Here is a 72,089-nt window from a genome sequence, read left to right on the forward strand (position 1 = left end):
TCTCACATGATACTCCAAGATCCAGCAAGACTAGGATGCTGTCCCAGAAACAGATTGGCACTAAGTCTTTGAGGTATTGCGACAGATTGTAGTGACATCAAACCTTCCATCAGAGAAGTTTACATTGCATCATCTCAGACACGCTTTTACACCTCAACGCACCTATGTAGGAATATTATTCCAGTTTCACAACTAGGTGGGAGGAAGAAGCAAAGAGAGGCAGAAAGGGGTTATCTTATCAAAGGTCACAGTTATATTGTGGCAAAGTTTAGTCTGGGCTCCTACTGTTATGCTAAAACCCACAGATAGCAACATTTTTGCTCTGTAAAGTTGCTTTTCTGATTAGCAGCAACTGTCAGCAGGCTTTATCATGTACCATGCTCTTGCTATGAGATATATATGGCATGGCCTGATGCCTGTTTCATCCCAAACCTGGAGGCCTGTCCTCCAGTGAAATTGCATAGAAGCATTCAATATTTAAGGTTCAAATACAGGTATCTCTCACTCCTGTACTTTTGCAGAAATCCCGTTTCTTTTTTTGATCTTGACTTCATTTGTCAGGAGTTGAGACAGCACTGTAGGCGCACCGGTGAGTATAGACAGAAATGCTGCAAACAACTTGAGTAGTAATATTTCCTTTGTAAGAAAAATTAACTGCAAGAGAATGCTTTTCTTCTGTGCAATATTTACTGAGCCTTTTTATTTAAGAACTGAATAGGGTCAGCCAATTTTTCACTTGTTTCTGCTTCAACAAGTGTTGTTGCTTACTCTGGAAATTAAGTGCATAACCAGAAACCGGTTATTAATCTGATTCATTTTAAATAGGCAAGAGAGTAAAAATTCAAGTGGAAAGAACCCTCCATGAAATTGTAGTTACTGTTTTCATTGCCAGCTGGAAAGAAGTGCAAGCTGTTTGAGAATGCAATTGCACTATGAATAGCTGAGTGATCTGTTATCTTGGATGAATTACATTTATTTACTCTGCCTGAAGATGTTAGCTGAGTTTTAAAAAATTTGTTTTCTGAAAGACCCATTAGTAGCAAATGTTGTCTCTGTACGTCAGAATAAGTAGTGTAATCTATGCCAAATATTCTTAAAAAAAGTAAGTAATTTAGATGACACAGTGACATTCACTGTCTGCAAAGGAGACAGGACAAACAAAGACAGCTGAGGAGATGTTTAATCCTGCTGGCCTTTCTAATTTTTGATTATTTAGACAGCTTCAAGGAAAAACTGCTCAGGAAACTCTCAAGTGTCTCAGGGTCAATTCAATTATTTTGACCATCACAACTATTTTCTTATCAAACAGAAGAGAAATGGAGGCAAATAGTGGTACAGAATGTTCTGGGTAGCAAGATTTAATACTGGGAAACATTCTATTTACAAAGTAAGTCCTAGTTTGACAGGCCCTTAACCTATGCTTAGAACAGAAAACCTATGTGGATATTATCCTGTATTTTCATTAGGTTGTTTGTTAGTTTTCCTACGAAATAAGCTAAATTTGCCTAAGACGTTAGAATCAGCATGTTGGGACGCTGATCTGTCTTATTCTCCTGACTCTTTAATTATCACTCTAAATCAGTTTGCTCGGGACTTGGGCACATGCCAGAGCAGGGGTGATCTGTGCCCCATTTCAGTGGCTGATTCAGACCTGGATCCAAAACATGAAGGCTGTTCTGAGTCTGCTGTGAACACAAAAAAGGCTCAAAAAGTTAACTAAAAGTTAAGATAAACCTTATATTACCATTTTCAGATTACAAAGAGAGCAAAGTACTACAGCAGATTGCTTGGTAATGCTGTGAATTCTATATCACTGTCAAAGAGTGGGTTAGACAAGTATGTCAAGGAATCATCTTTATGGAGCTCATCTTGTTGCTGATCAGAAAACCAGACAGATGACCTTTCAGCATCCTTTTGACACTTATTTCATAGGACTGTGTTTTGAATTTAAATATGCAAACAACACACACGTAATTTTTATTGCATGTAGTTTATGTGTTGCTTAAGGTGTCTTAAACAGCAACTAATCAGCTCTTTAAGACATACTGGAACAAGAGAAGTGTTTTTCTTCAATTGATGCGTTTACTTTAAAGAATGTTTATATTACATTTTTAAACTGGTCTTCTTTATAAATATCATGATAATTTCTTTAGGCTTGCTGCCAAAACCATTTTCCTGTTTGCTAAGTGAAATGCTTGTTAAAAAGTTGTTCACACTACTCCCCTTTACTACTACGAAAAGAGCAGTAGAAACTGCAGTGATCAGTGGTTTTGGAACTTGGTGGGCTGTTAAGGGGAAGGAAAACAGTAATTTCTAAATATTTTTTAGTATGTTGTGCAGAACAATTCCCCCCTGAATCATTCCTTGTAATGATAAGTTACTTATCACCACTGAGCATGCATTTAAGTAATTTAAGACAGAAATATGCACTACTGCCAGCTGTGTTATTCCAAAAGCTGAGTTGCTTGTGATGTAACTGGCCACTGCTGAAGAATCAAGTCAACCCTGTGTCCTGATCAAGATGATAAAGGGTAGCAGAAGCTGTTAAAAAATGTCTACATGCTTAGTTAGCCATAACGGTAATTAAAAAGCAGACTGTCTGACTGGAACAGACTGACTTGCATAAATATATCAAAAAAAAGATGATTGTTTTGTGAAACTGGGTTTTGTTTCCATTGAAATCAGACAGATTGTTTGGACTCTGTCATTTATAACAGCAGATAGAGTAGTAAAAGATCAGGTTATCTCATTTAAATGCAGTCATGATGGTGGACTTGACTGTGTTAGCATTAAAGGACATCAATGTAAAGCCAACATAGCACATAAGCAAAACTTCTTGAGGAAGCTCAGAGCATGTCAAAGGTTCCTAAATCGGGAACAACTTCAGATGGGCCGGCTTCAGAACACTTGCTGGCAGGTCCACGAGAACTGCTGAGATGTAGGACACAGGCTCCTTCCAGATGTGGGGCCTTGCCCCAGTGGGCCTGAGAACCTCCTTCTTCAACATAAAGCAGGAACTCAAGTACCAAACACATGAACTAGGATATGCTGCTGGAGCCCATGGGCTGCAGGGAGGAGGGGAAGCCCACCACTGGTGGGGCTGGAAGCTGCACACCTGCCACAGATGAGGTGATGCAATGTTCCAGCTGCCTTTCCTCCTTTCCCAGGAATCATAAATAACCCTTCCCTCCATTTCTCCCCCTGTCCTGGGGGGGAGGAACTGCTGCCACTGACAGCAACAGCCCTTATCGGCTCTGCCACTCGCCTAGCCAGGGCAGAGGCGGTGTCCCGGGGAAGGAAAGGGGTTGTGCCAGGGAACGGCGTAAAAAACAAACACGCACACACTCATTAAAAAAAAAAAAAAAAGGAAGAAAACAGAGCGCTTTGCGGGCACGGGCTCTTCAGCGCAGGGAGGAACGGGGCCTCGCTGAGGGCAGAGGCGGGGGGGCCCCGAGGGCGCGGCAGCGATAAGGGCGTTTTGCCCTACCCTCGGGCTTTCCTCCCGCCGTCCACGCCGCGGGGAGGATGCGGCGGCACCGCTGCAGCGCAGAACCTCAGCGCGCGGAGGCGGCGGCGTGGCGATGAGCGCCGGGGACGGCGGGGCCCCGCGGCCTCTGCTGCTGCTGCTGCTGCTGGCGCTGCCGCCGTGCGCGGGGCGGCGGCGGGGTAAGTGCGGGCGGGCACCGCCGCGCCAGCCTCCGGGCGCGAGGGCGGTGCCCTTCGGTCGAGGCGGGCAAGGCCCGAGGGGGACGGAGCCAGCAGGACGGGTGAGCCGAGACGGGACGGGACGTGCGGCCGCGGGAGGATCTGGGCCGCCGACTCCTGGCCGCCCGGGAAGGGCTGTGGCGGCGGCCGCGTGCGCCCATCGGGCGGCAGGGCCGGGCTGGGCCGGGCTGGGCCTGGCTGGGCGGGAGCCGCGCCTCGGGGTCGCCTGGCTGGGACTGAAGCGGTGCGGTGGCTTCAAGGCTGGGGTGGAAAACTGGACTTTGCTAAGGAGAAATAAGCCTGAAAGTTTCTTTTGTGGTAGTGAGGGCGGGGGAGAAAGCCGTTTTTTATCTCCCAGAGCAGCAATCTGAGGAGGACGTTGCCGTGTCTTATCAGAAGATTGGAGTATCGTGAGAAAGTTCTTACTGTGCCTGTTTTTAAATTTGATTTTTTGATCTACATTGGGTACTGTGGTGTGCTGACAGTTTTTGCTTTCTGTTCATATGAGGAGCACACACATTATCTATCTAAATGGTGGGTTTTGGGAGGTTGGGGCATCCCTTTTTCTCTTGTATCTAGCAACAGGACAAGGGGTAATGGGATGAAGCTGGAGCACAAGAAGTTTCATTTAAACATAAGAAAAAACTCTTTTACCGTGAGGGTGACAGAGCAGTGGAACAGGCTGCCCAGGGAGGGTGTGGAGTCTCCTTAGAGGTCTTCAGGACCTACAAGCAGACGTTCCTATGTGACCTGATCTAGGTGGACCTGCTTCTGCAGCGGTGTTGGACTAGATGATCTCTAAAGGTCTCTTCCAACCCCTGCCATTCTATGATTCTATGATAAAAGTATAAAAAAGCACTGACAGTAGTAGGAATCTGTGATGCTTCCTGTCATGATGCTTCAGGCCCTTGGAAATGTACCATGAGTAAAGCTGAAACAGTGTGTGTGTGAATGGGCAGTTTTATCAAACTTTGGTGCCTGAAAAACTGACTGCAGTGTTCATCTGCCTTCTTCCAGTTATGTTTGTGTGTTTAAGACACTATGTAAAGGCTGGAAAAATTTTGTCAGAGCTGTTGTATACATGGTAGGATTTGTATTCTGCGAGAATCACACCATCCTTACCAATCTTTGTGGTCTTGGAAAAGTGAAAATATTTCCCAATGTTATGTCCAACATTATGGAAGAACATCAGCTTCTGTGTGTTTGCTATTTCTTCAAAAACGTGAAAAAAGGTGTAAGCGTATGTATGCCTTGTCTACATTCAGGCTGCCCGTTCTGAGGTTTATCATTTGGAAAGCCAGTGCAAGTGTGAAGATAAACAGCTTACAAAAAACAGACGGAAATGCACATAATACCCTAAAAGTATGAATACAGATAAGAGAGTATGTGCATATATTGTTCTAGTTTCATGTGTATTTATAGCCCTGTCAAGTTACAGTGTTAGGTTGTGTGTCATATACTACTAAACTACTTCTAATACAAATTAGTTTCTCAAATGAGAAGTCATTTTCCTCCTGGCAGTATTCTCAACATGTTTTTTAGGAATAGCATTTGTATCATGTACGTGGTGATGATGCAAGACACAGAATAGATTAGTAATAGCTCAATGTCTATCTGTAAATAGCAGAAAGAAAATAATAGAAAAAAAGAAAGCAGCAAGATAAAAGGAGAAGAAAATTAATATGGAGAAAAGATTAATCATAGTGGATAGAGCTGTTCAGTATATGTCTTGTAGGCCTTACTAACTCCTGAAAACTTGTTAAAGAACAGATGAGTGGAGAAAAAAGCTGTTAAATTTAGGTGTTTTTTTAATCCCTTCTATTTTTTTTTTTGTCTCTGAATACTATGGCTGTGGTTTTCGTGCAAGTTTGCAAGTGAAGAGGGAGAAGGTAGGGTTTTATACGCTGTATGTGTTTTAATCTGGGTTTTATTTCCTGTCTAAACTCCATGCCAGGTACCCATACTAGACCACCTTTATGGTCCTTTTTAAAATTAAAACAACTCAATAATTGTGTCTTTTTGTTCTTAAAGGAATTGTGAGTAGATCAGTTCCAGACGTCTGTGCAACTTGTCACATTCATGCTACGTGTCATCAAATTGAAAGAAAAAGTGTCTGCATCTGTAACTATGGATTTGTAGGCAATGGAAGAACCCATTGCCAAGGTAGGCTGCTGGTTGTAAAACAGCAAGAAACTTTGTATGTTCCTAAAATGTTCTCTGGTAATACCACTGAGTTCTTCAAAACACAGTGAAAGCTTTGTCATTTCCTGGCAGAATTTCTGAAACATAGAGTAAGTATGGGTTGTCTTTCCTTCTTTTTTTCCTTCTCAGCAGCTGTCTGATGAAAACATTATTTTGTACTTAGTTACTTAATTATTTTAATCAGTGAATGCTATATAGTGAAGGTTTTAAATTATTTTTTTCTTCAAAAATATAGAAGTCTATAATTTACTTTTGAAGTACCATGTATTGGAATAATTTATTTAATGTTTTTTATCCTCGCTTCAGCAAAAAACCCCATCATGCTGAGCTTCTCTTAAATTATTATTTTCAACCTATGTACCATTGAACTGAAGACTGGACAATAGAACTAGCAATTGAAATTAAAATTAGCGCATTTTTGATGATTTTCCTAGTTAAGATTATGGGGTATTTAAAGACCAATGCTGTAGACTGAAGGTCTGTTCTTAGTATGCATATATACACAGATTTCTCAAGTGCAAATGTCTGTTAGTTGAAACGTGTTGCTTGGTGTTGCTTTATTACTTTAGCTGATACTGTCCTTTTAATACTATCTCATACATGACAAATTAATACGTGAGTAAGGATGATGTCAAAAACTGTGTCTGAGGGCATGTAATACTTTATTAATGTTTAAAGGGGAATGGGGAAGGCCCTCCACCTTTAACCTCTTTCACTCTGACCCTTCCCCTTCCTTTATGAGCACTGGCACCTACTGGGCCCTGCACAGGGTGCAATTACCTTGTTCTTGTGAGAGTATCAAGCAGTGCATTTTGCAGTGTTAGTTCTCTGTCACCTGAGTGTGTTGGGTAGGATCAGCATACACTTCATAGTTGCTGCAGCCAGCACATGGCTATAAGGAAGAGCAGAAGCAATGGGCACGGCCCTCTGGTTTCAGCAGCTCTTAGATCAACTCAAGCTATGTCATGAAACTTCAGTCACAGTTTCATGCAAGGACATGGATGAAAAACAGTAAGGGGATGTCTGGCTACAAAAGAATGAGCAAGGAGTGAAGGATGCTCTAGTTTTCTTCTCTCTGATGTGTTTTAAATGTACTGACAGATAAAGACGAGTGCCAGATTGGAGCCAGCAAGATCTGTGGAAACCATACACTGTGTCATAATACACACGGAAGTTTCTACTGTGTTTGCCTTGATGGATACAGAGCCTCCAACAACAACAAGACATTTATTCCCAATGATGGCACAAACTGTACAGGTAGACATCACAAATGTAGAACCTTTCATGGAGTGCTGTGTTTGTTTTAAGATTGGGCCCTATGTTAATTAATTAAAAAAACCTCTATTATGAAGTGCATATGTTTTCCTCTGAAATTTTAGATATAGATGAGTGTGAGGAGTCTGGGCTGTGTGGTCGCCATGCAAGATGCGTGAACACTGAAGGAAGCTACAAGTGTTACTGCAATGATGGTTATAAATTAGAAAGTGGAGAGCACTCTTTTCATCCGGATGGGAATATAGTTTCATGCAAAGGTGAGAGTCTTTGGATGCTGTTTTTGTTAGCAGATAAGATCAGACAAAGGAGCCTTGCCAAGCAGCTGTGCTGAAGGAATGTAGTTTTTATGTGCGCATTGGTTCAATAAGATGGAGGAATTGAGGGGCAGACTATTTCTTTTCAGCCTGTCCACAGTGCTTCACCTTTCCCATCCATGAGGAGATAAAGCTGTTTGTTTGGGCCTGAAATATTCCTCTGATGTTGAAGGATCATTCAGTCATTGCAGTGATGAGACTTGGCACGTGGAAAGCACCATCATATTGCAGTATCTCTGCTTTGATGTTTTGAATGGCTCCAGCTGTACGTTAGCAAAGATGTGGCTCAATACATGGATTTCCAATGGCCACTACAACTCTTCAGCTCAAGTCTTCTACCCCTTTGGTGACCTGTCAGATTGATTAGATTAGGTGCATTTTGTGATGTGATCACCTGATTTAGCTCACTTTACTCTGATTGGGTGTTGTGATTTTTGTACTGTGAAATCTTTTAACCCACTCTCTTTGCAGAAATGGGATGTGGTTCCCCTCCTGAAATGAAGCATGGCTACATTGTGGGGAACTACAGCATGTTACCAGGAAGCGTGGTTCATTATGAATGTGAAGATGGGTTTTACAGCAATGAAGGAAAGTTCTCATATTGCACTGCAAATGAAACTTGGGAGCCTCCCACTTTGAGCTGTAAAGGTGAAAAGAACCTTAAATCTTTGTCACATTCTTCATTAAGGGAATTTGTGCATGGTGAAGTGTGTTTGTGAATGTCAGTGGGCCATTTCCTCAATTGGAAGGATAATCTTTCAAGATCTGTCTGTTTGCAAAAAAAAAGAGGATGAGAACGGGTTATAAACATTTTCAATGCTGATCCTTCCATTTATACAGAGTGTGTACTGTGTCTTTCTGTCTATGAACCAGGGCCTAGAAAACAGCTAGGTTTCTGTAGCGTTTCATGGGAAAGATCACTAAGTTGAAAGGCATCAGTGAACTACCATGACAAGAAAAAATTTTCTGAGAGCTTGATTTTTTTTCTGAAGGATGTCTGTAGATGTGGAAGAGAGGCATCATACCACCCCTCATCTCTGGATAGCCATCATGATTTTAAGGGCATTTGTGTGTAAGCAAACACTTTCACATCTCTCATGTTGTTTTGTAGAAGCGCAGAATCGTTTGGGTTGAAAGAGACCTTAAAGATCATCTAGTTCCAACCTCCCTGCTATAGACAGGTTACTTTCTGCTAGGCCAGGTTGCTCAGAGCCATATCCAACCCGCTCTTGAAGACTTCCAGAGATGAGGCAGCCACAACCTCTCTGGGCAACCTGTTACAGTTACCTTACCTCTCTCATGGTGAAAAACTTCTTCCTTCCTCCTTCTTTCCTGTTGAGCATCTTTAAAACTTCCATTTACTTTGGTGTTCTGATTTCCCACTCTGTTTAAATGTGCCTGCTTACAAGTGCAGGACTTTTTGTTCCTGTGAGTAGTCAGAAAGTCTGTGTATTACTTGACACTTGAAATGCTAGCTAACAGAAGCTTCACTGTAAATAACAATTTTACAGGGAAGAATTGTCATTGTGAAAATTACCTCTTATTGAGGAGAGTTCCTTCTCTCAAAATGCAGGAGATCTCTTGGTTTCTAATTGTTTTCTGTTTTCTTTTTTCTTTCCCGTTGAGAATGGACAGAAATGTCATGGTTATATGTGTGTCTACAAGAAGTGAAGAAATAAAAATAAGCATGCTAAGTCAGTATGGCTGGGAAAAATAAAATATTAAATATTGCTAGAAAATTCATAGGCAAGAAAAGATGTAACAATTTAATACTAAATTGCTGGCATCAGAAATTTTGCAAACAATTGAAATGGCATTTTTCCCACAAATGAATAAAGAGCAATGGATTTGAAAATGAAAAGAAAGTGCCCAAAGCTTCAGGAGATCCTTGTCAGTTTTTGGTGTATTTGTATTTATTGATATTTTTCAGTGATTGCTTACGAATACGATTTTTAAAATTCCTAGAGTCAGACAGTATGCCAGGTCAGAGTTTCTGACTGTGGTTAATTGAAGTAAAATACCTCAAACACCAAGAAACAGCCCATGAAACTGAGGTGACAAACTTATTTGCCCTTTGTATTGCAAGCTCTTTTCCTGGATTTCAGTTAGGACCGTCTCCTTTTGTAAAACCAGCCAGTCTGATCTTTTTTTAAATTTTTTTTTAATTACTAGTCACCTTTAAATAATTATTTAATCTCTTGAGAATTTACCTGACAAGTCTATATTGGTGATATAATAATTTCTCCTGGCCAAGTGTGATGTCCTTTTTTTTTCCTGAAAAATCAAAGTTTGGCTTTTGTCTTCTAAGCTGTGGTAATTGAGGAGATTATTTTGTATACTCAGGATGAAACTAGGCACTTAATGTGAGTCAGTTCAGAGTGCTGTAGGTGGAGCAGATTCCCTTTTTTAATTTAAATTTAAATGCATGGATGTCGTGTGTCTTTGAAGAATATAGCTTCCCTTGAATACTAATACAGGAATTTTCTTAAAATGAAAACTCAGTTTAATGAGAAGATGTGATGTATGTGATGATGAGTAGTTAAACTGTTGGGTGTTAGTGTTGTATCATGCTAACGTGAATGCCTTTTAGATGGTTGCTTAGTAGAATATGAACATCATATCAAACAAGTTGGTTTTGGGTGCTACTTGACTTCTTTGTTTTATGCATTTGTAAATGACAACAAATTTGTCAATAGGGCAACTATTCCAATGCATTTTGAACACCATGTAGACTCTGGCTTGAGCAGGAAGCTTTTGTATTCTATGTTCTGACCTTTTCTGTGGTTTCACATTTCTGTGGTCCTTGGTACATTTTTTAAAGAAGTTCCCTTTCCTAAAGGCAGTTCCTATTCATCTGCCTCCCTCTGACTGTTGTGCACTGAAAGTGGTGTAGAACCAGCTTGCCACCTGTAGTCAGATTTGTAAAAGCATAAGAGTCTAAAGTATCAAAAAACCCTCTCAGGACATCTTATGTATACTAACAGCTAGGCAGAGAGAGGAGTCTCAGATTTAGCACACCACTCAGTGAGAAAGAAGTAATTTTATTTGCAAGCAGCTCTGGAGTAGCTACAGCACTCTCAGTTGCTGTGAGGGTGTCACAGAGACCACGTGTGATTGTTGAATAACCACAGGAGAAGAGAGTTAGTTGATAACGATGAAAGAAATACTTGTGGGAGTGCAGTCATCATTGCTTCTGTTGCTTGAATAAGAAGTTTATCTTCTTTTTTTCTCTCCCTAGGTGTGGATTGTGGGGTTCCACCTTCCATTTTAAATGCACGTCTGACATCTCTAAGTGGGACCACATATGGAAGTGAAGTTACGTACAGTTGTGTTCATGGTTACTTTATTGCGAGTGGCAATTGGACTGCAGTGTGTAATGCCAAAGGACAGTGGAATGGTACTGATTTGGTGTGCAAAGGTAAATCAAATCTACCTTCAGATGTGTATAGCTGAGATATTGTTTCAGCCACCATAATAAATAGCAGCCAACAGAGATGTCGTCTTTGGGCATTCAGTTCATAGAGTCTTCTGGCATGTGAAGTTCAGTCACAAAACAAAAGTCGTTTCTTAAACAGGGTTTTTTAAGTCTCTGTTGCTAGTGAATTTGCCATAGAATATTGAAAGTTAACAATCTGAGGACAAAATCACAATGCATGGCAGACATTTGGAGTTCCATAAGATAAAAACTATCTGTAAATTGCTGCTATTTTTCTATCTCAGTATCTGTTCTGTGTTTTAAGCCACTACCCAGAAATTGAACTACTATTAGCAGGTAGCATCTCCTTAAAATTCCCATACTCAGACAGTTTCCAGTTGCAAACTTCAGATAGCTCAAACATGCTATTGTTACTTGGCGAGTCATAAATTGCTTTTGTTACCATGATTTGGGAGATTATAGCCTAACAAGGTCCTCAATGAGAAGAAGCACAAAGGTACATTTAAAAAAGATCTTTTGCCCAGTAAAATTTCTACTGCATTTTTACTCTTAGATCATATTCTTAATTAATGTAACCTCAGGGTAATCACAGTTTTTAGTCAGGTTACACTTTTTTCTCACTGGATGATTAGTATCTTTACAGCTTGATCCCACAGGGTTGAGTGTTTGTTAAAATAAAATGTAGTAATTTTTTTGAGTGTGCCATATGTATATTACAATCACTTTCTACTTCTAAAGCCTTCTTTATTATTCTGGGTCACCAGTCTAAATAGAAAGTTTGCCGTGTTAAACAGAAGTGTACTTCTGCATTTCTGCTTTTCAGTCTGATTAGAGGATGGCAGTGGGAAGATAGCTGGAGTTGAGCAGTAGTTATTTTTGTATCTCATCACATACTGTCTTTCTATAGGTTAAGCATATTATTTTTATGTGCATTAATTATTCTAAAGCTTGTTCTGGTGGTCAAAATAGTGAATGTACTGCTCATTTTCATTTGAAGTTTGTACAGATGATGATTCTATAAACTGTGATTTTTACTTCCTTGTTTTTATTTTTATGAGTGGAATATCAGAATTGCTTAAGGTTGTTTAATAAACAGTTTTAAAAGCACTTATTTTCAGCATATAAGCTTTAGTGAGAATAAGATTTAAATTCTTACATTGTTTAAGTCTTATAAGTGAAATGATGAAGGATCTTTTATTGGGACGCAATGTTACTATTGTCAACTTGAAAGGGAATTTTAACTCTAAGTTATGTAGTTCCATTGATTTGATTTTCATTCCTTATTCTTTTAAAAATGTTCTTATTTTTCTTAAGAAGCAACTCTAAACAACTGAGCAAATAATTTAATCTGTAAGTGCATTACCCTAGCTTTCTAGTTATCTCTGAAGTGGTCTGAATGATCCGTCAAATTTTCCCCCAGAAGGACTCTTTCTGATTGTAACAGCATCTCCTTTTTTTCAAAACTTGAATTAAATCCAGTGGCAAAGGTACATAATGTTGTTGATGCTGTTCTTCCATATCACTCCTTGAACCATGTGTTGTTTTTCAGATCTACTAATAATAGGTAAATTAAAGGGACAAACAGCATGTGGGGAATGAGTGTTCTGGAAAGAAAGAGCAATTTGCAAAAATTTACTTGAAGATCCTTGTTCTCTATTTCTAAACAGGACACTGCTTTATTTTGTTGTTCATCTTGAAGGATAAGTAACCCATCCTGTTAGAAACTCTCCAGTCACAAAATTACGGATTCTAAAGGGCTGCTCTGCCTTGCAGAAATCACTAGGGAGTGGAAAAAAAAGTGGAGTTTTAGTTGCTGGGACAATTAATCTCTTGCTTAAACAGGTTGATTTGCCTTGCCTGTTTTAGTTTTCAGATTTTGTTAACCCGTTTTCTCTGTTGCAGAAATAGACTGTGGCAAACCTGTGCCAATTCCACACACAGAAATTATCTGGGACAACTCTACCACTCTATGGAGCAGAGTGTACTATCAGTGTGAAGAAGGATATTATTTTAATGGGGACAGGAATTTTTCAGAATGCACAATAGATCAGTCATGGGAGAATATTACATTTATATGCAAAGGTAAATATTACTGTAAGAAGTTGTCTTGAAGTGTGCTATTTAAATAGTTTCTCAGTCCTGTTTGGAAAGTAGGAGCAGGAGGAAGATGAGGGAAAAAAAACTCTTCTAATTTATGATTTAGGGAATGTGGTGTTGTGTTTATATGGGAAGGTCATTAACCATTCAGTAATTTCTACTGAATGCCACAGATATTTTTGTAGCTTTTGTAGCTGGCTTGCCTTTTGTTTCAAACAGAAAGTGACTAACTCAAATGAAGTTTCATGGCTGCACTGAGAACCTTCAGCTGTAAAAAATGGGGGAGCATCATCAGACGAACAGAAGGCATTTAATTACTTTTTGATATGGGACTGATACTCTAAAGTACACTGTGATGAAAGTAGAGGCAATGGAATTAAAAACTCGATTTGCTTTTGTTTTTTCTTTTCCCTTTCTAATAATGCCCCAAGTAAAATTTGTTCTTGGTTGCCTTTCCAGACTAGATCTAGTTGTCTGAATTTCAGTCCAGGAAGATTTTCTTGCAAAAGAATGAGTGCTGAGAAGTGAGATCTGTAACAAAGGTGTCATACTGTGGGCTTGGAGACAGGATGTACTGACATTTTAATAACAGCAAAAAAATAGTAGATGTTTTGGACTATGACTGCTGTGCTCCTTAGTATTCCTCCGTGTCCTTAGAAAGAGGTGTCTGTCACAAGATAGCTCTACAGCTGTCCATCGCTTGTTCTTAGGTAGCAGTGCTGTCTCTGGCAGATGGTAATGTTGCTGCAGCTTTGTAACATTTGCATGTATTTCAAAAGGACTGGAAGTGTGTATTTGGCTACTGCTGCTTCACAGACCACCCCTTTACACAGAGAGTTGCCACTTGATGCCTCTCTTGCATCATTTGGTGTCTTAAGCATTCACTGTGGATAATCAAATAAAACAAGTATGCAGAAAAGCAGATCTCAGAGAACTTCTTATAATGCCCTAATAAAGATGAAACTGCAGTTGTTAGAAGTCATAATTCATATGCCATTTAGGCAGTCTGCATAGGTGTACTTTCTGAATTGGCTTGAAATCCAGAATTGTGTAGAGTCACTAAGTTAATCAGGTATGTCAGTGCTCACAGTGATGAGAATTCTGTCTTAAGCGCTCTGAAGGCTGAACCTGCAGACCATAGTCAAAGGATTGCCATTGATTTCAGCAAGAGCTTCATCAGAGGCAATACTGTACACCAGCTCTGGCTTTTGGATCAGAGGACCAAAAAATTCCGAGTTTTGGTCGAGTAGAATGGAAATAGCTTTCAGAAAAATAGCCTAAACCAATCCAAGTTCCTTTGGAAAAAAAGTGATGAATAGGAAATTAGTACAAAAGTCTTCAGCTCCTTCCACATTTTTCATTTGTTAGAGGTAACAAATGACTTTCAAATGAAATTAAACTTATGTTTCAGTAACTATGCCTTTCAAGTGTATATGATCTGACGAGTATCGAATTGATCAGCAATGCCCATTAAAATGAGAGAAAATCATGTACCATTCCAAAATAACTTATGATAGAAGTCAGAAAACCATTTGTCTTTTCCTACTGCCTGAAAAACCTCGTCAGAAGTAAGGAAGTTAAGAAATTCTCCTGAGTAATCCCCCTTTGACAAATAAGTGCTTCTTCATTTCTTAGGCAATGGTTAGTATGAAATGCCTTTTATTTGCATTGTCTCTGTGTATGTATATAGGAGTACATTTAATAGTAACTGGTTTAGATATTAACCAAGTTAATTTTACTGAGAGATGCTGATTGGATTAAGCCATCATCAGTGAGGTCTGGCAATAGCTAGCTGAATTACAGTCGTCCTTTCCCTGCCCTTGATTTGTATACATAAATTCAAGAGACTTGCTGTCCAGTATGCTCATCTGTGAGATGATCTGACTGCTCATCAGATGTTCTTTACAGCTTATCCTAGAAGAACTTCTTTTTCACCATGGAGTGGGAATGATTTGTTTAATTTATATTTGTTGCAAAAATGGTGTGCTGCTATTCCAGGGACACGTTGTGTTGAGCTCTGGTGGGATTTTGTGGTACATCTGGGATGTATTGTTCACAAATCTCCCTGTGGGAATGTTTCAGTTTATTTCAGGGAAGGACTTTGGCTATAAAGCACTGTAGTGGTAGAGTACAAGATAGTGTGAAACAAGAGGCCTGGTTTTCCCATTATGAATTTGAGAGGAGAAAGTGTCAACTTGAGATTTTTTGGTATAAATATTTTTCTTACTGGAAGAGGTTGTTCTGGATGTGGGCTCAAAGTGGGACATAAAGTAACATAAAAGAATTCAGTTTTTTAAATTAAAGTGAAAAGTATAAAATAAAGCCTGCCCATTCATATTTGGGGTTTTTTTTGGTTGGATTCTACAGGTAAGGTTTTATTCGTGGCTTTGAGAAGGTCAGAAAAAAGGTGACTTGTGCCTTTGCCATCTGTCTGTTCCTAAACCTTCACTTGCAAATGGCACAGTGTGCAATGTACATGATAAGCTGTTACCAAGGCTGCGAAGGGTATCATATTGAGGAGGGCAGGGGGAGGAACTGGAGGGTGACTGAAATGAAATATGTAAATGAGTTGGTTTTCTCTTCCATTGAGTTTGGATACAAATATTTGATAGTAAAAGACTGGGAAGGGCTATCATAGATGCTGAAGTAAGGTCTTTTTTCTTGGGCATCCAGGGAAGGTCAAGATGAGTTAATAATGAACAGAGTGGTTGGGAGGTTGCCTTGCTCTCAATACCATGTTCAACTCTAAATCTTTTTTAGTACTTTTTCCAGTCTTCTTCACAGTTATAAAGGATCCAGTTCATGCACATAGAGGGCAGTGTCTTATGTGTTTTTCTATGTTAATCAGACAATTGTTATGGGTATTCTGGAGGGAAGTAGTCCCTTTGCCTGATGCAGCTCTCTTCAGCCTGTTTGCAGAGTCCTCCCTTCTGCTTTGTCAAGTTTTTTCCAATCTCCCAGTCACAAGTCCTAGGGATATCTGTGTCATGGAGAGCTTTTTCACACTGGTCTCTCTGTAATGATTAGCTCTAGTCTCAGCTATAAGCACATAGGCTAGGTTGGCTGCTGTTCATGATCCTAGAAAACTGTCTGCATTGTTTAGAAATTGTTGGTAGTCAGTATGTTTAGCTTCTATTGGTCTGGGTAGCAACAATATGATGTCTTCAGTCCAATTTCATTATTTTTATCCAAGGAAAGGAAAACACAAGTTCACATCCACTATTCATTATATAATTAGGAATTATAATGTTTTTTGATGTATTAAGTGAAATATCATCCTTGCAAAAGAGGCAACTGCTGCGTATGAGTGGGGAAGGTCCATGGATATATAAAAAGCCTGGAGGAGGGAGTGAATCTAATCTGCATGGAAATGTAATGTCCATTGTTGGTAAAGCATTCCAAAACACAGGCAGTAGGAAACGGCTGTTGTAGACAAAAGGGAATATTGACTGCAGTGCCCTTTAAATGTTGTCAGACAGCAGAGCAATCTTGCTGATAGTGAGAGCCTTCGAAAGCAGTGTTAGGCTGTAAGGGTTGTCAGCAGGTTGTAGGGTTGCATGCATGATATATAGAGGAACAGATGATCCAGTCCCAACATGTTAAGTTTTGTGTGCAGGTTTACTTTCTAAATAGGTTTGAAGGTTTAGAAGAAAGAGTGGCCTGATGAGTCAGTCCAGAGAAAGCATAGCAGATTGTCCACACTGTGCACTTTAAAGCATTGCAGGACAGGAAAGAAATACTTTGATAATGACAAAAAACACAGAAAAAAATCTAAAGCAAATTCTCAATCCAGTCTGGAATATTTACTTTCCCTTTAGTTTCTCTTTACCACCTTCACCTATGCTGTATCTCTGTTCCCAGTGATTGATTTCCCCTCTAGCTAGAGTTCTCTAAGATACCAGCTTTTACCTCCTCACTTTTACAATTAGCAACAGTCCAGAAAGGCAACTGGAATGTTTCTCTTGTGGCAGCATTTTTATTCTTAGCCAGGTATAAATAATTCATGTCAACAGTTAACAAGTTTAAGGGAAAAGATGTCACATCCATGGGCATTGACAGTGAGGTGGATCGAGAGCTGGCTGAATGACAGAGCCCAGAGGGTGGTGATTGGAGTTGGAGGCTTGTGGCCAGTGGAGTTCCACAGGGATCAGTTCTGGGGCCAGTCTTGTTCAACATCTTCATCAAACACCTGGATGAGGGGACAGAGTGTACCCTCAGCAAGTTCCCTGATGACACCAAACTGGGAACACTGGCTGATTCCCCAGAGGCTGTGCTGCCATTCAGTGGGATCTCGACCGGCTTGAGAGTTGGGCAGAGAGAAACCTCCTGAGGTTCAACAAGGACAAGTGCAGAGTCCTGCATCTGGGAAGGAACAGCCCCATGCACCAGTACAGGCTGTGGGTCTAACTGCTGAAGAGCAGCTCTACAGAGAGAGACCTGGGAGTCCTGGGGCTGTTTAGTCTGGAGAAGAGATTGAGGGCAGATCTTATTAACATTTACAAATACCTAAATGATGGGTGTCAGGAGGTTGGGACATCCCTTTTTTCTATTGTAGCTAGCAAGAGGACAAGGGGTAATGGGATGAAGCTGGAACACAAAAAGTTCCTCTTAAACATAAGAAAAAACTATTTCACTGTGAGGGTGAGGGAGCCCTGGCACAGGCTGCCCAGAGGGGTTGTGGAGTCTCCTTCCTTGGAGGTCTTCAGGAGCTGCCTGGACATGTTCCTATCGACCTGATCTAGGTGAATCTGCTTCAGCAGGGGGGTTGGACTAGATGATCTCTAAAGGTCCATTCCAACCCATACCATTCTATGATTCTATAATTGTTTGAAAACCCACAATTCTGTTAGGAATAAGAATTTCATCAAACCATTAGCCATAATTATAGTCATCAATGAAAAGGATCTATGGGCCTGAGTTCTTGTAAGGGCCTAATTTGATATGTTAAATCCAGATATCTGGTAATTTCTTTAATTTCCTATAAAAACACAGGTGGAGTCTGTGTCATGGGAAGTGCCACTTCTTAGATCAAAGTGATGCATCCTAGTGCCAACTAAAAAAAAAACCCAAAAAAAGGGCTATTTAGCCTTTTGTTTGTTTGTTTGAAACGAAATTGATAATTACCCATTTTGTGATGGCAAATGCCAGTCCTGGGAATCATGTGCTTTTATAATCCCAGCCCATCTAATACAGTCTAGTCTGACATCCTTTATTGAAACATCTTTCCTTTTTAAGTATGTTTACATTTGCATGTCTTCTATTTTTGTCACTCTAGTTCAATACATGAATTACTCTGCTCCTGATTATCTCCTGGTAACATTTTTAGGCTAAAGGCAGTGGTAAATAATTTACTGTCTGCTCCTTCCTGCTCTACTGTCTCTGCCTGTGTCTTTTCCGTGTCTTTGTGGATTTTCTCTGTAAAGTTTGGGGCTGAAGATGATAGTCTACTGCAGTTTTGCAATCCTTGTTAAACTGGATGCAAATGTGTGAAAATTTCACATATTCAAAATGTGAACAACTCATAAAACTTACCATGCTACCCTAGAAGGTATAAATACTGAAAATATGTCTCTGTAAAACAAATGCCATATATCGTTTGCAAAAGCTATTGTGCAAGAGGAGTTTCACTGTGTGCTGTGGAAGAGGTGCCTTGAAACAGTCTGAGCAGGAGTTCTCTTCAAAATGTTGTTTACTATCATTTCATTTCTGTGTCTGAATGTGTGTGGTGCACTTTTAGTAGCAGATGGCATTTGCAGCATCATTCACAGAACTGAACAGGCAAAACACACACAAAAAGCTAATATTTGGATTTTTATAAAATAGCATTATGTGTGGGGTTCAGTGGGAAGAGCTCTGTAAGTGAATTTTTGCATATGGATTCTCTTTTAGCTTTAAAGAAGACAAAATGTCAGATTGGACCTGGTTCTGTCTCCTTTCTGGTAAATACAGTTTTTTTCACACAAGGTTCAAAATTACTTTCCTGATAAGATGTATTCTGAGCTGAGGACAGTGATAGTCAACTCCGCTGAGGACTAGTGGATTGTATATGTGGTTTTGATAACTGTTTATACAGAGAGTTATCTGTGTGTTACATTTTTTTTCTGAGTCAGCTAATAACACTGAGCACTAGGACCTGAACTCACAGAGGCTGATAAATGAAGGATTAAGGTTGGTCCTCACAGCACAGGGTTAAGGCAGAAGAACATGACAGTAGAGGCCTGTGATTTACTATGAAGATTTTCCCAGAGCCCTCCTTATTAGTAGAGTTTTTAGAAATAGATTAAAGATGACTGAGACCATTACTCTTTGTTTTCCTTCTTAGAATTTATTTCTTTAGCTTTCTTAACATGATTGCTCCTCCTCTGACACTGACGATGTTGAATCACTTTGTTGCTTGCTTTTTTGCATTCTTATATTTATGGCTGCTGACAGCCAGGTGATCTTCGCATCTCTCTACCCTCTCCTAGATATGCATTTCAATAATTGACTTCTTCAGGATCTTTTTCCACCCTTCTGCCCTGGTCTCCAGACACTTGCATGTCATTTCTAGGACCCTTTCCCTTGGGGTGGAAAGGAGATTGCGAGGGTAATCCGAAAGTCAGTGGAGCAGCAGTGGCATCCAGTGGCTTCCTTGGCTAATAACAAGTTGAAATTCCTAGTGCTGAAGTACGGGGAAATTGAGGGTCTTCTCCCATTTGTGAGTTTGAGTGAAAGCTTTTGATCAAAATCAGATGTGTTCAAGGCCTTGATGTCACTCTAAGGCTAGGCACATATAGTGTGTTTCACTTTGAGAGTTCCAAGCTCTGGAAGTCACTGGCACTTTTATATTTCACAAGAGAGCTAATCTATCAGGGAACATGTTTCCCTGTAGGTATGAGAACATTTTTTTTCAGAAATAGTTCTGTACTGTTACCAGATATTTTGTTTCTGCTACTGGGATTAATATTAAACTAAGCACTTACTGTACATTTGGTTATCCAAACAAAGAGCAGGTGATCAGTAAAGGTTAAGGAGGAAAAGTAGGTCCCCTCAGAAAGCCTAGGACTTTATTGTGGTTCTGCATGTTAGAGGTTTTTTTTCTTCTTTCACTCCTGTCCATTTAGAGTGTAAACTTTTCTGAACAAGTCTGCCAGGTCTCCTGTGGCTGTGTGGTAGTTGCATGGTGGCCTTGTCCTTTTGAAAGCTCAGAATGGATGACAGAAAAATTGACATAGTTACAGAAAAAAATGCTACTGGTTCTGTCTTCTTCCTTCCAAGGAAGCCACAGTATAAAATGTCTTTCTTTGCCTGAATGCCTGGCATAATCACTTTTTTGTTGTATGCTGCTTTATTTTGCTTTTTTTTTTTTTTTAAACTGAATATTTTATAAACTCACAGGTAAAGTGAGATTTCCTTGGTATGCAGTTTCAGAGATTACTTTTTGTTTTCTTTCATGTTATGCATTTTAATTCAGATCTCATGGAAATGCAAACATCCTCCCTCTGGCTGTGGGGACTCCAATTAGTCTTTTTATCCAACCAGTCTTTTAATAAAAAGGTATCTATCTGGTTTAAAGAATACAACAAATGAACATGTGCTTTCGCTCCATGTTGGTACAGAAATCTTAATACTCTGGAGTTTCTAGACATTACCATGATGCAGATAAAAATAATAATAAGCAGCACTTAAATACAATTGATCTGACTTAGAGGACAGGCAGATTAATCTCTTTTTCTGTTCTGTGGAAGAGGAAGCTTTCAACAGCATTTCTGTATTTATTAGCAGTTTGGAATGGGACGTAAAAATTATTTGGGAGATAAACTGGTCTAGTGAATGAGATCTGTTGAATATACAGAGAGGCGGGTATTGTTAGAAAAAAAATTTTTCATAGCTTAAATAATTAAAACAGAAAGGAAAATTAAGTGCTTAAAAATACATGAAAGTTACAGTTCAGTTCTAAATAACTGCATACAGGTAGGAATTTTGGAGACTGTCAGTGTACTCATATATTTCAAATCACAGCTTCATGTCCATGCATTACAAGGGAGCCTCTGTGGAATAGTAATGAAGTTTATGTATGGAGAAAGAGTGCCCTGAGCTTTACTTGCTTTTAGAGCAAGGCATTGCATCAGCTATTGTGTGTATATTTCTAAAGTACCTACCAAGGCTGTTCTATATATCCCCTTCACTTTTTTTCAGCAGCTGATGAAGGCTTTTCTTCTTAGAATCTATATATAGAGTTTGAATTTATATGACCATGATCATGTAGTGAATGTAATAAGAACATACGGTAGCAGAAAAATCAATTTGAAGGCTGGTGAAGGAAAGAAAAGGACCAAATATGTTCACTGTCCATCTGAGTTGTGACCAGTAGGAGCTTTGTCCTTATGTCTTGGAGGATGCTTGATTGTCTTGTCACATGAAAGCAGCTGCTATGTGTCTAATGACAGCAGTGAAAGAACTGCCTAAAAAAAAGAATGAATGTGTTGATCTTCCTGGCCGTGCTTTTTCTGAGGCATAAGCCAACTTTTTGAAATATGAATTGACACAGGTATGTTGAGGAATATATGCTACAACTAGTCCCTACCTGCTTAGTTCTGTGCGCTTCATTGTTTTAATCTGGTGTTTATTCTGAAAAGTGTTTCACTGTGGCTGTGTTACTTGATTTTTATTTATTACCAAAAAAAAAGGAAAAATGTTGACATCTTTTTAAAATCAACTCAAATAAATAATGAACCAAAACATCCATTCGACTACACAAAAGCTCTCTTCCAGCGTAACAGAGCAGCTTTATTAAAAAGCTTTAATGCAAGTTGTTGTATTCAGAAGAGAATTTTTACTCCTTTGTTGGTTTATTGGTAGCCCCTTTTTCTTAAAAACAGCTCTTAAATCTGCTTGACTTTTCTGTTTGCAGTTTAATGAGACTTATGATCCATGAGATCCAATAGTATAAGAAGTCTTCAGGTTGATTTGTGAGTGGCTCATTCTTTAGAAGACAGACCATTGCATGCCATGAGATCCAGCTGCTGGCACCCAAGTTAGAGATGTGTATAGAACAGGTGGCCAAAGTAGTGAACTTGTGGCATTGTTTATTGCTTTTCCTTTTTGGTGGCATAATACTATCATAACATGTTTTAATGAAAGACTTTGACTAGGAATACAACCTATACATCCTACAAGTTTAATGTATTATGGCTAGGAGCAATGTCTGAATCAGAACAAAATTCTTCTAACATTGTCTCCCTTGCTCAGATTGGTCACACAGTAGGAAAGACTCTAGTCTTTAGTGCAGTATATACTGAAGCTCCTTGTTTAAGAAACAATGCTGTTGTATGTATATGCTTTTATATATAGGAACATATTAGCAGTCTGATGGAGTTAATGAACTTCTTCCTTTGCTGTCAGGAGACTAATGTAGTTTTAATGTCCTCTTCATGGTCTGTAAAGTCATTAGAATTAAAACTGTTCTATGTTAAAATGCAAGCTTAGCAAAGTACTTTGTTTTCATTAGTCATAGTAGTTTACTAATGCTGTCTGTGTTTAAGGACTTCACAGTCATTTGCTCAGCACATGCTTCTTCAGTTAGCCTTGCATTTTAATTTTAGGAGCCGACACGGTTAAGGGAACACTTTCTACCTAACTTCTATCTAACTTGTTTTGTTTTTCCCATTTAAAAAAAAAAGAGAGAAAAGGAAGAAATTAGCAGTTGCTCCAAACATTAAGGTTTGTGTGAGAAATAACAGCTGTTTTCATTCTGTTTTCATGTTTTGCTCACAGAAGAGGAATTGTTCAGTAATTTATCTATTTTTAATGAAACATGTGTGAAATGGCAAAGGAAAACTGGAAGACTTGGATTGCAAGAAACATACACAGTAAGTGGGGCAGTATTTGGGATGGCTTTGTCCTGGTTAATTTTGGCGAGTTAGCATTGGAGATTTGGTTTCTGGGTTTTGCTTGCATGGTTAATTGTTTCACTCCTCTCACTGAAATAGAAAGATAAAGGTGGCCAGATTAGGAATGAAACAAATCTCTGTCCTAAAGTTAGATGAAAATATCAAAAGCTATTGGGGTCCCACTCCAGTAAATCACCTAAACTACTTCTTGAAACCATAAGTGTTTCAGCACAAGCTTATATTTTAATGAGTTGTAGCAGTCACAGTTTAGTGTCATAGAGCTCAAAGTCATGTTGACCCAAAAAACATTGCAAAATTTGGCCTCTGTCTCTTACCTGTGATGCAGACATTTCAAGTAAGCTGTGTATAACTTGCAGATACTGGATGTAACTTATTTTAGAAATTGAAGGTATATTGAAATATTGTGCCTTGACTAAGAGATTCGACCATCTTATATTTTGACATTTTAGACTATTTTTCATGGAAATTGAAAGTAACCTTGGTAACTCTTTTTTATTTTTTTTCCCATCTGTTAACATAAGAATAAAAGTTAAGATATAAACTCCCACAAATAGTTCAGTCAGTGTTAGCAAAAACCAAAACAACATGATAAGAATTTCCATGGTTTGAGAGTGACAACAGCCAAGAAAGGTTGTTTTTGTTTAGAATTGGGGAAAATAAGAAAAAAAGGATTATTTAGGATCTCCAGGATGAGGAGGTTAATGTGAAAAATATGTTTCAAGATTGGCTTGTAATTTTGAGAAATAGCCCACATCCTGTCTTTCCCCTCCTGTGTTAGAAATCAATGTGTTTTTATTTTGACTGCTTTTATTGAGTGCTGCTGAGGTGGAAAAAAACAAGTTCCCAATTACCTATAAGTTAACTTAAACCAGTGCTTTTCATGTATCCAGTGGTAACTGGCAAGCTTTGTATCTCTGGTGTAATGTGCTCTATGCACAGTAGCAAAAAGTATTCATAATTTTAATAGCCAGAAGAAATTTATTCATCCATCTTGTTGCACCAAAATGGTTAGTCACAGGCCTGTTTCTTTGATTGAGTTGATATTCTGAAACAAATGTAATCCTAGGTTCTCAAGGCTTAATTGAACTAATATTCTGAATTTCAGAGAGCCACAAGCAATTGTAATATTGTTTTTGTTAATCCTCCGACAGTTTCATGTACTGGGCCAAAGGTGGGATGAGAAGACATTCTCAGAAGATGCGATATTTAACCTCACTACAAGTGAAGATAATCCAAAGGTGTGTTTAGATCTCAACTCTGGCAGCAACTACGTGGTGAATATTACTACCATCTCTTCCAGAAGCATCACTGTCTCAGTTACAGTAGCAGTTCAAACAAAGGGTAGGTTGTGTTTTGTATTATCTGGGCTTACAGAACTCACAGTGCTGCAGAGTTTACAGTTTTGAGTCTAGCAGACAGGATTTTATTTTTTATTTATTTTTTATTTTTTTATTCCTTGCCTTGAAGACTGATTCTCTGCCTGTGAGAGAATTCTCTGTTGCTGAGCTGTGTGATACTATTTCTAAGCGATGTGAACATTATAGATAATGTTTCTGTGTTCAGCAGTGGTGAGCATTGTTGTGGCATTTTTTCAGTAATTGTAGAGAAGGCATGTTCTAACAGCAGGTATCTGTAGTACTTTGATCATGGGAACTTTAGGGTTGCCTTCTGACATACTAATTCTGATGAGACAGACCTTTAAAAATAAGTGCCTTTGGAATCCATAGAAATGCTTTTCTTCTTGTGCTTTTTTTTCCAAAAGGGCATCAACTGTGACAAATTGTTCTATAATAACTTTATTTCCTTCAGAAGGTCAGAACCCCTGGGTCTTTCTGTCATTATAACCTCACTGGCTCAGGACAAATAAACCCTATCTTGATTTCTGGAATAGCGTGCTTGGCTTTTCCTGAAAGCCATTTTCTCTGGAAAATGTTCATGCTTTATTTACTGTGTTTGTTTACTCAAAAATAAATGAGATTCTACCTCCTTCTCAGAGGGAATTAAAATAAATCCTTTTGTTTTTATGTTCAGCTACTCATATTCAATTAAGTTGAGAGGTGAAGTTTTTTTAATAAGTTATTCCCTTTTTAATTGTCTTTACAGTTAAAGAAGCTTTCAATAATGTCTTCATTTTTAATGATACCTGCTTGAAATGGTGGAGAAATGTCAGGGAAACTGATGTGGAAGACAGATACTCAGTAAGTGACAATCTGTATTTTGAATCTAGAAAATAATTTGTATCAATCACCTGTGTATAAAAACTTAATTTTTCAAACACTCATTGCTAGCAGCATTCCTCATCCTAATAATGTGTCTTGTAAAAACCCAGGGAGTAAGATTGCATAGTGACCATCAGAAAAGAAAGAAACCACCATGCTGTCATGCAGTCTCCTGTTTCTTGCATACATTTTCCCTTATTCTATTCTATTTTACCTTCCCCGTCTGTACTTTAAACTGTATCATGTTCAGACCTCAGACAGGTCCTCTGTGTTCCAATTACAGAGAGTCAGTGCTGTGTGACAGGCCTTCAGTCTGCCCCTGTCCCAGCAGGGCATTTCTACATGAACTCTCTCTGCCAGGACTCTGGACCACCTGCTGTTGTCTCAAATCTCCATGTGCTGAGAGACAACCTAAAGGCATAGGATCTATTTAAAGGAAAATTAGCCATAGTTAAAATACAGCAAACATTTTGGTTTACATTAACAGAGGGATGATGGGAGAGGCTTTAAGTAAACAATTTCAATTGAGACTTCAACAACAAAGGAAACATACACAAAATCCAACTGAAACAAAAAAAACCCCAACCCCACAGGTCTGTAAATTTGCCTGGAAACATTGCTGTCTGAAGGCAAATCTTGCAGGGTACTTGTCATTTTGATATAGGTCAAAATGACTTGATTTTGACTCAGTCGTCAGGGTCAAAGCAGAGAGCTGCTCATGTGAGCTTACTTCTACAACTCATCATTTTGCACCAGAAGGGTGTGCTACAATGAAACTATACTATTACTGGAAGCCTGTATGTTAGCAGGAAGTGAAGACTTGGATGAAATCACAGTACTAATGAAGAGAATAGTCTAGGAGAAGTGAAAGAACTAGGACAACATCAGAGCTGATCAAGAGGGACTGCAATTCCTGTCAAATTTTGGAAGTATTTGAATAACTGTCAGTGCCAACATTTTTGGTACTCTGAATGCAGTGATGTGTTTTTCTGCTATTTCTTCTAATTTAGAGCATGACATGACTGAATTAAAGTGATACATTAAGACATTGCAATTTCCATGCCATGATTGTTTGGTTACAGTTTCATGTGCAAGGCCAGCGTTGGTATCAGAAGGAGTTCTTTCACGAAATGACCTTCAACCTTACCACACACAAGCAGGCTCCAGAAGTTTGTTTTGATTTGCAGCCAGGCACCAATTACTCTGTTAATATTTCCATGGTAGCTTTGAATTTTTCACTACTCGTTTCCATGACAACACAAATCACAGGTAGGTCCTGCCATTTATTTTATATATTTACAATAGCACCTATTGGGTGCAGGAGGCTCAAGTGAAAAAGCATTGTTGGTCTCAGTGTTGTGTGTTGGGTTGTCAAACTTCTTTCTCCATGCTCAGAATTATTTGCTTTCACACATTTCACAGGGTTGACAGTCCAGCAGTAGAGGGAGAAGTGAGAATGCAGTGTTTTAAAGTGCCATTTTGGCACAGCAGGGAGAAGGTAGTTTGGTGAGTTAGACTCAAGATTGATATCTAGGGAAGCAGAGTTACATTCTCTGTTAGAGGCTAAGTCACTTTTTCAGTACAAGTTCTCTCCACTGTGGAGGTATTAGCACAGTGACATTTTCTATAGTTATTTGCCACAACAGATACCACTGAAGTCTGTGAGGATCCAAAGTAGGTTCTGCAAGTACCTCAGAGAGGTACCTGTCTATCTGTAATTGGAAGAGTACAAAACACAAAAGGCATTTGAGAAAATAAGGTTCTGAAGGGAGAGTCCTATTTAGCAAGGTATTTGTATAGCACTAAAATGGTATGATAAAAAACATCTGTCATTTTACAGCCGAATCTTCTATTTAGAACTGTTTTGCACCATCCTTGTACTGTCAGACTTTCTGTATGAGGTTATTACGGTTACACTCTGAAGTCCAGTGTCTGGTGCTGGAATCCTTCTTCCCTTGGGGGCCACAAATTGGAAGAGGTAGGAAACACGGAAGCTCTCCGGATGCCTTTAACGGTATTAAGCCACTAGATGGACCCAATTCTCTGCTGACTGCTTGTGAAGGACTGGGGATTTGTGCTGGTTTTGAAGTTGATACTATTTCAAAACTTTTAATAGTAAATGTAAGGTTTTTAAGTTTAATGAAAGACAGACTATCTCAGGTTTCTTAAAGATACTTTTAAACGAAATTAGTGGTTTGATAACTCGTTTTCAGAAATATCCAAGCTGTCACTCAGACGTAGTGCCCATGAATTTGTGAGTACATGTAGCTTTGTAAAAATTAAGCTGTCTCAGAATTTGGTTGACTGAGGTAATTTTTGAATACATGCTTAGAGTAAAAGCATAGCTCTTTGCTTTGTCATGCTATGATATTTCCTAAACTCTGCAGGATCATATCAGGTCACTTAATCAGAAGAGCTCTAGAGAACACTTTGCGGCAAGTGCTGTGTGATTCTGCCTTGGCAGCTGGCATGTTTTCCTCTCTGCTGAGCCAGCACTTAACAAATGCACATGCATAGCCCCAAAAAACGTCTTTTTGTAAAAGTTAGGTAATTTCCATTTTGAAAGGAGATCCTGCTACACAAACCATTTTATAGCTGGTATTTACTTTTTTCAGTGAATGATAAAAGGTAGGTGTTGATCTGTCATTAGGAATCTTCATCTAAAGATGAATGAACTTACAATGCATGCATTTCATATGGTGCTTTCTTTAATGGAAGCCAAAAGCTGAAAGTAGGTCTTTTGGTGGTTGAAATGAAGTGAAAATTAAAAAGCCAACAGCAATCATGCTGCAAAGGTTACCAAATAATGATGTTAAATTTGTTTCTATTTCAGCTTATCCAAGGTGAAACGGGTACAGTTAAAATAATTCTTCTGTCAGTGTCCCTTTGGCTTCTGTGCCTTATGTTTCAAAAATTAAATTATCTGTACAAGCAACTCAACTGATATATATATAAATATGTGTTATATAAAATATATATATTTTTTGAGTAGATGTAGAATTTCTTTCTTCACTTCTCCTGTTATTTTGTAATTATGTACACTGTTAAACCAGATGGATGTGTTTTCAAGGTGGGTGGAATGGTTTCAGTTTATCTGAGAAGTGTTTTTTGGCTGGTGGTTTCCTGGCTAAATGGTACTGTATGCAAGATATGTCTTAAACACAGAGGCTTATGGAAGCTGAGACTTGGGAAAGTGTTTTGCTGTTAATGCACTGCAGGTGGCCTCATTTGTTGCCTAAGGTTCCGTGTGGCATCCTTTAACAAATGTGCAGTTGGTCTGTTTCCCCAGCTGGGGGCAGATACATCTTTACAAACCTCCTGCATTTTGAAGTTCGGCAAATCTTAACTGTCGAATTTCAGCTACTGTGAAGAGACATGTCCCAGAGAACTAGATGAACACTGCCTATCAGACTTAATTTCCTGACAAGGACATTTGTGTAAGTTCTTAAAGACTTTTGCAGAATACAGTAAGCATGTAAATGCTAGCAATAAGTTTGGGTCTTTATTCAAATAAAGGAAGATTTGTAAATGCAAGTAAAGAAAGCAGCTTCTATATCCTGAATATCTATATATTTATATATGTATATCTCCTGAATAAGGATGTATTACATCTGTAGCCTTTCTAAGGAAAAGAAGCAGGAACTTGGGGCTTAAAAACCTACTTTTCTCCCTGGCAAGTAGCATCCTTCAAAAATAATCCTATGCGGAATACAAAGTCAGTTTTGCCCATCATGTTGTGGATACTAAATATAGTCTAGCAAGCCTTCATAGATGATTGAAATTCTGTTTCTTTCTTACTTCCGATAACAGGCATCTTTCATAGTCTTCTATGTCTTGTCAGCTTTTTTTAATCAAGGTATCAGCACCTGTGTACTTGAGATAGGAAATTGACTCAATTACGAAAAAGGATTTGGCAATGACTGTATTGTAGCTGTAAAGTGATGGCAGCAAGATTGTATTTAAAGCAAGGGAATTCATATCTGTTTTGAAAAAACTGTTTTGTAAGTGTACCTTCTCATTCATTATTTCTGTTGAAATTATGCTATTAGACATGGCCCTGTTTCTTTTTCTTTTTGAAGATCATTTATTAAGGCATGTTTAGACACTGCATTGTTCTTAATTTGGTTTTCACATACGAATTTAAGAAGTCTGAATTTTATAACCACTTTCAAGTGTTTGAAAAACAGAATAACAGAAAGGGCCAATGTATTTATTGGTTTTTGCTTCTTATTGCCTAAATAAGAGCAACTTCTTCAGTTAAGACACATTGAAGTACTATTCATAATTGAATCTGTTTGCAAACTTTGCTTTGGGTTAGATTCTTTATGATAGATGTGACAGAACTGTGCTTCTTTGGAAGAAATGCCTACTTATTTACAGTGTCTGGTTAGGGTTTTTTTAGTTTAGAGCAGACCAGTGTGACCTAAGACATTACACTTTTAAGACTGAAAAAATAATTAATATTAGTTTCAGTAATGATTTCTCATGACTCATCTTCCTCTTGATTTTGTGTGTATGATCAAGGTGTATTTTGAGTTTGTTTTATGTTTACTGGTCACACATGCTGCCAGTCTGTACATATTTGTATGTATCCTTGCCAGTGGGACTGGGTAGGTTTGAGATCAAGCATGTGTGTACCTCAGACAGTTTTCCAGCTGCCAGTATTTTTTAGTCCAGGATATACCTGCAAGTCGCTTACTCTTGTGTGTGTGCTCTCCCTCTTTGTGTGAATGTATAGGTCAGAAGTGAGTCATATAGGTCAAGCAGGAAGTCTAGAAAGTGATTTCAATTCAAAGAGTGAATTCCATAACATAGTATATAGAATCTTTTAGAGCCCTTCCCTTCTGTCTCAGTATGTGAAAATTGTACTACATTACAGGTCAGGTTGTGATATCTCATTTGTTTGCCTGCTTATGAATGTATACACATACATAAAAGATATATTATTTTTCTGCTTTGTTGTATGATGAAGAAGGTTTACACTGACTCAATTTTTTAAGGTCTGGAAAAGGAGAGAAAATCCAAATCTACTTTCCAGTGAGGAAGTAAAAGATTATTGGGGATGTGGTGATGAGACAGCTCGTAATATGGCAGCATATCATGTACTTACAGAGAGATGGACCATTACAGTGTACAGCTTCAGAGCATGAGTATTGTAGAGGGGAGTTTCTAATTTCTGTATTAGGGAAAAGGTAGTGATTAAAACCTGAGTATGATTTTTTTTTTTTTCTTCATGCAAGGAAGAAATTAGTTGACAATCCTGTAAACACTTCCATACAGGTGTTCATGCACGTACTTTGTATTTTTATGGAGAAATTATTCAAATGTGTATTTAAATTGATTCAATATCCACTTGTTTGTTATTTGCTGACCTTCATAGCACGGGTATTTATAAATATTTATGAAACTGTGATAATTCCGATCCCCTCTGGCATTATGTTTACAAAGCACTTGTTACAGGTTGCACAGTCAGTGCTTTAGAGCCAACGCTTTATATGCTGAACAAAATTCTTTGCTTTTTTAGTTGTTTCCATATATGTGTACTGGGGGTTCTTTACTATTGCTTCGGGTAATTTATAATAACATATCTGCATCAGCCTTTTTGTTGTCTGCAATTAATTAGAATAATTAGCACTAAGTAAAATGAATGGAATGCGAAGTGGAATAAGACAATTCAAGAATAGGCTATAATGAGGAAGAAGAGAGATTGTAAGGTTTTTTTGGCTATGAATTTATGCATGGAAAAGTCACACATGTATCCTGCTAGTACTTCCATTTTTAAAATACAGAGAATCATAGAATGATTTGGGTTGGAAGGCACGTTTAAATGTCTCCCCTGCAATGGGCTAGATAAGTTTGTTCAGAGCTCCATCCAATCTGACTTTAAATATTTCCAGGGATGGGGTATCTGTCACCTCTCTGGGCAACACGTGCCAGGGCCTCACCAGTCTCATGGTAAAAAATTACACTCTTTTAGTTTAAAAACATTACCCCCTGTTCTATCACTACAGGCCCTACTAAAAAGTCTGTCCTCTGCTTTGTTATAAGCCCCTTTTAAGTATTGAAAGGCTGCAATAAGGTGTCCCTGGAGCCTTCTTCAGGCTGAAAACTCCCAACTCTGGAGCTGGCCTCCTCTGGGCCTGCTCTAACAGGTCCTTGTCTTTTCCTGTGCTGAGGGCCATAGAGCTGGAGACAGCACTGCAAGCAGGGTCTCAACGGAGTGGGATGGAGGGTAAGAACCAACTCCCTTGGCTTGCTGGTCATGCTGCTTTTGATGCAGCTCAGGACATGATTTGCTTTATGGGCTGAGGGCACACATTGCTGGGTCATGTCCAGCTTTTGATCCACTAGTACACCCAAGTCCTTCTCCTGCTCCCAATCCCTTTATCCTGCAACCTGTATTGATACTGGGAGTTGCTCTGAGCCAGGTGCAGGACCATGCACCTTTTGGCCTTGTTGAACCTCATGAGGTTCTCATGGGCCAAGTTCTTGAGCTTGCCCTCTGGTTGGTATCCTGTCCCTCAAATGTGCCACTGGCTCTACTCAGCTTGGTGTTATCAGGCTGATGACTTATGTCCTGTAAGTTTCCTAAGCCAAATTGCTCATAGTTACACATTCTGTTTTGCTAAGCTGCTGACAGTGCTCTCTCACATTGTTTTTACTGTTACCTGTGCAATAAAGCAAGTCTTATTGAAGCAGTTAATACTACATCTAAAAACTGTGTACCCTCCCTCCTTTGTGAGAAAGCATGGTAACACTTTGGTTTACATGGTTTACGTTCTCTGAAAACTGCTCTTCATTTGGTAAGCTGTGAAATTTTTTGTTTCTCAGCACAGAGGAGCAGGGACAGGATTTGAATCTGTAGCTGAGCAAACCAGGTGGGCAGTTGGTGCAGTTTTTGTGTAGCTAGAGCTTACCAGCCTGCCTGCCCTCATGTCCTGCCCACCCCATCGTGGAGCAGCGCTCTGTGGTTTTCAGTCCAGCAGCTTACTCTCACCTGTACCCTGAATCCTTGCCCCAGGGTCACTGTGCCAGCAGCTCCAGCTCTTGCAGCGCCAAAATGCCAGTGCCAACGAGCACCTCTTTGTCAGCACAAAGGCTGCAACCAGCAAACCCACAACCTGTCTCTACCTGGAATTTAACTGATTTCATACTATTTACTTTGGGGGTTGCTTCACAGAAGTCAAAGGAAAAAGTAGGGCTGCATTTCCTCATGCCTCTCAGTTGAAAAAGCACCTCTCTCAGTTTTCCCTGACCAAATTTTCCTCCCCTCCCATGGCCAGGGGCAGTGTCAGTGCCTTCCCCTTGGTGCATATGAATTGCTGCTGATCCCCTCCGCCATAGGTCCCCCTGAGCCAGCTCCAGGTTTTGCAGAGTGGCCTGAGCTCAGCCAAGGTCAGGGTGGAAGGCAGTGCTGCAAGAGCAGTGAGTGCACGCAAGGGCCAGTGCAAGGCTGCGCCTCTCTACCTGCCCAGGAGAGGTTCTATAGGCAGCTTAGGAAGTGCTGTGGGAGCAGAAGTGGCTGTTTGCAGAATCTCAGCACACATCTCCCTCCATCTGAGGTTAAGGATGCTGTTGCAGCAAGTCCACAGTTGTGGAAAGGCCGAGCATACCATCACCCCAGCCACCCTGGGCAAACTGCACTCAGCTCACATTCGGGTGGCAGACCCTCAGCACCTTTCATGGGGTCTGCAGGACAGCAGGGATGAATTACATAGGTTGTACTTTATCTCTTCAAACTTTGTTCCTGGAGAACACAATGGGAAGAACCACAGGAGATGGCAGCAGATGAGAAAGGTTCAGGTAGAGATAAGCCGGGAGATAGGGATCCAGCTGGCACGTGTAAACACATGGCAGTAAAATTACATTAAGACACCATGTGCAGAGTGAAGAGAAGCAGGATGACAAAGGGGCCATGTGCCTGCTTTCGAGTCGTGTCCTGGGGCTGTTCTGCCCTGTACCTCTCTGTTGTGGACCTGGGGTTTCAGCCAGTTGAGCAGCACACGCTACGTTTCCTCTTTTTTTTTTTTTTTTCACTGGCTTTGTAGCTGAATATCAGCAATGTGAGCAAGACTGATCCCTGCCTGGCTGTTTGTTAGTATTTCTTATTCTATTGGGGCAGCCTGGCCCTGATCTTGCCCTGCTTTTCCTGGGCCTTCTGCAAGCCCCCTCCTCCCTGTCAGCCTGTGGGCTCTGCTCATTGCTCAGCACATTGCTCTGCCTGCTGCTCTGCCTCAGGGGAACACATGACTGTAATGCCAGCTAGAAATGGCTTGTACAAGAAAAAGCAAGATGGAGGTGTGTTTACTTTAAAGGGTGTAGTCTGTGGCAGCCTCAGCAATGCAGTGATAGGTGCCTGGTGTCAGCCTCCTGAGGAAAGCCTGAGAAGGCTCAGCAAGCCATGCCATTTTGAGAGAAACTGCTAAAGATATTCAAGTTCATAAAATTATTGTGACATGAACAACACAAAACAGGATTTGCTTCCAGCTGTGGGTCCCAGGAGGCTCCATTCTGCTTGGCCTGAAGAGCCAGGTGTGGACAGCTTGTCTTTGCACAGCTCAGGAGAACAGCACCTTTGGCCAGCACTGCACAGTGTTACTGTGACAGGAGTTCTGAGGAAAGCCCTGGCAGAGCTGATCCACCTTGCTGGAGGGCAGCAAGTGGAAAAGGGCGTTGCTGAAGGGTACTCAGATGGAAAGCGGCTGTGTGAAGCTGACACGCCTGCAGGATGGGGCTTGTTTTTCTGTTCCCAAAGGCTTCTCAGTCCTCACAATCTGAGGAAGATACTACAGACCTGAGATGAACCTCCTGGTTTTCTTACCTGTGACGTTACCCAGGAATCTTCAGCCCTTGTCAGGGGCTTTACAGAGGAAGGAGCCCACACAGCTGTTCTTAGAGCTCTTCCCTGTCCCACATCCATTCCTATATCTCCTTGCTGCCCTGATGGGGTGTGCAGCTTGAATTGATGCCACTGCAGGCCCTTGCTTGGGCAGAGCCAATGGGATGGTGCACAAAGTGGCTTCACACCTGTTGCGTGGTTGTGATGCACACCAGCTTGTAGGCATGGTGGCAGGTCGCTTAATGGCATGTTGGAGACTTGAGAGGTCCCAGTCAAGATTCCCTAAAACCTGTCTCCCTGCTTGCATCTTTCCTGAGACCTTTCCTCCTTCCCCTGAGACCGCTGTACTTCAAAGACATGGTGGCTTGGGGAGTATTTTCCCAAAGAGAAAGGGCTTTCTGTGAAGCAGAGCTCAGTCTCACACAGCACAGGAGCCCAACCCTTTGCAGGCGGCAAAGCTCACCTCTGCAAGTAGAGTCGTACTGGCCCATGGCACAGTGCCGGGCTGAGGCTGCCTTCCCACTTGTGCTGTCTGCCTCCCTGAATTCATACCTTTCCTGTGATCAGTGGGATGCTGTGACATTCAGCCACAGAGCAGGAGAACAAAGGCTGCAGTCAGCAGAGGGAATCACATGAATGGGGTTTCCAGAGATGAATTGCTCTTTAAAGAAGATTTAAATGATAATTTTCTGTATATGTGATCTTTATTTATTCAGCCTCTTTCCTTCCTTGCCTTCTTTTAGTAATATATTTCTCCAGGTTAAAAATATCTTTTCCCTTTTGTTAAAGCGTAATATGTACAGTAAACTCCATCTTCAGAGAATACAAATGATAAAAACCTTTTCCTATTGTATTTATATCTCTGCTATTTGTAAAATTTTTTTACATCAGTGTGTTTGACTTCCTTGTTTTAAAATTCTGTAGATACTTCTTGGACTTACAGTCTTAAAATAACCTTTTAAAAAGTTCCTTGTTTGCAGGACATGAAGATGGTGCAAATGGTGTTTTTATCAGCAAACAGGGTTTTTTCAGTTAGAACTTGGCTTGAAGATGAATCTTTGATTTGATTTCCCTGAAATTTTTAGAAGAGTTGCCATCTGATTTTTGACTTCTTGATTCATTTTCATTACGATTTTTAAAGCTTTATCAGTAGCTGTAAAGACAGCTGTGCTGGCACCAAGTAAAGATTTTTTTTTAATAAGGAACACACAATTGCGTTTCCCAGGTTTTGTGCATATCCATATATAGGGTGGATTAGAAATGGATTTGTACATTTCTTCTTGACATGCCTGTGTATAGGAAAACCTTTCTTGCCTGTGTTAGATATGCAAAGATAAGTAGCAGAGTATTGTCTCAGAGTTAACAGCTTCAGAGCTGTACAAAAGCTCAGATGACAGGAACAGCTTTCAGTATCCTGTTACTAGTGGAGAAGGTAATAAAAATGCCTGTGTTCCTTGTATTGCAGCAGTTTGCCTGTGGAGTCCTCAGACTGCAGCACAGTATCAGCAAAAAAACAGAGCTTTAAAACAAGAAGTAAACTGTATTTCCAGGATCAAAGAAAGAAATGTAGTTGTTCCATTGTGCAATGCTTTCTTAATGACTAATAGTGAACTGCTTCCAACGTGCTAGCTTTTTCTGGAAGGCCTAAGTACACTGTAAGAGCAAGCAGGCTTTTAGTCCAGCATGGAGGTGTGTGCTGTTTCCCTGTGCTGTTGCAATGGCAGGCAGTTCCTAGCATGTGATTCTTTCCTCTAGGATGCCTTGGTGTTCAGAGGTAGGTTCAGCAAACAGATACTTAATGTGGAAAATGAGCCTGTGTATGAAATGTCAAAGTGTTCATAAGGTAGCCCTGCTATGACAGAGAGGTAGAGTGGGACTATCTCTGGACATACTTGCCTTTCTTGCTATGTCCTTCTGTGTTTTCAGAGTGCTGCTACAGATACATTAGTGTGTTCTGCTGGTAAAGAGTTTAAAAAAAACCAAACCCTTTAACAAAGTCAGGGTGCTAACAGCACCTCAGTAGACTACAGGATCTTGCATTCTTCTCACAGCCTACCTAGTACAAGTCCTCATCTCTCTGTAGCCTTCTCCCTTTCCCTCCCACTGTTTCAGATGGTGTTAAGTCACTGGTTTTTCCACATGGATTTTTAAATCTGGAAATTATGGTGACCTCACAGCAAACTTGTTTTTAAAATGCTACATTTCTGGAAAGATGCTTCTTTCATTAAAAGGTCATGGTGGCCAAATAACTGCTTATGGAATAACTCCTTCAGAGTTTCCTTCCTGGACCAAAAATGAAATAAATTCCTTTCTAATTGTTATTATTCCTACTACTTATCATTGGTGTAAGTTGTCCACTTTTCTTAGTAAATCAGACAGATTGTCTTCCTTATGCTTCCCAGCTGCTGGGAAGAAAATTAACCCTGTCCCAGCTGGAACCAGGACAAATCTGCAGGTACAGAAGTATTGAAAAGACTCTCTGAAGTAAAGATCATTTTTTTGTTCTTGCAGACATCTGTGCAATAGACTTCATTAACTCAGAAACCTGTCTTAAAGACTTTTCTGACCTATCTCTGCTAGGGGGAAGCCAGTGTAGAACATTAGGTCTTTGCTACTTAAAAATCTTATTTCAGCCCTACACATTCGTAGCTGGTTTCTTCATTGGTAGTTCACCCATAGCCTAGTTTTGAAGAGAACTTGTTAAAGGGACCTACCGGAAGAATTAATTTGGCTTGATAAGCTTTCAGGAGGTTCTTTTGAAGGTGATTTTTGACAAAGGTAGGCAAGAGGGTTTTTTGTGAGGGATGCTTGTATGACCTGTTTTGTTTATTTTAGGCATACTTTGCTTAAATTGAAAAGTTAAACTCTCAAATTTCTTTTTCATAGCCCACAAAAGCAAGGTTTCAGTTCCTTCATATAAAACAATTCTTCTTTTATTTAGATCTTTCTTGTAATCATCCTCTGCACTGGTTTAATTTAGCTCTACTGGAGTGGTGATTGGAATTTCAGATACTATGAAGTGGTCACTCCTGGCCTTCTTCTGGTGATACTTTTCTAAGTGTTAAAGAAATCTGTTCTTGCAGTTTTTTAGAGCAGTCTTTTTTTTTTTCTCCCTTTGTCATTTTGGTGACTAACACCCATTCTGAGATGTACTAATAAGCCCTTCCTACTACTCAAAGAAACCCTACAAAACACACAGCAATAAATTACTCTTAGTAGCCGCAAGTACCTTGTACTTCATAATGGTGAATTTAATCCCATTTCTACAAAACAACAGCTGTAAAGGTGCTTCAGTATTTATTGTATAGTGTTTCCACACTGCTTCAGACTTACAGTTAAATTGTTTGAACAAAATAATTTGTCTTTACACACCTGTATTTTACACCATGATTGTTAAGAAAATGCCAGACATGTTACGGACTTTGTTTAGTCTTGGAGGAACTCTTCTTAAAACCTTCCTGCACCCCAGTACTTCTGCAAAACACATGCTGTGTTTTGCAAACTCCCTGCTTACCAGTTTTTTATGCACTATACAGTTCTACCAAATCTCAGTTTCTCTTGCTAAACTAATGATTTTCTGTGTTTCAACATATATGTGCAGCTACTGTTTGGAAAATCCATGCGTCTCAGCAAGATTTTGCCTAATGTGACTTAACACAGGCATTGTTTTTCTTTTGTTTTGTCTCCATGACTTTGATTATTCTTTCTGAGGGATCTCTGACATCTTGTTTTTCTGTACATAAGCACTGTGTTTGTTACTTCTTAGTCACATATCACATCAGCAGCTTGGCAGACCAGTATACAAACAGCCTAGCCAAACTTGTAAATATCTCTTGATAGTTCTTTCAGACTTTTGGGGTAGAGTATCAGTGCTTCACCCTCTGCTCCCTCTGTTGTGCACACTGCAGCACTTTTCATTTTTGCTTCCAGGCTGAGGGTGGTAATTTCCATTGTCATAGCACCAGTCTTTGTCAGTGTGCAGCTGTCATCATTGCCAGCTGTCATAGTTGCCAAATTAGAGGCAGAAATGTTTGTTCAGTTTTGGCCTTGATGCAAATTCTCACTAAAACAAATTAGAGCTCCATGCCCATACTGAAATCCAATTTAAGAGGCTGGGGATGTTGCTAGCTGACTGTGAGCAGTAACTAAGGAAGTTGCCATCTTGAAAGTGCTTTTGGTGCTAATAGAGTCTCCTTTTTTCCTATGATTTTATTTCTTGTAGTGGGCTATGCACCCAGAGTTTCATCTTCTTGACCATTTCAGTTAGTCTAGTAAATAACACAGCTTCTTACAATAAATCTTTCCTGTCTTATTTCATTGTAGCCTACTGTTGATTTAGACATCTGTCTTTTTCCCAGGTAGCAGATATACTTCAGTACCAGGGGTTTGAGCTGGGACTGCCATGCCATCATGCTTGTATTTACTGTGTGTTTTTCTTAACCAGACTATTTATGTTGCTGGCAGACTTCAGTCATCAGGGGTTTGAGGCTCAGTTAACTGAGGAATTTTTTGGGGAAGAAGTTGCTAGGAACTCTCATGCCTGAAATATTTCAAAAACCTCTCTGAAGCACTGGTATTTTGTTTACTTTTTAGATCCCCCTTTCCCAGATGTAGAATATGTCGCAGCAAAAGGTTCTGCACCCTTGCTCAGACTCCGGAAAGCAGAAGATCGAAATGGACCGATCAGGTTTGCCTCTGTGCACTCTTCACCCTTTCAAAAAACATTTCTGCAGATTTATATTACTTAAATACTAGAAGGTTTTGTGGGGCTTAGATTGTTTTTGTTAGCAATGAGAGAAGACTCAAGCTGTAACTCCCAGTTTCTCCTCCCTTAGCAGAGTAATACTTGGCTTTAGACTCTTCCCTGCTTTCTGGAACAAAATTTTGGTTTTGATAATTCTGAGTCTTCATTGTTGTTTTTTGTTTTGTTTTTTTTTTCCTTTATCCCAACTGAAGGCACAGTAGATTTTTTTTGATAGATCCAAGCACAGCAATACCCTTGTGATTTTTCTTTTCCAAGAAACTCCTGCAGCGAGTGCGTTTTTTTATAGGAGCCAAAGGAAATGGTGAAAAATGTCTGTATTTGTGCATATTCTGAAGCAGTGTTTTTATTAGTGTTTTACTACCAAAAAAATACATATATCTGGAGAAAGAGCACTTATACTTTACTAAGTGCTGCTGGTGATAGAAGGAATAATATAATAATAATTCAACGTTACACTAAAGCAGAAAAATGTTTAATAATGTTTCAGGAAATGACTAGTTTAAAAGCCCTAATAGTTAGTCTTCATATGGTGGGATACCATAGACTAAACATTGTTTTGAGAGATATCACGACAGGTTTGATGATTTTTTTTTTACAAATGGTATCTGTCCTCTGCTTCTTTAAACAGAAAAAGCCTTGTTTCTGAGAAGTTATGAATTAGTTTTAGAAGCCAATGATATATTATTTTATAGCCAAACTTACAGGCTAGATGAGAGGAGCAAGGGATAGCCTGCAGTAACTCAGTTTGATGGGTTTCTGGACATGACTAAACATGTAAAGTTGATGTCCATGTGGTGCAGAGGACCAGTTGTGCCTGCACTGCTTTTTGTTAAAAATGCAAGAGAATGCACACAGAGAAATATTTCACTGAAATAAAAAGCATTTGAGAGGTTGCTAATACAAAAGATAACATGAATTAATTAATGTCTGGTACTTAGTACATTGAAGTGAAGGCTAATGTTTACTGTTTTTTTGTTTCACTCTAGTGTTTATCAAGTGATTGTGCTTCCCTTGGATTTGCAAAGCACTTTTATTTGTGACTCTTTTGCTGCTGTGACTTTCTTCAGTAACACCACTAATGTTAAAGGATATGTGGCAGCTGAATTTCAGGCAAAGGATGTTGCAGATAACATGTCAATTACTCTTGGAGACAGACATTACTATGGGAAGTTTTATAATGCTCCTTTAAAGCTGGAAGAAGAGTATTGTGTTTTTTTGAGAATAATAAGTGAGTGGAATAAGGTAATGGGTGTTTTAAAACCTTTTCTTCACCTGTGTTGTGCTTGGCAAAAAAGGAAAATGTTAGCTTTGTGTTCAATTTTTTATGATGTTGCAAGGATCTGTTAGTTGACAGAATTAGGTTAAATCTGAAGCTCATTAAACAACATGTGTAATATGTTACAGATATTTATATCATTGTAATGTTGGAGCAACTCTGGATGCCAAAAGGCAAACAATGGAAAAAACTAAAAATCCTGGGCCATTGCTGACCTCAGTAATGGAGAGTGCCTTTATTAGGCCAGAATTTAATGAAAAAGATTAGTATGAGAATCTGAAAATTACTCCTTAGCAATGAAAAATTCACCCATTTTAATTTTTAATGTTTTGTAACAAATTATTTCAGTTCTCCAAATGACAAGGGCTGACTGAAATTATTTATCATGTTTACCTCCCATGTAGCGATGAATGTCAACTCCAGCTCCCCTGGCAAAGCCTTGTGGAAATGAGTGTGTTGCTAGCACAATGTTTTGTTGTTTTGGGGTATTTTTTAATTTTTAACTAACTATGTGTTTAATTAGAAACAGTTTCTAAAATGTACATCTCAGCTGCTTCATGCTCCAGTGTCGTGCCTCCCGTGATGCCACTATACCACTAGTTTTCCAATCATTGATCTGTCTCAGGGGTCAACAGCGTGTAATTTTTTTCATAATATAAATCTCAGCAGTAGGATTTCTCATATGGACCAGGGATTAGACTTTACACATGCATACAGTTCCTGAATGTCAAATGTAAAATGGGAACAGAGCAAACACTTCTAAAGAAGAAACCATCTGAACAGTGTCTCACCCTTCCACCCCAATAAAGAGAGTTTTAGAGCTTTGAGTATGCAGCATGGAGCAAGGAGGCATGCAAAAAAATTATCCATGAGTCAATTCTCTACAATTTTAAAAGCCTACACAGAAATCTCAGTAAGTTAAAACAACCTCTGTTAAGAAATAATAACTACCTCAGTCCAAAGCAAGTGAAGTAAAACAAGGACATGCAAATGCTTTTACTGGTATCTGCTAATCTGTGTAGCAGTTTTCTGTGGCATCCACTTCAACAATAGTCTAAGAAGATTTAATAGCATAGATGAAAACTTCTGATCCTGATACCAGTCTGTTGTCATGATTTTTTTAAAATTATGTGAGAGAATAAGTAGGGAAAGGACATTTGAAAGCATTCAGTTCATAACTAATATTAAGATAACCCAAAGTACCCTGGAATTTTGACAATGAAATGTATTTTTTAGAAAAATCTGTGCTGTGGAGTAGGATTGTTAATGAATCAAATGTATGCAAGTTTAGCCTTCTTAAGTGCTCCTAATTACATTCTTGAACTCGGTTTATGTGTCCTTGGATTTTGTTGATGGTTTCCATAGCTCTTTCCCATCAATATTTTCTGATACTGGAGAACATTTCACTTTTGTTGAGACTTTTCTTGCACAGAACAGTACAGATTGTTTATGCATCTCAACCAGATGTTTGTTAAACTGCTTCTCAGTTACATTATTCTTCTCTTTCATGTAGATTATTTCCTGGTGTTCCATCTTTAGCATTTCCACGTCTGTTTTCTAGGCCAGTGATTTAATGGAACAGCATTACCGTTATTTGTAGAAGGCACTTTTACCCTCCTTTCATCTAGAATGTGTCAGCTCCATACTACACGCTTTGCTGTATGGATTTTGTTGCTTGAAGTCAGTAAAGTTACATACATGTTTGTAAGTCGTTATGAGGACTGGAAAAACCAAACAAATTTGATTCCCAGGTCTGCTGATTTTAAATGGAACTCAGATCTGTGGCTCAGAAGTACTGTTTAGCTTCAGTTCTGCTTCACTTTTATTTTGTGTAATTTTGTTGGTTTGAAGAAGTAAAATTCTGAATTAAAAATTTATGATTGTTGGCTTTTGAATATTTCTGAAAATCTGATTGCTTAAGTAATTGAATTTGCATTCAAGAGTTGATATTTCAAAGTCTGCTTTTAAAAAATGTGCTCTTTAATTGGCCCTCAAGTATTATAATAATAATTCTGTGATTAGTACATGTGAAGTCAGCATTTCTGTAGTGTATTTTACTTGTGAACACATTCTAATATGTAAATATATTAGAAATGTATGTCATAGACTCCCATCTAATGTTTTCATGATTGTACTTTTTGTGTCTAGCATCCCATGGAGTCCTTTCTGGCTCCAGTTCTTTTCATGTTGAGAATTGTACAATTTCTGTCACACATGCTGCAAAATTGTGGCTTGGTTGTGACCTTTTATTGCCATTATTCCTCAATACACCTGACAGGTATACTTCATCGCCTGACACCTAAGTGTGGGAAAATCAGTTTGGATTAAATTGTATGGAGACAGTTAGGACAAGTAAGCTGTTCTTTTTTCTTGATTTCATGTTCATTTGTCCCTTACTCAGATTTGGAGGTCCTAAGAAAGATGTCTCTGCCTTTGGTTTTATTTTCTGTTTACTTTTCAAAGTGGAGGATTTTGAATTCTTAATTAATTTTTAAAGACATTCAGATGTATTAAAAGTCTAGACAGATGACCTGAGGAGAACATTGGGAATGTACAAGGAAAGCAGTTAGGAAATCTGAGATAATGGAAATTAGCATTTTTCACATTTTAGCAATTAGAATATAGGGATGATGGAGACCAAGGGAAGATTTGGTAGCAAATGATAATTTACTATCATTATTATGAAAGTTTCACTTAGGTGAAACAAATTGTCCACCCTTGAAAATGTCCTTCTGCATGACAGATACTGCTGATTAAATAACTCACACCCATCTGGTACCTAATTTAATCTCCAGTGATTACTTTATGGATTCCATGCTGTACAGAGAGCCAAAGCTTGTAGTGAAGGGCAAGAACTAAAAAAGGTTTTTAAACTCAGTGGAGATTAATTTCTTTAGCATAGCTTTTGTTCAGTGCAGCGTCATCATCAGCTTTTTTCGATCGGTCTGTGCACGTAACAGAAGAGCAGGACTATGAAAGGTGAAGATGGCCTGAGTCTTTTTAGGAAAAAAAAGAAGTTATGAGCATTTTGGAAAATTGGAATAAAAATGACCCCTACAGTGAGAAAAGTATGTTAAAATTAGCCTAGTAAAAATCACCTGAGAAACATGTATGTTCTTGGGAAAACGTTTTCTCATTTCTTCAGAACTCTTAAAAGTGTGCAGCTGTGGAAGAGGTTTCTATCTCCAGTTTAGCTATCTGTGAATATGCAGGTTGAAATACAGACTTGGAGATCCATGGATGGTTAAGTATTTGGAGGAGTCATTTCAGTGACAGTTTTCTGGAAAGGTGCTAGTTCACCAGTGGAATAGAATTGATGATTTACTAAGGTGCAGATCAGTGAACTTTGATGCTGAGATTTCTGGAAGCTCTGTAACTTCTCTGAGTGTCAGGAAATGACTGATTACCTGTAAGCTGGAGTTTGTCATCTTGTCAGCTATTTCAAGATAACGGAACTCAAACCAGTGCCCCCAGAACCTGTCATTTAGTTGAATTCCTAAATCCACCCCTTTACCAATATTTTCCCTCTCCTAAGAGGATTTTCTTTGTTGGTATATTGTCTTTTTAATCAAACAGAAAATTCCATATAAAAAAATGATTTTTAAGAAGCATGAAATTCCACAATTCAGCATACTAACATACAAAAGTAATATTAGGCATACAAGTGTGTCTTTGCCCTTTTGTGGAAATGCTTAAAAATGTAGCCTTCAGTTTCGAAGAAGTGTACAGTTATTTAGAGAAACGTGATGTGCCAAAACATGAAAAATATGTATTTATATTTTCTGTGAAAATATGTGAAAGTCATTTAATAGGAAATTACATTAAAAAGCGCTATAAAAACTTCACAGTGATTATACAGTAGACAATAGAACTTGGAATAGAACTTCTCGTGTATGTGTGAGTGTGAAGCGCTGGACAAAATAAAACTCTACAGGAGACCAAAATTTAGTGTATAAAACCCAAACTTGTTAAACAAGTCTGCAAAAGCAGACCCCTGATAAAATTTATTCCACTACTGTGAAGAATAACTAACTGTAAATATTCATAAAAGGTATTAAAATTACCAAGCAAGTTGTCGTAACTTAAAGCCCTACATCTAGTATTTGAAAAACATGGCACAAAGTACCATACTTCACATACATATTCTACATGGAGACAGAATTAGCACAGCAAATTCAGCCTTCTCAAAGCATTTAATAAATTCTGCATTTTTATCCAAGCAGCTTTCATCATCCTTCCATGTTATTTGCATGCCTAGGTTGTAGAAAGAAAGGAAGAATGATGATGTAAAAGCCTAGAGCTGGCTTTTCATCAAATCTCTTTCTCTAATTTTTTAATCTTTATAATATTTTCAGACAAGCTAGAAGCTACTACCAGGGGAATAACAAACTCCATTCCCGGTAGTTATAAAGTACAGTTTGTTGTGCGTGGCTGCTCTTGCAGAATGATAAAGAATTTCTCTCATGAGATTTATGTTTTCATTTTCAGGTGAGAACACAGTCCTGTGCTGTTTGGGCACAAATTAAAAGTAAGTCAGTTTTCCTTCAATGAGAAAATGAAAGTTGTCATGGCTTTGCTTGGCAGCCTAAACTAATAATTGCTGTGGCTTTTTCTTCATTTCCCACTAATGGTTGGATGACTTTGTGATTTGGAAAGGTTAGAGGCAGCAAATTTGCCTAGTGTTGCATTCTAATGGATTCAGTAATCCATTCTAAAATTAATTATCAGGATTCTCCTGGGTTTTCAATATTACCCTTTCTTTGCATCCCAATCAAATCTTTACAGCAATTTTTGTGCACAAATCATTTGATGTGAAATTTTAGAAACCGGTTTTAAGGCATTTCTGTATCACATTGAAGAGGTTTTTTTAAATAAAACATGCTAGGTTTTAGAAGCCGTGTTATATATTCAGGTGGTCCTTGTAGGATTAAATCCTTTTATTAACTTTGACAAATAAAATTTAAAAAAAAAAATCTAAAAAATCATTTTTGTGCTTATAACTACAATTTCCTGAAAGTGCCTACTTTTAGGAAAGTGCCATAAATTAGGAAGTGCCGTAAATTTCCTAAATTTATGCCTACAATGGCATAAATTTAAAAGCCAGTGAATTTCTCAGTGTGATTTTATCTTTGGGTTGTTTTTTTTGTCTATAAAATGTTTCCAGTGAACGAATTCACATCAGATGAGTTTGGAATACACTGGAGATCAAATTCCTCTCCTTTCCACTGGTAGAAAATACTGTCTTCACCCGTTCAATCATGTGTCAGCAAAAGGCAAACATTCACCGCTAGAAAGTGGCACCTCTTGTTTCCCCTACAGACTATAAATTATGCTTCTGAGTCAAAAGACTCACTAACTGGAGATAGGAAATGTAGTGACACTGTAGAGTGTGAAAGTGTGTTGGAATTATCTGGTGCACAGAGCATTTGAGGTGCATCTTCCCCACTCTTCACAAAAGCCACTGACTATTGCTATTACTGATTGTCTGGTGACACCTGTGTGTTTATTTCTAGATTGCCTTTTGTTGTTTACTCCTGTGGCCTAGTTCACTTACTGCTACACTTGGAATGTCATTTATGCAGTTTGTGATTGTGGAGACTGACTGAGGTCGGGAATTACCTAGGTTTGAGGGCTATATTGCTAAAGCTGTGTAGAAAAAGCTGTGAAGTAACTTTGGAAAGACAGAAAACTGTCCTCTTTCGAATTCTTCATTTATCAGCTTAGAGTCTGTCTTTCTTACAAGTGGTTTTGGGGTCAAAATATGGGCATTGGAAGATGGGACTAGGACAGGTCAGACCCTTGGATTTCTGATGTAAATCCATTTGTCTTTATGAATGGACTTAATAGACAAGGACATCGTTTGTACATGTACTGCTGCAGTGCGAGAGGCTGAGAGTATTTTTGACTCAATGTATCCTTTGAGGAGTATTTCTTAATTCAGTTTGTGTGGAAAACAAATCTGTAAATTAAGTCTAAACCAGATGGGCCTGTTTCAGATGCTGACAAAGCTACACATTGCATGATAAATCATTGTAAAAAAAAGTGGCAGAAAGCTGTTAAAAGCACTCTTCCTTCTGTCACAAATAATGAATTGTGAGAGCTTTTCACCAGATATACTTTACCATGTGTAGGGAGGACAGTTCTGTCGTTTTTATGTAGGACTGCCCTCTGACATGTAGTGATGTATAACTTGCTTACAGAAATTGGTGTTAGAGAAGGACAGGTAAAACTTTTACCAAAATTGAACGTACTTGTAGGTTGAGGAGATTTTACTTTTAGGATCCCTGTCTGAAATTCACAATTTTGCCAGACTCACAGTAAGTTTACAGATGTTGCACAGATCTAAGCCTTGCTTCACTGAGCAGTGTTAGACAAAAATGGTAAACTAGGTAGATTCTCCTTATGGCCCTGTATGAATCTGTGTGCTTCACATAATTGTTGAGGGTGTTCCAGGTGGATGCCCAGCCAGTTTTGTGTCTATACCTTCAGATGAGCCACATAAGTTGGATTTAAGTTACAGAAGTTGCTTGTCTGATGTTCAGGCACTTGCATTCTTGTGGACACATACAGGAATTTCACTAAGTACCACTTTTTCAAGTATTTAAGTTTTTGCTAAAATAGTAAATATGTTCTTATATGCTGTCAAGATTTGCCAACAAGTAGAGCTGTAGAATCTTGCAGGAATAAGATCCAGCATCCAGAGTGTCTGTGGGAAATCTGGTGAGAAATAGGTAGCCTCTGGCTACTTCTGAAGATGGGGTAGAGGTGGATGGAAGGCATTGAGTTTCTATTTTCTCAGTTTACCTTCACTAATAGTTCTTAGTAGTTCTGGTTTTGACAGCAAATTGCTGTAAGATTTTTGTTCCTGTCCCTGGATGGCTTTTGGTATAATGGGCTTGGGTAAGGCTGTCGTTGCCAGATTTATTTCTATTATGTCACTTGGGGGAAAAACAAAATTAAGAAAACAGGGAAGAGAAAGAATGTCCAGATGGTAAAAATTCGAAGGAAATGCATTGAGCCATTTAATAAAGCACTGGGATTTTCTGGCGTATGATTTAGACTGATATTGCCAGCATTGAGAAGGGAAAATACTGACATTAGTATCTAACCTAAAAGAAAAAAAATAGGGAAATGGCAGGAAACTGGGGGATAGAGAAGTTTAATAATGTTGAAGGAATATGCCATTTAATCTTGCTTCCTGAACTGGATGGTAACTACTGACAGTTAGCTCCATTACTGCTTAACTGAGCAGTAGGTCCAGGGTGTCTTTTTTGTTGCAGTACTTTAGCTTTGAGCAGACTCGGTTGCTCAGTCACTAGACTGAAGCTGCAGTAATTTGTTCCTTTGAATTGTGTGATGTTTTCTTTCAGATCTGTCACGCCCTCTGCGATACATGACTACTGTTGGATTAGGGTCAGTTGCTGCTGTCTGCCTTATACTGTTCCTTTCATTCTCAGCAGCACGGTATGTATTAACTCCAATTTTGTAGTCCTCCTGCACAAGACTTAACATGTTTTTATTTTCAGAGAGTTTCTCTTGCTAACCTACTTGGTGTAGGCCCCTACTTGGTTTAGGCCCCTTGGGTGCTTAGAAACTATTATCAAGAGTTCCTTTGGTGGCCACTAATGCTGTTCCTTTCTTGAACTGCTTGAACTTGCTTGAAGTGTATCTTTGCAGTCAGTGGTGAAACATCTGAAAAGTATGAGGCTCATTGTAATAAGGGGAGAATTCAGACTTGAATAGCACCAGGAATTTAGGTCAGAGGTGTTGATTTGATGGTAACTAAATAAACGAAGCTAGTATATTCTGCTACAGTAAAAGTGAAGTGATAACAAGGGAATGATTGATGTATATTTCTTATGTAAGGACCCAATTTCTAGTCTTCCCAACTGTATTCAGATGGCCTGAAGGGATTGTTGTTCCATAGTTGTTGGTCTTTAGCTAAGGCTGCAATAAAAACATGTTGAAAATTTAAAGACATTTATTTCTTTCTATTTCATCATCTTTCATGCAGGGATAGTAACTTAATAACTGTCTTCCTTTCAAAGGTAAAACAAATACGCCTTTAAGTAATAGTGAATGTCTATGTATGTGTAAAATCTCTTGACTAAAAACAGATCTCTGTTCTTGTTTTAACATGTTTAAGAATAATCTTCTGACATGCCCCTTGAAAGACCTCCAGTTTGGGGGCTATGGAGTGTAGAGCATTAATTGGTTAAGCTGTTTTTTTGGCATTCAGAAATAGAAGGAGCTAGTCTTACACAGAGCTGGAGCAAGTAGGATTCTTTGAATTATTTGTAGTTGTCTAAATTTCAATCAATTCTTGCAATCTAAGCTCCAAAATAAAAGTTCCACAGTGTCTTTCTTTTTTTTTTTTTTTTAAGTAATTAAAGAAATCTCCGAATTCCCTTGGGACTAGGCTTCAGTGGAAAACTTGAGCTTGCAGTCTTGGTTGTTTTGGGATTTTTGAAAACCATTGACAGAGTCAGGTTTGACATTTGAGGCAAAAGGGGCTTAACTGTCTTGGTGTCTAAGCTAGCACTCTTGGCAGAGGGCTTACTGCAGGAAGAAGGGTAATTACGGGGCAATTGCGGTGTGAAAGGCTCCTCAGTTATTTCGATTCATCTGGCAAAAATGTGATGAGGATATAAATACTTTTAAGAACTATGTCAAACCAATTATCACAGCAGTAGAAGAGCTATTTCAGATAACAGACAGCACTAGAAGAGTAACGTGTGAGTATAAACCAGTTGTGAATGAATGTAGAAAAGATCCTGAACTTCCATTTCAGTCCTCTCTTGAAAAGTGAGAGAAAAGAAAGCCCAGGTAACATCCTTAGGAAGCTGAGTATATCAGATACATTTGATAGGGGTAATGCTGTAATGTGGTGTAGTGTTGGGTGCCAGGACTTCATAACTCAACAAGTATCTTTTAGCCTTTGATCCCATGTATAGAGAAATTAGTGAATCCATTCTCCTATTTTAGACAACATCACACATCCATTAAAGACATTAAAGTTGCCCTGTCCCAGTAGGAGACAGAGATGGGAAAGCCCAGATGCCATTTTGTGATGAGACCCTTCACATTGCTCACAAGAAATAGCTATAATGTTCAGAAATAACAAATACTCTTTTAAAGTAACCATGAGTTTACTGCCTTTCTGAATGAGAATGTAATTTGACAGAACAAGCAAAGCTGGTCTTCAGCCCTGTCCAGCCATAAAGCCATGGTCCTGTTTTAGGCACTGTACTCCAAGAACAATATGGCACATCAGGAGAAAGAGATGGAGGAAGTCAATAAGAGAGATGTGAGATCTCTCTGATCCAATGGTGAATAGGGTAATCCAGTAGTAAGTTGCAGAGAAGAGACTAGCAGTAGCATAATATACAAATATATAAAAAGTCATTATAGAAAACCCAGCTTCCTCCTGCTTGTAGTGCTGATGGTACATGTACCACGTGACCAGTATACCTATGTGCTTCTGAACAGTAGGAGAAGGAGGAAGGGAAACAGATGGCTGCAAGTGCTGTGACACCGTGGCTTCTGGGTGGTCTGTGAGAGCAGGTTAAGCATTTGTCAGGAATGAGACAGCCACAGCTGACTATGCCATGGTGTCAGGTGAATACCCTGAGACCATTTATTGGGGTCTCTGTAAGCTTTCCCATTCTGCAGTTTCTGTCACAAAGAGCTCCTGTATCCAAGTGCTCACCTGCCAGCCTCATGTCTGCTGCCTCCAGGATTATGTTACCACAGTGGGACAGATTGTGAATTCACACTACCATGGGTGCTGACAGAAGTTTAACCGTTCCTTGCTGAATGAAATTCTGACACTGGATTCACAAAGTACACAGCCTGACTGCTGATGTAATTAAGACATATAGCTATAATTAGATATAATTGATTTATTTAACTGAAAAATACATTAGCCCATAGTTGTCGTTAAGATGCCTTGTCACACAGTCACCTTGTTTCATTCCTCCTAATCCTTTTTGCATCCTTTTATATGTGATGCCCATTGAGATGCATGAGTGCCAAAACATCTGAAGGTCTGCATTGGGCATGAGCGTGGTCGATGACAAGGTTAACGTAGTCAGGCAGTCATGGGTCGTGAACCCTTCCGACCCATCTTGGCTGGCTGTAACGTTCAGAATTTATACCAGCACCTTAGGTCTTCAAAAAACTTTAGGAACTTCATAACTTATCCCATCAATGTGAGTGATGCAAGTTCCCTGTCGGGTCCATGCTTGAGTTTTGAATGATTTTGAAGTATTTTTTTTCTAACTGGAATTTTCTCTTTCTCCAGTTCTTATCTCCACAGCGCAGTGCACTCCCCGCCTGCTGCTCTGCCCTGTGAGGCTGTGCGTTTATCTGCTACGATGGACATGGCACAAACAGGGATTACATCATCATTCCTGGGGACTGAAAATGTATCCCTTCTCTGATGTGTTATCCTCTGAAGTCAGTGCAGAGAGAATACGCTGTTCTTAACAAAGCCAGCATCTGTTGGGCTAGGGATATATCTACATGGCACATATGTACTCTAGCATTGGCGGTTGAAATGTGTTTTGTACTGGAAGTGAGATGTTTATTGTCTCCCCTTGGTTCCAGATGGCGTGGTGTGTAAAAGAGAGGTTTGTGACACCAGCATGCATCCTGTGTGTTGGCGACAGGCTTTCAGCTATTCTAACCACTTGAATGCCTGGTAATGAGTGTCTGGATTGTACTTTATTTAATTAATAATCCCCTGATCCAGTTCAGACTGCCTGAGGATCAACTGCTACTTCACATACTTTAGGACATGTAAAATGGCCCATTATGAGAGAAAATACAGATAAAGTGATAAAGTATTTCCAGGTATAAGGGTGGAAGACTCTTGTCAGTCACTTGTGGGTAGTGAGACTGCAAAAACAAGTAGCAGAAATGTCGCCTGTGAAACTGTCACATTTAAACAGTGTCAGCAACAAATCTCTTCCTGAGATACTGGAATCATTGCACACAGCAATTAGCAATAATTGCAAATAATACACCAATCTATAAAACTGCAGTTTGCCAAAAAGCTTGAGTAGCTTTAATGGCATGTGAGACTAATTTGTTAAATAAAGACCTACCTGTGTCAAGTGCAGTTTTGTTAATATCTGTTCTATAATTACAGATGAATAAAGCCATTAAATCATTGTCTGGTTAATGAGCTGGTTTATAACATCTGATTAGAGTCACTTAATAAAGTACAATTAACCAATTTAATATGGCATGCTCCCAGTTAATATTTTTTCCTTCTGTAAGAAAGAACCAAGTGCCTTTGATTATTTCCACTCCTGTTCAGAAGTTGCTTTGAGACATATTAGCATAGTTGTTCTGTTAACTGGTGAAATAAAGAAGCAAGACTTTTGGTTTTTACGGTACTGTCTTTTTTTCCAAGTTATGTTTTGTGGTTTACCACTTTGAATATATTACACTCATTTTTGGAATTCTAAATCCTGATGGCTCTATAATTTTAGATGTTCTGACTCTAGATTGTGTAGTTCCATTTTTGGTGTTTAAAAAGGGTATTTGGAAGTGTTACAGACGACTTGGTAGCTGGTAGTGGAGTGGAATCAAAGTTACACAAGAGAGCTTTTAACTACTGCATCTAACTGGGAGTGTTTTTTTCAGATCTGGGCAGGTATCATCTCTGTTACTCAGCATTTCCACCATTTAATGAATCTGCCCTTCAAGTTAGTGGTTTCTCAGTGGTTAGTAGCTGAGTAAGGACACCTTTGTCTACATTACTGATTAAGAATTGGTAATGTTTTCCTTTGCTGACTAAGAAGGAACAATTTAACCATACAGGGCAAATGTCACTTAATTTTTCAGTTTCTCCTATGGAATTCATTCTCACACATTCTGCACATAATTCTCATTCTCAATGGACTAAGTTGCCAAGGTCTGATATAGCAATACAAATTGTAGCACACTATTCTCGTTCATTCTCCTGCTGCTCTGGTCGTGTGAGAGTTCATGAGCAGCTGTTCCTGCAAAAGGGGAGCTAGGGAGGCAAGAAATGATTTAAAGACACAAACATGCCATCCTCTGTGCAAGAAAATGTCTGGCACCTTTCACTAAGACCAGCAGTATTCCAGGACATTATGCAGGACGAAGAATATGAAGTCCATTCTCAGTCAGTGTAGTTGGAAAGTTGAAGGTCTTCATGTAACCTTCAACAAATACTTTCTTTCCTGTGTGCCTCTTCTTTACCTGTCTTGTCTTCATAGTGAGGCTGCTTCTTGCAAAACATCTACACCTCTGCTGGGACTCACAAAATGCATTTAACAACTCATTTGGACATCTCTGTACAGCAGAGCGATGCAGCATGTTAATACCCAGGAACGGATTGATGAGGGAGAAGTGATGAAGTAGGACATCCTGCTGTCTTAAGTTCTCCAAAACAGCTACAGTCCTGCAAATTTCTCTCTTCCCCCCACCTCCTTTGTCACACTTGGCAGACTTACCTCTGGCTGTGAGCCTGTCTTCATCTGTCATGTACTTATCTTTCTTCCATCTACATCTGTTTCAGTTTAATGTGGGAAGCACAGAAAAATAATTTAGCCTTGGTCTCCTCAGATAATTGTGCAAATATTAACAGTTCATGTGTTAAAGCCTCTTTGTTTCAGAGATGTCGCTCCATTGCTCCCAAACTTTCCAGTTATATTTTAGGGAAAGTTAAAAGATTTAAACAGGAGGAAATTAAGAAGAACATTCTTGAAAGTTTTACTCAGAACAACTATTCTAGGACTGGACAAAAAGAACAATGTGAAATTATAGTGGCTGTACTTACTTCTGTCCTTTACAGAAACAAGCATGTACAGTGAATTGAATCTGGTTTAGGAGTATGGCTAATGAGGGCCAGCTCTCTGACATTTCATTAGAAGGAAACGTGATAATGATAGAAAGGGTTTCACAGCAAATAGGAGCTTTTAGACTTCTGATCAGATACCTGAGTTACAAAAAATACCTCTTAGGAGATGATAGTCCTAGTCAGTGCCACTTTGAATGGTCCTTTGGATTACAAGTGTACAAGTTAATCCTTAGAATCAAGTTTATGGAATGATCTAGCAGCTCTGTATTTTATATGTAGCAGTCTTAGTCACACTTTCATGATCCAAGACATTCTAGAGACATTTCTAATGATCCTTCACTGCTCTTCCTTCTGTTAACACTGAAGCTGCCCTTTTTCTTCAAATGTTTTTTGCTGTCCTTCCTTGGATATGTATTCCACAGCCAGGCCAAGTGAGGTAAAGCCAACTGAGGCTGCTCTGCATTTGCCGCTGATCTGTGCCCGTTCATAGTGCTATATTGAGATGTGCTATATTGGGAAATTGTTTGGTTTAGATACATACCAATGTCTGCATTATCTCCAAAGTGATTTCATCTGTAGAGGAAACAGGAAGTTACTAGGTCTGGATAAAAAACAAATCTATGTAAACTTAAAGTTTTTTAAAAATCTTTTATTCTGTAATAGCGAGATAACATGCAGGTTACTGTAAAAATCATTTATGCATGTATTATGATGGTGTGTCAAATGAACACCCTTTTATTGCAAGATACACTTTCTACTAGATGTCACTGATGAGTCCTTTAGATCTTTTGGTGAGATTTCTTTGTTCTAGGAATGAGAGAGACAGAAGCCATGCAGGCTTGTTTGTTTGCTTCAGTATTTATAGTCTCATTCAGTTGTGTGTACAGGACCAGACATGTGGGTCAGTTTGCTCCTTGTTTCTATATGCAGTCTTGGATGTAGCTGTTCTCAGTCACCATTCCTGTTTCCCAGGTCTTGCACTATTTCACAGGGCCATTTCATATTCAGAATTCAACCAGAGTGCAACATGAGCTGGCAGGTGCATGATCTCTAGCACAGGTGCAAGTATTTCTGTTCCTAGTGACAGCATTGCTAGGAAGTTACGAAAATCTGAAAAATGTAACTGCTGCATTGCTTTCAAGGACAGAGCTGATGTCTTCAGATGACATTCTGAGGAGACTCTGAAATGAGTTGGTGATCTCAGTGCTGAGCTGTAAAGGAAGGGAACACATCAGCATTGCAAAAGCACCTCCACAACTGCAGTTCCTGGCAGCAGGAGAAATTACTCTGTGGAGAGCACAGATACTCGTTCCTTTTGGCTGTGACAGTAGTGAGGTCTGAGGAAGCAGAGGGTGATGACACTGTTCATGATGGAGTTATTTCCATTTTGAGATTAACTTAAATGGCACTGCTACAGTCACAAAGAAAAGAGTGACTTGCTCTGAAGTACTATTTTTCGTCCTTCCTGTCTTCCAATGTTTGTGTGTATTTCTTCCATAACTACCACTTTTGTTCCTGCAGTCTCGTGGCTGGAGCAGTAACCTTTTTTTAGCTTGAGGCAGCACAATTGGTGTATTTTAGTTGCAGTTCATGCTTTGTGTTCCCCAGTATCCTTGTTGGACACCACATTGTGAAAAACTGTATATATTACGTCATGTACAATATATATGTATATATATTTATGTAGTTTGTTCTGTGTCTTCCATTTTACTTCAGAACTGGAGATCTAGTCAGAATTTCACAGCAGGGTGAGGAAGTCCAGTTTCTACTCCCAGGAATATGTAAAATATTAATAGAGTAGGGAGCAACAGAGAAAGGATTATAGAAATGAAGTCAATTCTTAGTGGAAGGTAATTTCCAAAGGCTCAGATTTTTGTGAGAAGCTTTTAACATAGAATGTTTTAGCTTAACTTTCGTGGCAGCTTGTATAGAAACCTCTCCTGCAGCCATCCTGGGAGAAGTGAAAAGAAAGAAAAATGGATTGGAGTAGTCTGGTGAAGTTGGTTCAAGCTAAGGGGCACAGATCAGCTGTGCCAATACATCAGATAAAGCCAAACAAGAAAGTAGGGGTGGTGTAAGCCATTTCTCAGATCTCAGGTATGTAAAATTACTTACTCGTTTGGCTCTTGGCTAGTGAAGAAGTTCCATTTTGTTTTGCATTCCTGTAAATTCTGACCCATTCCAGGTGTTTTGTTTCCATATGTACAGTGGCCATTTTTTTCTTGTAACCTGGAATGTTCAATCAGGTACACAAAACCAGAGCCAGATGAATGTGGAATGCTGAACGAGTATTAATTGTAAATACTTGCTGAGAGGCAGGGAAATCATAGAATGGTAGGGTTGGAAGGGACCTTTAGAGATCATCTAGCCCAACTCACCTGCAGAAGCAGGTTCACCTAGATCAGGTCAGACAGGAATGTGTCCAGGCAGGTCTTCAAAAACCTCCAAGGAAGGAGACTCCACAACCCCTCTGGGCAGCCTGTGCCAGGGCTCCCTCACCCTCACAGTGAAATAGTTTACGTTTAAATGAGTCCTGTTGCTAGATACAACAGAAAAAAAGTGATGCCCCAACATTCTGACATCCACCATTTAGATACTGTAAAGATTAACAAGATTTCCCCTCAGTCTCCTCTTCTCCAGACTAAACAGCCCCAGTTCCTGCAGCCTTTCCTTGTATGAAAGATGCTCCAGTCCCCTGATCATCTTGGCAGCCCTGTGCTGGACCCTCTCCAGCAGTTTCTGTCCCTCTTGGCATGGGGAGCCCAGAACTGGACACAGGACTCCAGATGAGGCCTCACCAGGGCAGAGTAGAGGGGGAGCAGAACCACCCTCAGCCTGCTGGCCACACTCTTCTTGATGCATCCCAGGATGCCATTGGCCTTCTTGGCCACGAGGGCACATTGCTGGCTTGTGTTTAGTCTATTATCAATCAGGACTCCCAGGTCTCTCTCTGCAGAGCTGCTCTCCAGCAGTTCGACCCCCAGCCTGTACTGCTGCATGGGGTTGTTCCTTCCCAGGTGCAGGACTCTGCACTTGTCCTTGTTGAACCTCAGGAGGTTCCCCTCTGCCCAACTCTCAAGCTGGTTGAGATCCCGCTGAATGGCAGCACAGCCTTCTGGGGAATCAGCCAGTCCTCCCAGTTTGGTGGCATCAGGGAACTTGCTGAGGGTACCCTCAGTCCCCTCATCCAGGTGGTTGATGAAGATGTTGAACAAGACTGGCCCCAGAACCCATCCCTGTGGAACTCCACTGGCCACAGGCCTCCAACTGGACTTTGTGCCATTGATCACCACCCTCTGGGCTCTGTCATTCAGCCAGCTCTCGATCCAGCTCACTGTCCACTCATCCAAGCCACACTGCTTGAGCTTTCTGATGAGGATGTTATGGGAGACAGTGTCAAAAGCCTTGCTGAAGTCAAGGTAGATGACATCCGCTGCTCTCCCCTCATCTAGCCAGCTGGTTATGCACTCACAGAAGGCTATCAGGTTGGTCAAACAGGATTTCCCCTTGGTGAAGCCATGTTGACTCCCCCTGATAACCATCTTTTCCTTCATATGTTCAGTGATAACATTCAGGATGAGTTGTTCCATCACCTTTCCAGGGATGGAGGTGAGGTTGACTGGACTGTAGTTTCCTGGGTCATCCTTCCTGCCCTTTTCGAAGGCTGGAATGACATTGGCCTTTCTCCAGTCCTTAGACACCTTGCTTGCCCTCCATGATTGTGCTTCAACAGCAGTTGCACAGCAGTTGAAGTAGTGCTTCAACAGCAGTTCTGCATTTTTGCAGCATACCATTCTCTTTCTGGCACATGAATTAAAGCATTATTATGTGATTATGCAGCATGTTTTGGAGTGGTGATGTGAGTATTTTGTTGCCAAATGAAATTTGTCTCCTTCCAGTTCTGTTAAATACTACCTTACTCTTTTTATACTTCATGGCTTCAATCTGCTAGATGTTATTTTTTTATTACAATAAAAGAGGTTTGAAGTTGGGCAACTATCCAGGTATTCTGAGGAACTCAACTTTCTGCCCCAGATGTTCATGTAATTCCCTTGAAACTATGAAATTATTGTTCTTCTCCCCCTGTCCACTTAACATTGTTCTCTCTAAATCTAGTGCAATTATGTATTGTTAAATTAATTTAAAACCTGCTCTTATATTTTAACTGAAGGTAGAAAGAGGAGACCACAGAGGACAATATACTGAGCATTTTCACGAGGAGACTAAAAGCAGTAGCTGTAAAAACCTTTCCTAGTATGGCCACAAAGACTTTTCTGCTGTGCTGTTATTTATGCAGTGTTTGTGTGAAGCAAGGTAGATGGGGATTTCCAGCCATACATTGTGCCTTTGTGGTCATTCCCTTTTCTTGCTCAAAACTGCAATTTTACTCCTCTTTTTTTATTTTTTTTATTTTTTTTTTCCTATTGGCCAGTCCAACAGCATTTGAGATGAAATCAGACTATTTGAGGTAGTTTAGGATCCTGTTGAACGCTTCTGCTTTCTGCTGGGACTCTGAGAAATTTGTCTTTTTATCCTAAATCCTGATAATTAACACAGCAGGACTGACTCATGTTTTTGAAACAGATCAGACTGTTTCAACACTGTTTCATGTACTGGCTTTGGGTGTTTTGCAACAAAAAGCCATGTCATCTTTGACAGAGTACAGCAAGTATTTCTTATCCAAATATATGCAAACACCAGTTCTGGCTTTGTCTAGTTTCACTCTCCAAAACAAAAGTCAGAGTCCGTACATTGAAAAGGGATTGCATTTAGAGTGATGAAGTCAGGCTTAAAAGACAGCGATTTTTGTAATCACAGGACTGATGAACTGAGAGTGCTTGGTGGAGTATCAACAAGCAAGAATACTACCTTAATATGAGAGGTCATCTTATTTAACCCCATTTAGATGTCACCCTGTTTTGCATTTATCCATAAACATGTCCCATAAACAGATGTTAGTAAATGATGGTGAAAAAACTTGTGCCTCCAGATGTTTTATCTGGTACCTGGAGTTAGATTTTTTTTTTTGGCAGGTATTTTTTTGGATATTGGGCAATTACTTCCTGTGTTTAGTCATACACTAAAATGTTCTTTCTGTATGGGTAAAGTCTCTGAGTCAGGACATGCTTCTCCATAGGAATAATGGCCTGGGGAAAATTGTTTGAAATGCTTCTTTTCGGTATAGTGTGTGGAAATAGCAATACCTAAAATAGAAATTAGCCCTCTGGTCTCTGGATATCAGAGGTTTGTTGGCAGTTTGTGTGGATTTTTCTGCCTTTTTTCCCCATTTTTTGTGTTGGACTTTTTGTTTGGTTTTTGGACGTTTCTGGTTTGGTTTTTGGACGTTTCTGGTTTGGTTTGGATTGGGTTTTTTTAAGATTTACGGTCCTATTTGAAGACCCTGCTAAGATCTCGGCTCATTTAATGGCAATGCTCAAGTTCTCTTAGAAATTCTTATCAATCACAAGATACAAATCCAAGGAATATCAGGCATGGTTGATCCCACTATTCACAGATCTGCCTGTTACCTAAACTCTTTCAGAATACCTGCAGGTTGTTCTCTGTAACCAGGTTTAAGCAATTACATTGCAACAGGGCTTTTTCAATACTCGTTTGCAATCTGTTAATTCTTAAAAATGTTACAATTGTTAGAAAATTGATGGAGATGAATATGGCTGTAAGAAAGTCATGGAAATATTTTCACTAGTGTAGAGCAGTGGCATTCTCTGAATCGAAGAGGAAAAAAACATGAGGACAAGCTTTCTTTGAGTAGAGTTATCCAATAATTGCTAGTCCAGAATGATTACATGTAAGCAAAGTAAGGAGATACAGACAGGCTAAGGAATGGGTTTTCGCAGTGCTCTGGTGTTCTGGGAAAGATGGACACAGCATAAATTGTATTCAGGAACATGCAGTGCATAGAAGAGGGTGAGGGAGCCCTGGTGCAGGCTGCCCAGGAAGGGTATGTAGTCTCCTTCTCTTGAAGTTTCAAAACCCACCTGGACACGTTCCTGTGTGACCTGGTCAAGTTGGACCTCCTCTAGTGGGGAGGTTGATCTAGATTATCTCTAGAGATCCCTTCCAACCCCTACCATCCTATGATTCTGTGCAGATACACAATCATTTTAGGTAACACCTTATCATCACAATGAGTAGTCAAGCACTTGTTAAGCACTTGTTAGTCACCTAGTAATAGTTCAATCAATTAGCTAAGCACTTGCAAGTAACTCAACACCTATTGATTAAGTAAGTATTCATTTGAATCACATGAGGATCAAACTGCAAGAGTTACATACCACACCTGATGGAGACCTGTTACCTTAGCTACAAGACCTTGGTGAATGTATTTGTTAGGTTACCTTGGCTGTTACCTTAGTTGTTACTAAAACAAAGGGACAGATATCTTTTTTTGATCAATCACTGTGATTTTGGAAAGTTTGTGTTGGTTGGGAACCAATCAAGGTGAAGGGCTAAATTGACAGATGGACATTTTATGCATGCTTGTGTTGGCAAATGTGATTCTTTTGTTTGAGCTGTGTAAAAACCCTGAAAATGGTAACTAACAATGAAGCTGGAGCTATCCCCAGCACTGCATGATAAAGAAGTGCCTGGCTTATCTGCATTCCTGTGTAGATAAGTTTTTTGAGATTGTGGATCCGTCAACAGTTTTGGTGACCCAGATGGGACCTTGCGAGTAAGACTGGACAGAATTGGATGCTGATTGAACTCCAGCCGGCACCGAGGAATTCTCGCCGAGGACCATTGCCTGCGACCATTACAGCTCCTCGCAACGTTCCCTGGAGTGGTAAGACACTTCTAATTGGTTGGGAGTGGAACCTGGTGAACTAGCCTGTAAGTCGTGGTGTCAGAGACCCCGCTTGGTTGGGCCCAGGGAAAGCCCAAAGCAGCCTACCAGTAAGACAGAGTGAAAGTTCCACTTGGTTGGGCTAGAGGATCCTCGTGTTGGTACTGGGAGCCTGGGCGCCGCCCATAAGGCAAACGCGAAAGCGATCGCAGGGTTGGCATTGGTATTGCAGCCCGTAAGTCAGACGAAGTGATCGCAGGGCTGACATTGGTATTGGTATCGATCATTGGTATAAGTGGGCCCACATAAGTCTATGGTAAAGGTACCTATTGATTTTGGTTTGTACATTGTTTTGTACTATATATATAGTACAAATATATATATATTTGTGTATTGTGTATATATATGCATATGATTGTATATTGTGTTGTGAGCTGTCTGTGTGTGTGTGATTGAGATGTTCAATTGCACACAAAGCGAGTGCGGAGCTTTGATCCATGGTTCTGTGACCCCGCGAGGGGTGCAGCTAGAGAGATGCGAAGCGAAAGAACGAAATGACTGTTGAGAAAGTATTTGTAACTAAAAGGATTTTGAAATGGCAAACAAAGTACCTGAGAATTCACCTCTTGGGTGTCTGTTGGCAGGAAGGAATTTAAGGGTGATTTTTTTAGAGACCGACTTATAGAGTACTGTAATCATGTGTAGAAATATTGAACTGTGCCTTTAAGTCTCTGTGTTTGAAGGACACCATAATTTTTGGCTATGGCATCTAAGTGGTCAAACCTGTTTAGGGGAGGAAATTCTAACAATAAGGGCCCTGTGCCAAAAACATATCCTTTGGGCTGCCTTTTGGTTCACTGGAAAGTAATACATAATGATTTGTGTAAAAAACAGCTTATTGAATCTTGCGATCATACATGGCCAATGTATGCTCTGGATGATGAGGAATTGTGCCCCCTGAATGGAATACTAAGTTATAATACTATCTTGCGATTAATGTTGTTTTATAAGAGCGAGGAAAAGTGAGATAAAGTCCCATATGTAGATCTGTTCTTTTATTTAAGAGAAAAATCTGAAGGACAGAAAGAATCTGAATGAACAAATTGGGTAATGTCACTCAGTAGAAAAACAAAAGGTTCAAAACCATTGCTCCTCATGCACTGCAGCAAAAATGGTCTTAAAAATTTGACCTTTAAGGGGGAAGAGCTGTTCCTATATATACACCCTCTCTCACTTACCTGCTTCCCAACATGAACCTGAACAGGGACCCAGCAACCTGACAAGGATACATCCTGGAGTGCTGGTTCTAGGGAGGGCTTCCAGCCCTGTCCAGATAGTAGTGATGTGGAAAAATGAGGACTCTGACACAGAACCTTCCTTGTTGGTGTCCAAGAGAACTCAATGCTGTACTCATTTAATAACCACCTTAAAGATCCCCTTAAATTCTAAAGTCAAACAGCATATCATTGCCCCATGAAGGCAAGGGATTGTGCAGAGTGAACCAGTACACATGAAAGTGCCTTTCTCACCTTCTGATTTAATTCTCTGAGAAAAAAAAAAATCAACTGACTCCTATAAGGAGCACCCAGATAAAGGGAGAAAGAGGAAAATAGGGGAAAAAAAAAACCCCAAAAAACCCCAAAACCCAGAGAACAGAACCCAATATAAACATGGGAGTAATGTGTTCAGTTTTAAATACATGTAGAGGAGCAATAGGAACTAAAACTGCAAATATTGTGGGAGCCACAGAGAAAGAGGAAAATCGTCCATTTTTGCAACCCTTAAATTTACAATTTGGCAATAAAGTGATAACATATGAATTTTTGTATGTTTCAGAATGTCCCATACCCTGATGGGGAGGGACTTGTTGTCTAAATTAAATGTACAAATTGTCTTTGAAAATGGAGACTTGTTACTAAAAATACCTGAATCAAAGACAGGACAAATATCGATGATAAAAGAAAAAACAAAGGTGCTAGAATTACCTCCAGAAGTGGAGAATGCAGTGATCCCAATATGTGGGAAACTGAGATTCCAGGAAAATCAAAATTGGCACAACCAGTGAAAATTGAAATAAAAGAAAGAGCAAAATCAGTCAGGGTGAGACAATACCCAATAAAATCTGAAGCAAAACAAGGATTAACAGTACTAATTGATAAATTTCTGAAATATCAAATTCTAGAAGAATGTGAGTCAGAGTATAGGTTAGTTCAGGACTTAAGACCCATAAATCAGATTGTGAAAGATATACATGCAGTCGTAGCAAATCCATATACCTTACTCACAGCCCTGAGAGAAAATTATCAGTGGTTTACAGTGCTTGATTTAAAATATGCTTTCTTTTGTATCCCTTTGGAAAAGGAAAGTCCTAAACTATTTGCTTTTGAGTGGGAAAGCCCCCAAACGGGATGCAAGGTACAGTTAACATGGACACGGCTACCCCAAGGATTCAAGAACAGCCCGACTATCTTTGGAAGACAACTAGCAAAAGAACTGGAACTTTGGACTAATGAGAAGACAGTGACACCGAGACCAGAGCATTTGCTTCTCCAATATGTGGATGACATCCTAATTGCCACAACAGAAAGGTCAGCCTGCATACAGGTAACCACTGAACTTTTAAACTTTTTGGGATTAAACAGGTACAAGGTATCAAAAGAAAAAGCTCAAATAGCAGCCAAACAGTGATCTATTTGGGCCTCAAAATTTCAAAAGGAGAATGAAGACTGGGGACAAATGGAAAGGAAGAGATTTGTGCTATTCTGGAACTACACACTGTGCATGAATTGCAGGCATTTTTGGGAATGACGGGATGGTGCAGGCTCTGGGTCGTGGATTATGGTCATATAGCCAAACCATTATATGAAGCCCAAAAATCTGCCCCTTTTACATGCGGCAAAGAACAGCAGGAAGTTTTACGGAAGCTTAAAATAACTCTGATGACAGTCCCAGCCTTAGGCTTGCCAGATTTAACCAAAGACTTTCAGTTATTTGTTCATGAACAACAGTGTTTGGCTCTAGGAGTTCTGACACAGAAACTAGGAAGCTGGAAGAGACCAGTGGGATATTCTTCCAAACAACTGGACCTGGTGAGCAAGGGATGGCCTTCTTGCTTGCGAGCAGTAGCTGCAACGGTCACACTGATCCAAGAAGCAAGAAAGATGACCTTGGGAAGGATTGTTACAGTCTATGTCCCACATATGGTAACCACAGTGTTGGAGCAAGAGAGGGGACATTGGTTATCCCCGAGCTGAATGATGAAATACCAGGTAATTCTCACTGAGCAGGATGATGTAGTGTTGAAAACAACTAACCTTCTAAATCCTGCAGTGTTTCTGAGTGCTTCACAGGAAGAGCAACAACTGGAACACAACTGTGTTACAACCATTGAACATACATATTCCAGCAGAGAGGACCTGAAGGATGATCCTCGTGAAAACCCTGAATGGGAGCTGTCCACAGATGGCAGCAGTTTCGTCGTGAATGGAACTCGCCACGCAGGATATGTGGTAACAACCGAAAACACGGTAAGAGAAGCAAATGCATTGCACAGAAGACAGAACTGATTGCATTGACACGTGCTTTGGAATTAAGTAAAACGAGTTAGTATTTGGACTGATTCAAAATATGCTTTTGGAGTAGTCCATGTCCGTGGCACCCTGTGGAAACAAAGAGTACTACTGTCCCAGGGAACAAACATTAAGCATCAAAAGGAAATCTTGCAACTGCTGGCGGTGGTGCAGGAACCAGTTCAAGTGGCAATCATGCACTGTAAAGCACATCAGACAGGGAACTCAAAGATAGTAAAATAGCACAACACACAGTCTCACAAATGGCAATCATCCCCACCAGAACAGTAGAGCTTCCTAAGGAGCCACCAAAATATTCAGGGGAGGATGAGAAATTGGCAAAGTTACTAAATGCAGAGAAAAATTCAGAAGGATGGTGGATGACAAGTACAGGTCAGGTAGTATTGCCTCCCTTAATCATGAGAGAGATTTTGCAAACAAAGCATAGGGAGTGTCCTTGGGGTGCAGAAGCTATGACTCAGCTTCTGAGAAGAAATGTAATATCAATACAAATGTTGGAAATGGCCAAATCAGTAATGGTGAAATGTGAAATTTGTTTAAAGAACAATCCAAGAGTACAAAAAGAGAGTACAGATGGGCAAAATACAAACTGGAGTGGGACCAGGAGATTATTGGCAAATTGATTTTACAGGATTACCTAAATGTAATGGAAATAAATATGTGTTGGTTGGGGTTGACACCTTTTCAGGATGGCCAGAAGCCTTTCCCTCTCGCACCAATCAGGCTAAGGAAACAGTTAAATGGCTCCTACAAGAAATTATTCCAAGGTTTGGAGTTCCATTTGGAATATCTTCAGACAGAGGACCACATTTCGTGGACAATGTGATACAAGAGGTAAGCAAAGTCCTAGGAATTTCCTGGGATTTACATGCCCCTTGGAGATAGAAATCACATGGAAAAGTGGAAAGAATGAATCAGATCCTAAAAAGACAAATTAGAAAAATTTGTCAGGAGGCTAAATTGAAATGGCCTCAGGCACTTCCACTTGCATTGCTACAAATAAGAGTGAAACCTCGAAGTGGAATGTCAGTAAGTATGTATGGAAAACCCTATGAGGTTCCTGAACCAAGTCCAAACATGCATGTGGTAGGAAAACAAGATGTGTATAACTATTTGCTTCCTCTTGGAAAAACCCTGAACAGGCTCCAAAGTGCAGTAGTGTAGAATCGACCTCTGACTTCGGAAAAATCCAGTAGACATCCTGCCTGAAGATTGTCCATACAAACACCTGGAACGAAGAACCTCTGCAAGGAAGGTGGAAGGGACCATACCAGGTGTTGCTGACCACCTTCACTGCAATCAAGATTGCTGAATCAGATGCCTGGATCCACTACACTAGAGTGAAGAAGAAACCATCAAGCCCGTGGAAGTGGGAGAGTTGTAGGAGATCTTGAGATATTGAAGTTAACTCTGAAACATGACTAAGTTTTTTTTTTTGTTGTTTTTTCAGTCTACAGTGGTGGAAACATGGATCAAAATGGAATGGTCAAATCAATTACTATTGAATGTTCAGGCCCAGACTCCAGTCCAAACAGAAATAGACTCGGAACAGGTAATGCCAATACCAGGAAATTAGGTAAGACATGAACACAACCTGGATAGATAAAGTTTTTGAGAGACTGACCTAAAATCCTGGATAAAGTCACTGACTGAAACATTTCTGCTATTGATTATAATGTTTCTGGCAATCTATTTGGCATATTGTTGCATCAAAAGAGAAATAATACAAAGAACGTGATGAAGCAATAAAATCTTGACAGCATTGTCAAGAGACAATGATCGGTCTAAAGGTGATCCACCACCATATGACAATCATGGTTTTGTTATGGAGACAACAGAAAGAGTTAAAGTATTGGCATGTGGTTATCAATACTTTCAAAGGGGGGAAATGTTGCAGATACACAGTTATTTTAGTTAACACACAATGAGTATCATCACAATGAGTAGTCAAGCACTTGTTAAGCACTTGTTAGTCACCTAGTAATAGTTCAATTAATTAGCTAAGTGCTTGCAAATAACTCTACACCTATTGATTAAGTAAGTATGGGGACCTGTTACCTTAGCTGTTACCTTAACTATAAGACCCTGGTAAGTGTATTCCTTAGGTTACCTTGGCTGTTACCTTAGTTGTTACTAAAACAAAGGGACTGATATCTTTTTTTGACCAATCACCGTGATTTTGGAAAGTTTGTGTTGGTTGGGAACCAATCAAGGTGAAGGGCTAAATTGATAGATGGACATTTTATGCATGCTTGTGTTGGCAAATGTGATTCTTTTGTTTGAGCTGTATAAAACCCCTGAAAATGGTAACTAACAATGAAGCTGGTGCTATCCCCCTGTGTTTTCCCAGCACTGCATAATAAAGAAGTGCCTGGCTTATCTGCATTCCTGTGTAGATAAGTTTTTCCGTCAACAATTCTATGCTGTCATCAACTGAGCAATGTAGAAGATGTTAAATGTGAAGTGACATAAATTATTAGATTAATTCAGATAACAAGAGCCTTTGAATCTCAGACTTTTACAGTGAGCTTTTAGAGGTGGCCTCTAAAACCATTCCCTGTGTATCACATCTGTACTCTTATACATTTATGTTCTTTCCAGGAACTACGCTAACTCTGCAGGTGCCTGCATCTCTAAGGCTCTGTGTTAGGGGCTCCCATGTGTGTTCTCTGCAATTAATTATTGTTTTTGCAGCTCATAGTTTATATGCTAATTCCACTATTGCCTGGCTTTAGCAAAAATTGTGACTTTTTAATGAGAAATGAGTAATCTGGGAGAAATCTCCTCTCCAGTCTTAGCTTTTCTCACAGCCCTAGTAATCTGCCTACTGGCTCCTGGGAAATCAAAGGCTACGTATATAAGTCTTGAAACTGCAGAAGCAGCAGATTTCTTTCCAGCTTTCCCCAAGTGCAAATCACTGTAATCAGCCCTGTTTTTCCAAGTAAACAAGCACCATTCAAAATCAATGTAAACCTTTCTCTTCCTCTCTTTGACATTCTTAAGCAAACATACCGTTCTCTGACTTTCACTTTGTTAACTTTTTATCACTTTATCCTACAGTATGAGTTATATTTGTTTCCCTTTGCCTTTTTCCCAATGGAGTCAACATCGTGTGGGAGCATACAGTTGGATTTTTTTCCCTCTTTCTAGTGAGAGGGAGTGATGGTTCTTTTCTGTTGGGAAAAAAAAAAGAAAAGAAAATCTTCAGTTAAACCCCTAGAAAATACATTGTACGTTGTCTTCCAGCCTGAGGTAGAGACGAGGATTTAAAATGTGCTTGCTGTGACATTTGCTTTTTTACACTGTTCCACATTATTTCAAATCAAGGCAGAAAGGATGTATGGACCCACTTTCCATTTGGAATTTTCTGTCTAGTAGACAGAAAACCAGAGAGGGGAAAAAAAAATGCCTGTTAACTTATTACAATTTCAATCCCTATCTTTTCAATTTGCCACCAACAGAACTTTGCTGAATCTTCACAATAAATCCTAGAATCGTAGACTCATAGAATGGAAGGGGTTGGAAGGGACATTTAGAGATCATCTAGTCCAACCCCCCTGCAGAAGCAGGTCAACCTAGATCAGGTCAGACAGGAATGTGTCCAGGTGGGTTTTGAAAGCCTCCAGAGGAGACTCCATACCCTCCACGGGCAGCCTGTGCCAGGGATCCCTAACCCTCACAGTAAAATAGTTTTTCCTATGTTTAAGTGGAACTTTTTGTTTTCCAGCTTCATCCCATTACCCCTTGTCCTGTCACTAGATACAACAGAAAAAAAGTGATGCCCCAACATTCTGACATCCACTATTTAGATATTGTAAAGATTAACAAGATTTCCCCTCAGTCTCCTCTACTCCAAACTAAACAGCCCCAGTTCCCGCAGCCTTTCCTTGTATGAAAGATGTTCCAGTCCCCTGATCATCTTGGTGGCCCTGTGCTGGACTCTCTCCAGAAGTTCCCTGTCCCTCTTGAGCTGAGGAGCCCAGAACTGGACACAAGACTCCAGATGAGGCCTCAGCAGGACAGAGTAGAGAATTTAAGAATCTATTTTTCAGAGTCACAGGATCCACTGCTTGTCTAGCCTTTGCATTTCTCCATACCACTCTGAGCAATGTCTCAAGACCGGTAATCATGTCAGTTAATCTTTCTAGTATGCTTGTGAGAGTAAGTTATCAAATACTTACTTCTGACTTAGTCTTCACCAAAAGATTTTTAATCCAGGGATCAGCAAATGAAAGGTGGAGCAGATGACAGGAACACTCTGTTTACTCCAATTTCAGGCTGCCCAAGACTTCCTTGCAGACAGCGACTTTCATATATGTCAGTAGGGAAGCATTACCATTGAATTAGAGACCCAATTAAACAAAGAGGATGTGACCTGACACCCTTTAGAGGAGTGCTTTTGTGTAACTGTTGAGCTTTTTAAGTGTTCACGTCAAGACTGATCATTTCTGTTGCAATAGGTCTCCTTATGAGAAAAGATTGAAGGTTTGTTGTTATGTTGAAGCTGCGGTTTCTAAAAGTACTGTGGCTGTCTCCTGATGTCCTCAGATTTCTTTTCAAAGGTCTGTGCCTTTCCTCCTCACTTCTCTTGAAGAAACACCCAAGCAAACCAGAAAACTTGATTGAAAAGGAAAATAATATGGTAGACAGGATTTTAAGGTGTTGCTAAAGTAAATTAGGATTTGGACCCAGGCAATGCTGGTAAATTTTGCTTGGAAGGTAAGTCAGGGCCATGTGCCTTTGGCAAAAGGAAAGCCCTGGCATGGGGCTTGGATACATGTCTGTGGTCAGGGTTTGCCATGTCTACTTGTGCTGCAGTGCTTGATTGAGGCACTGGCACCCCTTTGAAACATTTATGGGTTCATCCATTTGAAAAATTTTGCTAAAAACTGTACCTTGTTAAAGGTTTTTAAAACTAAATATAGAGGTTTAAAATATGTTATTAAGTCACCTAGTTTTGCCTTTACAATAATGAAATGTGGAGGATATGAACAAACTGTGTATTTACACCCTACTGTATTCACTTCTTTCTTCTTAAACTGCTGCTTCTCCTTTGTACGTGGGAAAAATCTTAGCAGTAACCAATGCTCTTTCTTCCTTTTGTACAACAAAACTTTTATAATGTTTCCTCTGCTGGTTAGCTGGGAATAATTTTTTTAGAGTGTATCTCCCTGAGATGAAGAACTTTGTCTCTGGTTCTGAATATAGATAATTATCTTACTCCTGTGCCTATCAATCTGTTCTCAGCTTCATTACCTGTCCTTTGTACAACATCTCTTTCCTGAAGAGCTCAAAACACTAGCATAAGAAAAGATGAGGAACGGAGAAGTTAGGGGTTGTGCTGGCTGCCACAGAATGAACTGATGTAAACATAAAACTAGAACTGTTGTCATTTGACTATCAGCTTTGTACCATGAGTGCTGGTTTAGACAGCACTATCCCCTTCTCTTCCGATAATTCTCTTTCATTGGTTAAAAGGTGGTTCTGCCACATATATCTGTGATGAAGACCTGATTTTCTGTAGCATGATACAGACTGGCTTTACTTTACATTGGTGAGTGGGAAGGTTGCAGAAGGCACTTGGTAATACAGGGTTTTTTCATCTGGATTTTTAGCCACGTTTGTGCTCATAACTAGAGGAGCAGATACATTTTGAGAGCAGGCAGAAAAGAACAATATTTCATGCTGTAGGAATTCATTCATTATGTATTTTTTAAATCTTTGGTGAAAATGATCTGTGTGAATGTGACACTGAAGAGTATTCTAACTATGAAAAAAACACATTAAAATATTGTGTACTCTATCTATGTGCCTGATATGGGTTCTGGGCAAGTGGAGGGGATCAGTTAGGTTACTCTGGTAGAGAAACCACGAGTGGGGCGACCTATCTGCACTCTGCAAATGTGATGTCAACAGCAAGCAGTGTTACCTGTGCAGTTCCCCTCAGCCATGATGTAGTATTTGCCGTTTCTGTTGCTTTAAATTAGATACCAGATAAATCCACAGTACACTGATTTCCAACACCGCAAAAGAGTAGTGGCAGGCAGAATGGGACGGTACTTGCTGTGAGACTTCAGTGGAGTTACCTGCTGTCTCTGGTACTCTGTCTGATAGTGTATGGTACAAGCCAACAGATGTAGAGACTAGAAATATCAGAAGCATCTATTAGCAGGACCTTGGGCTTTGAGCATATTGTTCTGATCTGAGTACTGTGGCTGAAACTCCTTTGGGTCTGAGGAGGAGTGAGGACAATGAGTGCAGTCAATTTTAGTGAAACTTTAGCTTCTCCTTTCTCCTGCTTTGTGAGAAACCATACCTCACTGACAACTGCAAACAGGGCTAAGCTGTGGCTGACAATCATCTTTTTGGTCCACAGCAAAGTCATTGATGGAAAATACAGACATTTGCTAGTAGAAAGAACAATTATCACTGAAGGAAACTGAAGAGAGGCCAGAGGAAAGAAACTCTATCACAAGAACATGACTAAGAAGGATAATGACTTGCACAAGAGATGAAGGAAAAAAATGCAGTCTTAATCTGTAAAGAGATGAATGCGCCATTTCTGCTTTTTGTGCTGTTTTTTTTCAGTATTCATCTTTGTTGCAGTCTTTCATTGCCAGCATGTTGACTTGTCGATTTGAGGAGGCAACCAGACAAGTAATTTGCAAATCATCAGCATGTGTGTAGTAATAGCAACATCATGGTCCTTCTAGGTATGCTGTTGGGGGTAGCCACAGAAACTGTATTTCACTGGCAAAAGGTTTACCTACAGAGAAAAAATAGTGCAGTAGGAGGAGTGGTGACAGCTGAAGCAGCCTTTGGGTTAGAGATCAGATCATAGTTTCCTCTGAAAACACTAGAATTTTTTTTTTCTTTCTAGAAATATAGACTTACATATATATAGACTTCCCCCAACTTACAAATCTCAGGGGGAAGCATGCACCAGTAAACAACTATCTAGTTGGTTGTTCAGACATCCATCAAAAGTCAGACCTTCTCTTAGTCCCATTGGGAGCAGGAGCTTCAACTTGAATCTCCACTGTTGCAGAATGATCTGGATACTGTAATCCTGGACACTTTCATAGCCACTGCAGAAAGTGCATCCCCATCCACCCAGCAAACCATGTTCCAATGCTTTCCATCCCAATGCTAAGCTCTCTGTGATCCCTTTAAGGGAAATGACTTTCTGCTGGTCTTGCTTTTCTTTTTTCTTTTTATTTTTTTTAAACACAGAATGTGTTTGTACTGTTTTTATACCCAACCACATAGCCAGTGCTTGTTCTCTAGCAATCTGCAGGTATAAACAGAGCCATGATCGAACCTGGGCAGGAATCGCACAGCAGCTGCATGGTCAGGCCTGTGCTACATAGCATAGGAAGACTGGCTGCATGTTCTGACACTCATGGGACCAATGTCTTGTTTTGCTCCCGTGTGGAACTCCAGCATCCTTCATCCATTTTGCATGTGGTGCTGTAGCCCCCTCTCACTTCCATAATTCACATGTTTTAGCAAAAAAGTCTTTTGAAATACCGTAAGCTGAAATAAAATTTCTACTCTTTCTTCTTCCCATTTCTCTTGAGAGATGGAGATGTCAGTGAACCAAAAAAACAGCCCTGCTTTGGCACTGTTGACCTGTAGTGGCCTTGCACCCACCATATAGCATCTCCCTGAGACTGTGACCTTGATTTATTCAAGTGCTGATGTTAGAAATGCAGACAGTTAAAATGTGATACATCTGGGTTTCACAGCCTCATGTTGTCTTTCCCACCTTTTAAATGGTTGTTGGTAGTTACATACCAAAGGGCTTCTACTGACTTCATAATTTTTTGTCAATGATAATTCTCTAACAAAAATACTCCTTTTCCTATGGAAGCACATCATGGAAGTGTTTTCCCCTCTCATGGAGGAAAGGTTACTGTGGTAATTAAACAGACATTTTGTCAGGTGCAAGCTTTATGAAAGGCCAGTGTCTGAAAAACACCTTTATTCATAGTGTTACCCATGTAGAGGAGCAGCTGGCGAAAGTAACTCTTCAGAACCTCGTAGTATACCTTCCTCCCTGTGCTTGCCTGGGCTCTAGTCTTGTCTGAAGGCAAGCCCTCAGCTTGAGCTGCTCTGTTGGGATTTTCATCTGCAAGGTACTCCTTAAGGTGCTAGCAGTTATTTGGGGCCATGAACATCTAACTAGGTACCTGTGCCCTTAGAAACTGGGTTTACTCAGGATGGCAATGTCTGGAGCTGTTCTGAATCGACAGGAGGGACAAGAGCGGAGGCTGCTCCTGCTTACTGAGAGTTACGGATGAAATAAAGGTAGTTCTGATTAGAAACAGCACAGTGGTATCAGTGGGCCTCTGCTTGAGCCCTACAGGACCATGGAGAAGTTCCCTAGCCTACTTCCATTAAAGGTGAACATGGCAGTAATCAAAGTGGTACTTCTGGTCTGGAATGACACTCCAGTAACGCTCTCCCTGGGAAGTAGAGCTGGTGAGAAGTTGAACCAATCCAACCAACAGTGCAGGTTTCACCAGCACTGGTGAAGTTCTTGAGGAATATATTTTTAATGGGTGTTTGCTACCTCAAAAGCAGCGTGGCAGATGCTCTGGATTAGGATTCACAGGCTCATCACACAGACACATGTTTTGCCGTTTAGAAACACCGAGAGATCATTGAATTTTCTGCACCCAGCAAAGAGAACACTTTTAAAGAAAACCTTATTAGTAGCAAGAAGCTATTTTGTTTGCAGATATGAAGACTCATGAAGCATTTCTTCTAAGACCCTTGCCATGGACAGAATATGTGTTTTTCACTTGAGAAGCGCTGGCACAGTGAAAGCTCAGG

General features: G+C 39.7%; 1 protein-coding gene across 6 annotated transcripts; it reads left to right on the forward strand.

The window, feature by feature from the left end:
- Positions 1 to 3,372: 3,372 nt before the first annotated feature.
- On the forward strand, positions 3,373 to 51,423 carry SUSD1 (sushi domain containing 1). Of its 6 annotated transcripts, none has more exons than XR_009820826.1 (16): positions 3,373 to 3,666; positions 5,737 to 5,868; positions 7,009 to 7,164; positions 7,287 to 7,439; positions 7,968 to 8,144; positions 10,735 to 10,914; positions 12,835 to 13,014; positions 22,786 to 22,880; positions 24,074 to 24,263; positions 25,026 to 25,120; positions 26,224 to 26,410; positions 38,574 to 38,667; positions 39,732 to 39,987; positions 42,300 to 42,373; positions 44,510 to 44,549; positions 47,392 to 47,407. XR_009820826.1 is itself a non-coding variant. In XM_062017780.1 (16 exons), exons 1-16 carry the CDS (start codon positions 3,582 to 3,584, stop codon positions 50,461 to 50,463), a joined length of 2,253 nt encoding a protein of 750 aa, XP_061873764.1. In that variant the 5' UTR covers positions 3,373 to 3,581; the 3' UTR covers positions 50,464 to 51,423. The 6 variants fall into 6 exon arrangements, 4 of the variants coding, with proteins under 4 accessions (XP_061873764.1, XP_061873765.1, XP_061873767.1 ...); XM_062017780.1 differs by lacking the exon at positions 42,300 to 42,373 and adding an exon at positions 50,325 to 51,423 and having other exon boundaries at positions 47,392 to 47,485; XM_062017782.1 differs by lacking the exons at positions 3,373 to 3,666; positions 42,300 to 42,373 and adding exons at positions 3,812 to 4,239; positions 50,325 to 51,423 and having other exon boundaries at positions 47,392 to 47,485.
- Positions 51,424 to 72,089: the final 20,666 nt, after the last annotated feature.

This window comes from Colius striatus, chromosome Z (genome assembly GCF_028858725.1).
Source record: "Colius striatus isolate bColStr4 chromosome Z, bColStr4.1.hap1, whole genome shotgun sequence".
Taxonomy (NCBI): Eukaryota; Metazoa; Chordata; class Aves; order Coliiformes; family Coliidae; genus Colius; species Colius striatus.

Excerpts from the sequence above, each read along its gene's own strand:
- SUSD1 (XM_062017780.1), top strand. The coding sequence starts at position 3,582 with ATGAGCGCCGGGGACGGCGGGGCCCCGCGGCCTCTGCTGCTGCTGCTG. Across the intron at positions 24,264-25,025 it reads AGTAGCAGTTCAAACAAAGG|TTAAAGAAGCTTTCAATAAT; the intron begins GTAGGTTGTGTT and ends TTGTCTTTACAG. Across the intron at positions 44,550-47,391 it reads TGTTTGGGCACAAATTAAAA|ATCTGTCACGCCCTCTGCGA; the intron begins GTAAGTCAGTTT and ends GTTTTCTTTCAG.